General features: G+C 38.7%; 1 protein-coding gene across 1 annotated transcript; it reads right to left on the bottom strand.

Annotated features, from left to right (window-relative positions):
* Positions 1 to 13,114: 13,114 nt before the first annotated feature.
* Positions 13,115 to 71,226, bottom strand: LOC128117716 (transmembrane 9 superfamily member 2-like). Its single transcript, XM_052749951.1, has 17 exons — positions 71,080 to 71,226; positions 67,237 to 67,304; positions 65,654 to 65,747; positions 63,996 to 64,123; positions 63,684 to 63,813; positions 54,716 to 54,843; positions 53,547 to 53,658; positions 48,183 to 48,262; positions 42,085 to 42,193; positions 40,938 to 41,070; positions 38,514 to 38,633; positions 38,043 to 38,100; positions 24,807 to 24,966; positions 23,518 to 23,666; positions 19,617 to 19,728; positions 14,602 to 14,773; positions 13,115 to 13,125 (listed from the first exon to the last, which is right to left on the bottom strand). The coding sequence occupies exons 1-17, from the start codon at positions 71,224 to 71,226 to the stop codon at positions 13,115 to 13,117; spliced, it is 1,911 nt and encodes a 636-aa protein (XP_052605911.1).
* Between the last annotated feature and the right edge of the window lie 863 nt (positions 71,227 to 72,089).

The following is a 72,089-nucleotide window of genomic DNA, read 5'->3' as shown; positions in this document are numbered from 1 at the left end:
TGCCAATGAAACAACTGTTCTGACAGAGAAACTAGGCACTCTAAACATCAGGAAGCAGAATTGGGAAAAAAGCAAGCTTCATGCAGAAAAAAAATGATGTATATTAATTTTTTTTTAAAATGTGTCTCCTTGGCTGATTGTTTTAAATGAAATCCGTTTATCTTTTCAAGAAACTATGACTGAGAGTCAATCTTTTTACCAATCTATTTTCTTTCATTTATCATTATTTTGTGTCAAAGAAACTGAGGCCAGACAGTGAGATTTTGCATTTATGAACACTTTAACTGAATGTAACTTAGAGCATATATATATATATGTATGTATATCAACAGATATTTACATAGATACAGAGGTGTTTGAAAACAAGGGCTATGTGCTTTGAAACATCTGGAAAAATTCATTAATCCACTTTCATCACTCCGTAGATTGAAGTAATAAAGCAGAAGCAAGAAAAAAATCCGACTGTCCCTGAAACAAAATGCAAAAGGTCTGTGTTAGCCAGGTATCATAGTAAATCAAAGAAGATTGCTTGAAAACACAAACACGGCTGCTTCAAGGGAGGCTACTGAATCTTTAAATCTCAAGATTTATACTTAATCAAATAAAAGTCATCAGGTTCAGCTGTCATAGTGGCACCTACCAGTATTCCCAGCATCTGGGATACCGAAGCAGGAAAATCAAACTAATTCAAGGCCATCATAGACTATATAGTGAGACCCTGTACCGAAACAACAAGATAAATCACCAGGTTCTCTTGCTAAGCAACCAGGGTGAGCAGCAAGGCCAGAAGTAAGTGAGAGAATCCTTCTGATTGAATTCTGTAAGTCTCTAACCAGAGTCAAAAATAAAACAAAAACGATGAGCTTACACTCTCCATTTCAAAGAGGCTCAAGACTACTTTCTGATTAAAAAAAAAAAAACTTCTTGTAATTTGCTTCAGGGTTTAGAAAATGTAAGTAACTAGGCTGTGAAGATGGCTCAGTCAGTAAAGTGTATGCCACACAAAAATGAGGAACTGAGTTCAGATCCCCAACATCCCCATAAATTCTGGGTGCTATGGTGTGCCTACTGCTGAGAGGCAGAAACATGTGGCCCCTGGAAGTTCATCAGTCAACTGGTATGGCCAATTGGTTAGCTCCAGGTTCAATAATTGTTTTAAAAAATACTATGAAGAGTAACTGAAGATAACCGACATGAACCTCTAGCCTACACACACATACACATACACATAATCACACATACAGACATACACACAGAGAGAAAAATATAAAATATCATTATCATTATATGTAATAGAAATGGAATATAGATACAGAGCACCTATCAGTTTTAAAATCAAATTGTCTTATGATAAACATGAACAATATCTTATTTCTGAGGATTTATATAAAAAAACCCACAATTTTATAGAAGAAAAACACTTACCAACAAAAAGTTAATCTTAATGCTATGGCTTGAAACACTGAATTAATACAAACAAACTAAATGCTCCTCAAAGACGATATTAGCTATACTGTGACCTAAGTAAACAATGAAATAATGCAGTCACCAAAAAGTGACAAAGATAGCAGTATGAAGAAATCTTTGGTTATTGATTTTTAATGTGTTTGTTCTGAAACAAGTTCAAAACAGGTCTTGAAATTACTAGCTTCAAACTTGAGGTGATCCTCATGCCTCAGTGTTTCAAGCTAAGATTACAGGCATGTTCCACCAAGACAGGCTACAATCTTTACAAATGGTATTAGGTGGAAAGAAATTTAGACCTTAACTCCAAAGAATCATACCAATATTAGTATAAACTGGATTAGATAAAGTAGAACATGGACAATAAAAGATATCTTTATATACTTCAGGATGATAAAATGGTAAGCACATTTTCCTTTCATATATAATTTCATATTATAAGAACTTGCAAATGTTATTTAAAAACATTGTAAATGTTCTGACTTGGGGCTTGAAATATATTATTACATGGGATTTATCTAAATATAGTAGTCCTCAACATTGATTTCATATTGAAAATGCCTGGTGAAATGTAACCTGTGTGTTTCAAGCCCAGAAATTATGACTTCATTGACATGGTACACACAGTCTGAATATCAAGATTTTGAGGGGCTTGGGAGATGGCTCAGAAATTAAGAGTGCTTGCTGCTCCTGCTGCTGTGGGATGTTCTGTACAGCAAATGTGTTGCTGTGATTGGTTAACAAATAAAACACTGATTGGCCAGTAGCCAGGCGGGAAGTATAGGCAAGACTAACAGAGAGGAAAATTAGGGGACAGGAAGGCAGAGGGGGAGACTACAGCCACCGCCAGGACAAGGAAGATGTAAGGTACCAATAAGCCACGAGCCACGTGGCAACTTATAGATTAATAGAAATGGGTTAATTTAAGATAGAAGAAGTAGCCGGGCGGTGGTGGCGCACGCCTTTAATCCCAGCACTCGGGAGGCAGAGGCAGGCGGAACTCTGTGAGTTCGAGGCCAGCCTGGGCTACCAAGTGAGTTTCAGGAGAGGCGCAAAGCTACACAGAGAAACTCTGTCTCGAAAAACCAAAAAAAAAAAAAAAAAGATAGAAGAAGTAGATAACAAAAAGCCTGCCACAGTCATACAGTTTATAAGTAATATAAGTGTCTGAGTGATTATTTTATACATGGGTTGTGGGAGTGCAGGGGCTTGGTGGGACCTGGAGAGAAGCTCTCCAGCTACAAATGGTGCCCAATGGCTGGAGTTTCCACCTTAAACCTGAGAATATTTAATAACCAATTCAAAACAGAGCTAAAAACAGCTTCCTAGTTGTCTCTCTCAAGTTGGCAGGTTCCTGGCGTGAGCGTTTGACCAGCAGTATGGCAGGAATGGGGCATCTACAAGGACACATTACACTGCTACATGGTGGATTTAGCCTTTGCTAGTAAAAAAAAAAAAAAAGAGGTTTCTGAGCTACATGCTGCTTTGATAAAACTGCTTCTGATAGTTCATGGTACACATGGCTCCAGATCCAGAGCTGGTAATAAAGTGTACCACCGCCATGTATGAAAGTTAAGGTGGACAGAGCCAGCAGCCACAGTGCTGTTTCAGTCTTAGAATGCTGCAGTTTAAAGCAATAGTTACACAATAAGACAGATTCAGATGGAACAAGATTTTAAATGCTTTACAATATATATAAAAATGTACATAGGCTTAAAAGAGAGACAAAAACAAATACATACAGTTATATAAAGAAATACATCGTTTTTAAAAATAAAGTCTTTAAAGAGACAGTAAAGACAGTATAAAAAATAAGCCACGTAAAGATGGATATTACACAGAGCATCTGGATTGTGTTGTCTTTGGGATTTTTAACTACAAAAAAAAATTTGATGGTAAAAACTGTTGAGTTAAACAAATATGGATATTTTAAAGGTACCTTGACTTCAAAATTTAGATGTAAGGATATGTTTCTTTGGAAAAGAGGCTCTGCTTTTGTTTCCACAGAAAGCCAGAGGCTATGGATTTGTTCCAGATTAAGATACATCAGGTTTGACCAGCCAAGACCCCCTGAAAGGTCTCCAATAACACCATGGCCCAGATGAGCCAACATCCAGATTGGATTCAAGACAACTGGCTCAGACGATACACCCTCACGGACTACTCCATGATCCTAAAATTTTTTTTCTGTCCCCATAAGATACAGCACCCCCCTCCAGCAGGAAGTAGTAAGAAAAGCTACGCCCAATTTCCCAAATATACCAAGCTGGCTTTGGAGATGGAATTGGCTCATTCCTTCTCTAAATTCAGCCATATTGCTTAAAAAAAATGGTTAAGAGATTCTTGTGTACCAAATCAGAAGAGCCCTCTGGTGTGGGACAGAGAAAAACCAATATTTTTATTTAAATCAGGTTGATTATAAATGCAATCTCTTTCTAAAGAAGAAAAGGGGATAGTTTAGATATGATAGGATGAAAGGGTAGATTAATGAACCTACTTTTAAAGAGCAATAATTTGTTTGAAATATTTTACATTGGTATAGATTTTAGTTTATTGATACAAACTTAAAATTAATTTTGATATACTGTCTGTATATTTCTACTCTTGTTTAAGGTATTATGTTTGTACAGCTCATTTAAAATTGTAATGGATAATTAAGAAATAGATTAATAATTAGTCATCTATGATAATTATATTTGTAGTTATGTTAGTTATGTCTTCTAGGTATATATAGATATATTTCAGATAGATAGGTAGTCTTCAAACACTTCAAAGACCTACAGAATATGGCATTTAAAATATTTTAAAAATTTAGACTTTCTGGACAGTGAGACATGTCTGCTCCTGGCAACATCAATTTACTTCAGAGAGGAAGATGGGCATTGAAGACACTCTATATGGAGTTTATCTTCACCTTGGCAAAAATAGCCATTTGGGTAAGAAACTGTTCTTGCCTGGACTGCTTGATCGACTGGACATGTAGGACCCATAAAAAGGTAACCACCGAACTTTGCTTGACAAAATGGTCCTTCAGGTTCCTGCTTTGCAGAGGAAACTACCAGACATTCTACAGGACACTGAGAAAAGTAACCGAGAGACTCTAGACCTGTGGACTGAAGACAGATGCTCCAACTTTACAAAGGAACATTAGGTGACTATCCAGGCTGCCAGCTGTCTCTGTCTACCCTGCAAGACTCCCGAAAGTTGCTTGCATCCTTCTCCCATTTCTCAGGTAATATTATATCCTTCTGAGGTCTTTGATGTAGCTGAAGCTAGATAGTTACAATTTTCCTTAGTTATGATAAAAGGTAAGTTAGATATAAAACCTTAGACTCACAAATATAAGATAGATAGGATATCTTCTTTAATTTTGCCAAATAAACTAGTTATTATAAATAGACTAGATATTATAATTGTAATTCTTGCTTGATAATTGTTTCGTTATCTGTAATTTTACTATGCAAAAGTTAAAACCTTACTTTAAAAAAAAGAAAAGGGGAAGTGTTGTGGGATGTTCTGTATGTTACGTGTGTTGCTTGATTGGGTAATAAATAAAACACTGATTGGCCAGTAGCCAGGCAGGAAGTATAGGCGGGACAAAGAGAAGAGAATTGGGGGAAGTGGAAGGCTGAAGAGAGACTGCCAGCCACCACTATGACAAGCGAGATGTAAGGTACCAATAAGCCATGAGCCACGTGGCAACATATAGATTAATAGAAATGGGTTAATTTAAGATATAAGAACTAGATAACAAAAAGCTTGCCACGGCCATACAGTTTATAAGTAATATAAGTGTCTGAGTGATTATTTTATACATGGGTTGTGGGACTGTGGGGGCTTGGTGGGACCTGGAGAGAAGCTCTCCAGCTACATCCTGCAGATGACCTAGGTTTGGTTCTCAGCACCCACATGATGGTTCATAACTGCCTATAACTCTGGGTCCAGGGTATGTAATGACCTCTTCTAAGTTCTGTAGATTTATGTACACATACAGTGCAGATAAATACATTCACACACACACATACAGTAAATAAAAATTTTAAAAATATTTTAAAAGGTTTCCCAGGTGGTTCTAATATATGAATCCAGGATTCCAAATCTCTCAACCAGCCTGTCTTTTCTGTTTATCCTTCCTTTCTTTCCTGTCTCAATTCCTTTTCTTTCCTTCTTTGTAAACAAATGTAGGTAAGAGGTACATATGGTGGCATATGCATATAATATTAGCTCTATCAAGACAGAGGGAGGAGGACTGAGAATTCAAGGTCACCTTGGGCTAAATAGCAAGTTCTATGCCAAGCTGTATACATAGTGAGACCCTGTCTCTGAAAACAAAACTCAAACATAAATAAGAGTTATGAAATATGATAGAAATTTCCCCAAAAAATAAAAAAAAAGAAATTTCCTGGTGTTGTCACAAATGTATATTTTACAAAAGAGTTCTGAGAAGCTAGCTAACTAACACAGCTGGAAAGTCTCTCATTCAAAATTCAATACAAACAAACCTTCAAGGAGTCTTTCTGCAGTCACTGAGGAAATTAATATCCAAGACCTAATAATTACAGATCTTGAGACATGGAATTAAGACATGAGGAGAAAAATAGAAACTGCAGCCATTTCACAATGAGGTAAAGGAAAAAACCTGTTTAGAAAAGAAGATTTTGGGAGCCCTCATTTCCTACTACCACATTCGATTCAGTGCTATAAAGCACTTTCTCTAGACCCAGAAATGCTCAGATACATAAAGCAACTTGCCTTAGAATACACAGCCAATGAGCAGTAGAGATAGAATGCAAGATTAGTTTTTTCCTTGACTGCTCTGAGATGGAGGTATCAAAATGGGCTAAAATGACCAGAAACCACTTTGTACAGAAAGACAGCAAAGAACTAACAGCAGTGAGACAGGAAAAAACTATAGGTGGTAGTGGGCAGAAACCATCACTGATGTGAGTTTCACGGAGTGTGAAATACGTAACAGTCTAAGAATGCCAGCATATATACTCACTTTGGGAAAAGCAGAATGCGTCCTTACATTCAGTCTTTTCAGTATCATATTCAAAACCAGAATACTGGCCAGTACAAGTTTCAGAATTGGAGTAGGGATGTAACTATTTATATTGATAGAAATAACATGATCTAAATATTTTCCATACTCATGAGAAAACAGACATCTGTGTCTTGGCTTACAAAACCTAACACTTTCTTTGGTTCATAAATATAAGTGGAAATTAAACTAGTCTGGAATTGAAGACTTCATGCAATTATTCAAGGTTTATCCTAGTCTTGATGGCCCCTATACTAGAACAATGTAGAAAATGGAAATAATGTACTTGCATTTTTAATTTTATGTGTATGGGTGTTTTGCCTGCATGTATGCTTGTATATTATATGCATGCAGTACCCATAGAGGCAAGAAGAGGGCATCAGATCCCTTGAAACTGGAGTTAGACAAAGTTGTAACTCTTCATGTGGGTACTGGGAACCAAGTCTGGGTCCTCTGAAAGAATAGTCAATACTCTTAATCATGGAGCCATATCTCCAACCTCCATTTTTATATGATGTGTTGAGTTGAATAGCATGGGGAAAACTTGAGATATTCCATTGTTATCATATATCCTTTAGGGTAATATCTATATTGCTTTATATGTACCAGGTCTTAGTTCTTCCAATCAAGAGTAGGCCACATGGTCAAATGGAAGACCATAAAGTAAATTACATAAGAATTCTTTGATTGTTGATTTGGCCTCCATATTAAAGAGCATGTCTCTTTCTTGAAGAAGACATAGAGAGTTGTAATATGAGAGAATAAACTGTGGAATCAAACCAATCAAAGTTTGAATGAATTGTAGTCCCACCATGTACTAATGAATGACTTTAAACACATCACTCCCAGTAAGAGAGCCCTAACTTCTGTGTCTCTCACTATGACCTCTATGTAAAGTGTTATGAAGCACAGCCACCAACTGAGTGTTCCCTATAAGGGCTTCTCTTGTGTTTATCACAATAACTGGGCCTCAGTTTCCTTGAATATGCAGTGATACTAATGTGACCTATACATTACAACTTAGGCTGTAAGACAAGGAAGCTCAAATATTGGTTCTTAATTAGTTATTTTGACATTACATCTATTATATCAAAATAGGAATATATCATTTCCATTAATTTTCTAAGACTTAAATTCATCCAAACAAAATGTGATACAAATAATATCAGCTATTAAGATTGTTCAGTTAAGAATAGTTAGGATGTTGTCACATCAAATATACATGAAGAGTATCAAGTCCTATATAATTTCACTGAAACCAAAATTTCAGAAGACCTAATCAATACTTATAGCTGCATTGTGTAAAGAAAATTGTATTTTCTTCATTCTTGTCACTAATATCCTAAGGAACTCAAAATGAAATATTTAATACACATGTTTAAGACAAAGACTAGTTAAGAATTTGGATAAGTCCTTCAACCTTGACTGATATTCATTTGTCTTTGTAAAATACAAAGTTTCTTTCCTACTACCATTTCTTAGAATATTGTTTTATCCTCCTTCTCTCAGTTCCTTGAGTTTTTTGACTTATTATTATATATCTTAAGCCTACTAACAAATGAAAAATGGATAAAAGAACACAAGCCACAGAGCACATCACTTCCCCGGTTTCAAAAACAATAGAAAACAATGGAATACCATTCTATGATAATATGCATGAAATAGTTAATGAAAAAACTAGGAAACTGCTTTGTTTTACCAATAATACTCAACATCAGCCAAGACTGAAATCAATGTTCTGCTGATTGCAGAAAGCATAAGGAAGTATAAAAGTGTTTGACTCTGTCATTCCATTTCCAAGACTATCTTAAGGAAATAATCCAAAGGAAAGAAAAAAATAAGTTGCACAAAGAAGAAACCTCACTGGATTAAATCAGTATCTGTCTGTCTGCACGTCCCTGTCTCTGTCTCTGTTCCTCTCTCTTCCTGTGAGTGTGAAATTCTTAGTATATAAAGTATCTTCTTATAGCCACAATGCTTAATATTGAAAGATGAAGTCCTATATATCCTGTTATGCCGTGAATGAATTCAAGCACCAAAGAAACTTCACCTCTACTGACAACCATTCATAGATAGTGCTGGAAGATACTATATACTATAGTAGAAATGTAATCATTAATCTCACCTAGATATGAACCCTAAGAACTACAATAGTGACCTGACTGCATGATATACCCACTGGTGCAATAGTAGCATAAATTTTACGGGAGTTACCAATCCCCCTTTTTATGGAGGCATGATCCATGAAAGAGAACTAATTAATACCCGGCATTATTAATAAGGCCAAGAACCTGAGACTAGATAGGTCATAGGCCCTAGAGAAAATCCTATTATTCTGCTAAATGAAATGGCAATAAAACAATTCCTAATGGCATACATATTTCTATACCCACAGATCAGTGCATCACTCAGCCTTCATCAGAGAAGTTTTTTCTTGCATTCGATGACAATTATGACAGAGGCCCTGAACTGGACAATATATAGATAGTGAGAGACTTTATATTACTCTTCTCTAAATAGGATGTCTTTATTACACCCCTCCTCTCAAGACTCATGGATCTATACAGAAGAGGAGGCAGAAAGATTGTAAAAGCCAGGGGTAGTGGATGACTCTAAGGAAACAGAATTTTCAAGAAACAACAGTGTTGATGCACAGATGAACTCACAGAGACTGGGAAAGTATATCCAAGAACTGCACAATTTTAAGCTAGACAAAATCCTGACATGAAGAAAGGGAAGTGAACACAAGGTCTTACCCCTAACCAATAAGCTATTTTCACTTTAGAGTTTCTGGGAGAGGGGAAAATCAGTTTTCTTCAATGGAGAGACACTGGGTATATCAACCACACTCCAGCGCAGGCAACATGCTAAGGAAGTAATAGGCAAACAGAACTGGACTCCAGATTCTTTTGTTGTGTGTATATTTTGGTTTGGTTCATTTTTTTTAAGAGAAAAGAACATAAAATTGGGTGGCTGGGGGTGGGGAAGGATCTTTGAGAAGTTGAGGGAAGGAAAAAAATCACACACACACAAATTTTTGTTAAATTTATTTATTTTATTTTTCTTTATTAAGAAATTTTCTGCCGGGCGGTGGTGGCGCACGCCTTTAATCCCAGCACTCGGGAGGCAGAGCCAGGTGGATCTCTGTGAGTTCGAGGCCAGCCTGGACTACCAAGTGAGTTCCAGGAAAGGCGCAAAGCTACACAGAGAAACCCTGTCTCGAAAAACCAAAAAAAAAAAAAAAAGAAAGAAATTTTCTACTCACTCCTCATGCTATCCACAGACCCCCCTCCTCCCTCCTCCCATCCCCCAGCCCTCTTTCCCAAGCCACCCTATTGCCCCTCATCCCCACATCCCCCAAATTGAGGTCTCCCATGGGGAGTCAGCAGAGCCCAGCTCACTGAGCCTAGACAGGTCCAAGCCCCTTCCCACTGCACCAAGGCTGTGCAAAGACACACACACACACACACACACACACACACACACACACACACACACACACACACACACACACACACACATATATATGCCATTTAAGATAATGCCGGCACACAGAGCTCCAAAAAGAACAGTCTTGGAAAAGAGATGCAAAAATCACACTTTATGATCTAATAACTTTTCTATGATCTGGTTGGTAACCACAATTAACTTAAGACAGTTCTCACACTTATGATTTAATATTAAAATGGATATAGAAACACGGTAACACGATAGTATCTCCTGTCTTCCATGCTCTATGCAATTCAAGAATGATAGTCTTGAACAGGCATAACAAGTCCTGTTCTCAAGGGGATTTCAGTTCTTTAGGGAACACATGAGATAGGGAAGAATGCTGTGAAATTGCATCTTCTGTATATGACATGGTTATCATAATCATGAACTTATAATATCTGTGATTACATGCACAAGATCTATACGAGATCAAATGAGCCAAAGGTTCAGCAGTGAAAAGAGAGAAAAAGATTAAGATGCATAGCTTGGAGAAAAGGGAACACTAACTTAAGTTGGCAGACATGTGTGGAATGTGAAGTACCACTAGGACATGCAAGTGCTCAAAATACAGTTGGTGATAAAGACACAGAATGGAGAGCAGTGAGCAGTGAGGAGAGCAATGAGCATGAATGAGCTCTACAAGGTGAAAGTACAGAAAGAAAGGACCAAAGGATTAAAATGGCAATAAAGTTGGAGTCAGATGACAGAAGAAAGGCAAGCAGAAAGCACAGAGTAGGTCATAGGGAGTAATGGAGATGTTGAATTTCACAGAATAGGTTTGAGTAATGCTAGTGAAGCCAAGGAATGTACTAGAGAAAATCTATTTACTTTGTCAAGAGATCATTATCAAGAATTGGAAAGACAGCTTAGTGGTAATAACACTGGTTGCTCTTTCAGAGAACCCAGGTTTAACTGCCAGCAGCCACAAAGTTGCTAACAGTATACGTGTAACTCCAGTTCCAGAGGACCTGACACCATCTCTAGCCTCCATGGGAACTGCACACATGTGGTATTCAAATATACATGCAGGCAAAACACCTGCACATGTAAAATAAATAAAATCTTTTAAAAAAGAGTTCACTATTTATCATTGAGAGTTACTGTTCAACATACTATGATTAACAGAGAGCCAAGAATGCACGTGGTAGAGACACCAATGGGGAGGAAGATTTATTAGACAATATGACTATTCAGGACTACATCTATTTTGGAAGGAAAAAAAAGCAGCTCTTGTAATATGGTTCCCAGGAAAGGCAATGTGAGTTAAAGTACTTGTTAATGAAAGAAAAAAAGGCAGAAGTGATTATGCTTTGTCTGGTAAATGCCCCTTATCTGTGGTCTTGCTAGGCTTTGTTAGTTTGTTTGTTTTTAGTTACCTAAACATGAGGATTTGAGTTTGATCCCAGCATCCACATAAAAAGCCAGGCTTGGTGGCACATGCCTTTAATCCCAGCACTTGGGAGGCAGAGGCAGGCCTGGTCTACAAAGCGAGTTCCAGGACAACAAGGACTGTTACACAGAGAAACCCTGTCTCAAAAAAACAAATAAAAACAAAAACATACACACAAAAAACCAGGCATGAATCAACAATGATCCAAAAATATTGAGTAGAAAATTTCAAAAACAATTCATAAATCGGAAATTGTGTGACATTCTGAATAGCATGACTAAATTTTACATCTTTTTCACAATTCCCTCTAGGCTGATCTATCCCCTTGTCTACTGTAGTGTATATATTCACTCTCTTATTAACTACTTAGTAGCTGTCTCAGTTTCAGGACAACTATCAAAACACAGTGTTTGTGTTCAAGTAACACTTGCACATAAGGTCTTATCAAAATGTCTACATAATTTACTTCACCTCATCAGGTAGGCATTGTATCATCTGACATCATCACAAAAAGCAAGAGTATAGTACAAAAGATACTTAGGGAGAAAGTGAGACATCGTAGTCATATTACTGTGAATGGGTTAAATTTTTCTATTTTATCATCAAGTACTGTTAATCTCTTACTGTGCCAATTTGTAAATTATTACAAAGCTGTAGGTATAAGAAAACACTGTGTACACACACACACACACACACACACACACACACACACACACACACACACACACACGTGTGTGTGTGTGTGTGTGTGTGTTCCAGTACTATATATGGTTTCAGGCATTCACTTGGGGTCTTTGTAGCTAAGTTTTCCTGCCTGGCCCACAGTCAGGATAAATCTCTGCCACCTGCCAGTCCCACAACCGCTCAGACCCAACCAAATAAACACAGAGACTTATATTGGTTGCAAACTGAATGGCTGTGGCAGGCTTCTTGTTAACTGTTCTTACAGCTTAAATTAATCCATTTCTATTAATCTATACCTTGCCACGTGGCTTGTGGCTTACCGGTACTTTACATCTTCCTTATCCTGATGGCGACTGGCAGTGTCTTCTCTCACCCAGCTTCTTGTTCTCTCAATTCTCCTCTCTGTTAGTCCCGCCTATACTTCCTGCCTGGCCACTGCCAATCAGTGATTTATTTATTGACCAATCAGCAACACATTTGACATACAGACCATCCCACAGCAGGTCTTAAACTGGTATCACCTGAATATGGGGAAACTACTATGTATCTAATATATCTAATAATATATCTAATAAATATATAACCCAGTAACTCATGGAGAGAGATGGGATGATCCAAAACAAGATATATGAGGGTCTCAGACTCCATCCACAGACATGGTTAATGATCAGTCTCACAAGCAATATTGGAAGAAAGCAGCTGCTAAAGAAAGCAAACCTAAAAGAGTTTATTCTGTATGCATGTACACACTTCTCTATTGAAAATGAGGACAAATTGATCTCTGCTATTGAAAGTCAGGCTAGCTGTTGCACTTATAGAAAGTGAGTAGAAAGAGGCCCAGTTGCAGCTCTAGAGCTGATGATCAGGTATTGCTGATCTATGTGGGTGCTAATTACAATGGTGTTTCATTTTATGATAACACATCAAACTATACTTATGGTTCATATGCATAATGCTTTTTCTTGTACTGCTGGGGACAAAAATCAAAGTTGGTCTTGAACATGCTACTCAAGTGCTCTGCCACTGAGCTACACTCCTTGACCCTATTTGCATACTTTAGGGGAAAAAATAAAGAAAATAACATGCAGAATTGAGTTAGAGTACAATGATGAAAGTGCTCTGGCCTTCCATTGTGGATAGAACTGCTGGTAACTAAGTGATGACAGGTGCCCTAAAAAGTCTTTACTAAGGAGATGGTTCCAGCAGTATAACAAAAGTAATCCAAGTTTTAGATATACTTTTAAAAGATGCCTAGTTTATCAAATAATGTTTGCCTTTTATGAAGGATTGTTCATATTTGTGTGTGTGCACCTATGTGTGCAGTATATACAAAAATGTGTGTTGTGATAGAGTGGATGAGAATGGTCCTATAGACTCAATATTTGAATGCTTAGTCAGCAGGAAGTGAAACTCTTTGAAAGGACTAGAAGGATTAGGAGGTATGTCCTTGCTGGAGGAAGTATGGTCTTGTGGGAGTAAGTATGTCACCAGGGGATGGGCTTTGAGATTTCAAAAGCTCATGCCAGGCCCACTCTGTCTGTCTCTGTCTCTCTCTCTCTGTCTGTCTCTGTCTCTGTCTGTCTCTGTCTCTCTGTCTGTCTCTGTCTGTCTCTCTGTCTCTCTGTCTCTGTCTCTCTGTCTCTGTCTCTCTCTCTCTCTCTCTCTCTCTCTCTCTCTCTCTCTCTCTCTCTCTCTCTCTCTCTCTCTCTCTCTCTCTGCCTGTTGCCTTGCATCAGAATGTAAAGGTCTCAGCTACTTCTCCTTCACCATACATGCCACCATGCTCCCTGCGATGATAACACTGGACTAACACCTGTACTCAGGTCCTTATGCTTTAGACACTGACCCACTTCCCCAGCTCCCAGTTTTCATTTTATGTATTTCCTGAACCTGAATGAATGCTAACTCTGAGAGAATACTTAAATTTTCCAATCTGTCTTATATAAATATTATCTAAGCTACTAAAACCCAAATTTAATGAGGCAAGTTAAAACATTCTTTTGTGTTGAGAAGGTCTAATGTCTCTGCAACTTCACTATATCTTCAACTAGGCCATTTTATAAGACATTTCATTTTTTCACCTGATTCAAGAACTAAACATTTGAACCACATTTGAACCAAAATAATAATTGTCAACTTACTAATCCTTACAAGTATATACATCTTGTCCTTGACATTAAATTGCTTATATGACCAAATAATTAATCTAATTTTAATAATTCAAAAGGAATTTAAATCTATTAATTTGAGTATTTGGAGTCTATTCAAAGTTGATTACATTTAACCCATTCTGTGGTTCATAACACATCCCTGCTGATTAAAATTATGCACAAGGAAAAATCTTACAACGAAATGTGTAAGGTACATCTCAGGCCTCACAATCTTTGATGCCAAAAATGTATGAATGAACGAGATGACTTTGTTCCATATTCCTTCCTCTAATGGTTAATTGACATTTACTAGATTACAAATGTCTCTAAGACTGTTTTAGAGAATCTAAAATATACTACATAATTCTGTTGTCACTTACCTGTGAAAAGGAAGAAAACTAGCACTAGGATCAATGTGTACCCAAAGTACATAAAGGTACTTCCAATGCCAGTGACTTGAAGTTTGCTAAAGAAGTAATGAATTGCATATACAAAAATATAAAAAGATGTAAAACTGCTGGTCAAAAAGGCTCTCCACCACCAACCACAATCCTGTAAAAATATAAAAAAAATACTTAGGTGAAACATTAGCTATAAATGGATAAGCAATTATTTTTATAACAGAAGATGGACTCTAACGTTATTAATTAAAAGTAGCAAAATGTAGTGGCTGGAGAGATGGTTCAGTAGTAAAGAGCACTGGCTGCACTTGCAGAAGACCCAGGTTTGATTTCCAGCACCCACGTGGTGGCTCACCATTCCATCTAATTCCAGTTCCAGAGAATCTGATGCCCTTTTCTCACCTCTGCAGATACTGCCCACACGGTGCACAGGCACACATGCAGACAAAACAGTCATACACATAAATAATAAAATAAAAATTTCTAAAACTATAAATAAAAGTTGAAGTTTCATAAGCAATTTGATAAAACACATAATTGTGTCATGTTTGAGATGCTCTAGCTACTGTAAATTCTGTTTCCAGGGATATCACATATGTCCTCTTAAGCATGGAGTTAGAATTCAAGAATGCTATTTTAAGACTGCCTCAGCCTTGGAAGGCATTCAACTCAGCTTCCTTTACTGACAGACTTATGCTGTACCCAGTTTGGAGTCTCTGTAGTAACCACCATCTACTACAAAAACTAAGTCTCTCTGACCAAAGCTGACAGCAGCACTGATCAATGTTAATAAAAATATTCAGGAGGAAATATGTCAGGCACATCTTTCCCAGTAAGAAAAATAGTAGCAATGGCTTCCCAACTATGTTCAATGATCTGACCAAATAGGATGTTGACTAAGTTTATTATACCAAGCATGAATTCCCTCCTGTTGAGAATATCTCAAATCCAATAAAAATTAATACTTGCCACTATTGCACTAATGGGCATATGCTCTTCCTGCCTGTTTGGTATTATAACATGAAGGGTCCATAGCTAAGGAAGACTGCTGATGAAAATCCTCCTTCAGCAGTCTCTCTATCCTCTTTCACTGCTATAAGGACCAGACAACAGGAAGGGAGGTTCCAGGTCAGTTTTAGCTCAATTTATCTATATCCTATGACCAAATGACTAATATTAGTGGGCAACCAATAGTAGTGGCAAGAATCTGTACTGTTTAGCCCTAATGTGACACCTATATAAGCTTACCTCTGAGTCTCAGGTGACATGGGAATAGGGAGCATAAAAATAACAGTCAGAGGAAGGAGCAGAGTATTATGGAGTGCTTGCTACTGTCCATGACATGGTCACTGCACTCTTGAACTCTTAGAATGGTGATTATCAGCACCAGATATATGTAGTCATATTAGGTATGTTTTCAAGGTCAAACAGAGATATATTTTAGATAGACAGGTCATCTTCAAACACTTTCTGAATTCTCTTGTTCTACAGAATATGGCATTTAAGATGTTTTAATCACATAATTTTTTTTCTTTTTTATGACTATGAGACATGCTTGCTCCTGGCAGCACCAATCTACTTCAAAGAGGATGATGGGCATTGAAGAAACTCCATATGGAGTTTACTTTCATTGTGGCAAAAGATAGCCACTGGGCAAGAAAGTGCCCTTGCCTCGACTGCTCACAGTATGCTGTCCAAAATGGACAAGTAGGACACAAAAGAAAGGACTGCAGATCCTTGCCAACACAAGGTAGGAAAGCTTTTTAGAAATCCTGCTTCACAGATGAGTCTGTCAGATATGCTAGACCTGTAGGCCGAAGATGGATGCCCCAACATTGCAGAGAAACCTCAGGTGACTGTCCAGGCAGCTGGCTGTTTCTGTCATAACTCACATTTTTTGAAAGTCACTTTTTTGCACTTCCTGTTTAACTAGGTAATATTATTTCCTTCTTAGGTCTCTGAAGAAGCTGAAGATTAGATAGCTATAGTTATAGCTTTCCTTGTTAACGAATTCAGAGAAGAAACTCACTAAGAGGTGTAAAGTGTATAAGTTTGAAAGACATCAAAAGATAGTTTTTGGTTGGTAATCAAGTTAGGATAGAAAGTGAATTAGGTATATTTTGGACTCAACAAAATGGAATAGATAATGGAGTATTTTTGCTGAATTTGTCAAATGCAAATGGACTAGACATTGTTGATGTGTTTATTGCCTGTGTATATTGTATATAGTTATTGTATTTATTGTATATAGTTTTTCTTATATTAGTTATAATTTTTTATTTTATACAAAAAAGGGGAAATGTGGTGATATTTTATTTGTGCACCCCCAATAAAACTTATCTGAGGATCAGAGAATAGAGCCGGCCACCAAACAGGAATGGTGGCACACACCTTTAATCCTATCACTCTGAGAAGCAGAAATCCATCTGGATCTCTGTGATTTTAAGGCCACACTGGAAACAGAGCCAGGCAGTGGTGACACACATGTTTAATCCCAGCACTTAAGATCTCATACCTTTGCTACCAAGTATTTGGGAAGCACACACACCTTTAATCCCAGCACTAGGAAGGAAGGAAGATGGCAGGGCACAGAAAGGCATATAACGCATGAGTAAACAGGAAGTCTCGCTCTGGAGGCTGAGGAGTTGATAAGGTGAGGTTGGCTGTGGCTTGTTCTGTTTCTCTGATCTTCCAGCTTTCACCCCAATATCTGGATCCAGGTTTTTTATTAATAAGACCATTTAGTAATTCGTCTTACAGACATGTACAACACTAGGACTATTAACATTTTATCACAGAAGGGAAGGGATCACAAGTTCCCACCCTCACCAAGTATATAAATGAAGTTAAAGATTGCTAGAAAATGGAGAGGTATTTTCTTCAGTGGTATAACCACTGGTAAGTCACCCATGTTCCTATAAATAATCCCTCACCCGTGCTCCTGTAGTTAACCTTAACTAATCTCTATGGGTTACCAAAAAGCAAACATATGACAGTAAAAGGGGAACTAGTTGGGAAGAAGGATATCAATAGGAGTGGAGCGGGCACAAAAGAAAGAGTTACAGCATAAATATGAACAAATATATTATATAAAGGAAAAGCTCATGATTGGGCAGTCATGTTGTGAGGCTTTGTGGGTATAGCTTCTGACATTATTAGGAGACACAATCTCACAGCAAACTCCCTGATCCTCTGACTCTTACAATCTTTCTGTCAGCCTCTTCCCCAGTGTTTGCTGAGCCTTGGGCACAGGAGTATTTTGTAGATGTATCTATTAGGACTGGGCTCCACAACTGCATTTTGATTGATGTGATTTGCTGTAGTGTTCTCCATCTGTTGCAAAGAGAAGTTTCATAGACATGCCAAAGTGGATGGGGGAGGGGAGCCCATGAGGCCTCAACCCTACACAAAGACAACTAAGAAACACTAAGAATAGGGGAAACAGTCTTTCCCCAGGAAGAGTGCACCAATTGGTTATTTCATACCAAATGGTTAGCTCTGAAAACATGCGTACAAATAACATTATACAGACTGAGCAGGTTAGGTTAAAGGATTTATATGTACATACATACATGCATATATACATATATATGCATGCAAAAACAATTTTAAAAAGAGGCTACAAATTTGAAAGAAAACAAGGAGAAGTAAATGGGAGGGTATTCAGGGAGGAAAGGGAAAGGAGAAATGTTGTAATTATAATCTAAAAAATTAAAGATAGAAAAAAAAGTTCACAATGAAACCCATTATTTAAAAAATGTTATACTATGTCTAGTGGTGCCTTAGGTCAGATACAAGAAAAAGTACTATAGATTTAAGATGGACCTTAAAGCCGGTGGGATTTTCTTTCACTGGCTAAATTCAGGATCCATGGGGGACATGACTGAGATCAATATGCAGCCTGGTCTTGCCATGCCCCATGAACTATGTCTTTTTCCCTTGCTCACTGTGACGTGTCTTTTCTCTGTAATAAACTTTAGCATGTTTGCTGATGTTTGGTACCATGAGTTCTTCTATTTAATTATTGAGGTTTAAGATGCTCCAAATATCTTCTAAGAAATAAAAATATACCCATGATATGCTTGTTTCTTTAGGCTCATTAGTGATTGTTACACATTCTCTTTGTGATAAAATGCACCAGAGAATTTATCAGTAGCTAAGTACAATACATATTTAATTATATATTTTATATCTATAGCTCAAGAACAAAATGCTGCAAAGCAACAAGTATTATAATCATTCTCTTAACTATTCCTTGTAACCTTCAGACACTGACATTTAACTACAATAAGATGATGATTTATGAAATTTGACCTAACCCTAGTGCTAACCCTGAAACAATGTGAGGCTAGAGAGATGTCTTAGCAATTAAAAGGGTATACACACACACATACACACACACCAAACAAATATAAATAAATAAAATCATTTAAAAAAGAGAGACAGAAAATAAACAACAGTTTACTACACCACCAGTCATTCAAGTATTATCAAAGAGAAAAAAATGAGGATGAAATAAAAAGAACTATTTACAGTAATATATTAGAAGAAGCAAAAAGGACATGCAACAGGAACCTCAATTCCACAAAATTCAATCCTGGCTGATGCTCCAAAGAAACCTTTAATTATTTTTTTTAATCACTATACTAGGTCTTTTACATGTCTAAACTAAAATTAGTCACCTACCACCATATTTTTAAACTCAAACCAGCCCCCCAACTGCCATATTTTTTCAATGTTAACTGAATAACAAGCAGAAATTATAGGAACCACACAAAGAGAAATTGCTTTCTTTTTTAATCTTGCATCAAAAGTAGCACTCAGTAGCTACATCAAAGTCAAAATATATCATTAGGAAAGCATAATATAAAACTTATTCCAAGTAGTAAAAGTCATGATGTTACTATGTATTTCAATACCCTTCTGAGCACACACTCTACTTCCAATAATATAAGTTTAGAACACTTAAGTAACATTAATATCTATGTGTTTACCTCAGCACACAGCCGAAAATAGCATAGCAGAACTGTAACTTCTGAACAGGAAATCAGAATAATTAAAAAGGATAAGAAAAGGAAGGCAAACAGGTAGTACATATGAGGAGACCTAAAAATAAGCACAAGATTTAAATTTTTAATATTACATAGAAAAAGATTAGTCCAAATCTATACAAAAGACTATCACACAATTCTTTGATTTTTTTCTTCCTCCCCTCCCCCCCCTTCCTTGCTCCTCCCCTTCTCCTCTCCCTCTCTGAAATAAGGTCTCTCTACATAACTCTGGCTGTCTTGGAACTCACTATGTGGAGCAGGCTCATAGAGATCTGCCTGCTTCTGCCTCCCAAGTGCTGGGATTAAAGGTGTGTGCCACCATAGCTGGCCAGCCTTTAAACTCTTTATTCCAAGCCTCCATCCATCCACATAGTAGTAAAAGTAATCTCTTACTAACATAGTTTCAGATTTTAGTCCCATCTTCTCTGGATACAAGTACAGCCACTTACCCATGTTTACCTGTTTACATAACTAAGTTCTTACTTGAGACTCATCAATATCTCTACACACATTTAAATTGTCATTTTAGAAATGAAAAATTTGTAAATGCTATAAATGCCACTAAATACATTATATATTAGAAAATGACAGACTCAAATATGTCCTTGCCTTTGAAACTCTAAAGACACCTCTTCAAATATGTCTTCATAGTATGTCACATAAAATTCTATTAACTAATCTTTCAAGCATACATCTTTTAAAAATATGTATGTTGGTTGTATTTAGGATAAACCAAAAGAAATAAATGACTACCTTTATTATTATAAGGCTGAGCTGATTATGTTTTTAAAAGCATCCAGAAACCAAAAATCCAGGTATATGCCTAAAATCTCAGTTACTCAGAAAGCAGAGATAGGAGGATTACAAGTTCAAGAGCAGTTTATGTAATTTAGTGAGGCTGTCTCAAAAGTAAAAGTAAGAAAGAGGACTGTGGATAAAACTCCGTGATGGAGCACCTGCTTTGAACACATAAAGCCCTAGTTTCAGTCTCTAGTACAATTATTAATTAATTAGCTATGATTAATTTTTAAAGCTGAGAATATTAAGAAAACCATTAAATTAATAAATACTTCATTTTAAGTAAAATATGAAATATATATTTCAATGTGAGGATAAGGAGCAAGGTTAGAAAGAACTGTTCTATAATTAATAAACATGTACAAGTTGTACACACTCTTTTCAATGCAGAAAATTCTGATTCTCATTTTGACACCTTTTTAGACAAATTTTCTTCTGAAGTTGAACCTAGGGCCTCCGCACTCTTCCACTGAGCTGTATAATCAACTGACGGTCTCAGGTTCTACTGCTTACCTTTCAAACCAGTTTGTCACAATACTAGTTCAAAAGTAAGTCCTTAGACTGGACATGACTAAATCTAATTTTCAAGGACTTAAAAGATTTGTTTAATCCCAGCTCTTGGGAGGCAGTGACAGGAGTATCTCTGAGTTGGATGCCAGCCTGGTCTACAGAGCAAGTTCCAGAACAGGTTTGTTTGAAAGACTATTATGGTTAAAAAAAAAAAAACTATAAAAAAACACAGTTACTGCATTTTACTTCTTTTTTTAAAACTAATATTTTTAAAAGATATTTCTTGTGTATGTGTGCACACATGTGTGTGCACAGACCGAAAGAGGCAATTAGATCCAGTGGAGCTGGACTTACAAGCAGCTATGGGCTGTCTAATGTGGGTGCTGGAAACAAAATTCAGGACTTCTGGAAGAGCAACAAGTGCTCTCAACCACTGTTACTCCAGCACTGGTTTTTTACTTCTCATTGCCTTTGTCCATCTCCAAACCTCTCCATAGAAATATGGTAGCTGGCCAGTTTCTAAATCCAGTTAAGAACCAGAAAGTAAGATAGGAGTAAAGCCAGCATGGTGGCATACGCCTTTAATCTCAGCACACAGGAGGCAGAGGCAGGTGGACCTGTGATTTCCTACAGAACTAGTTCCAGGACAGCTAAAACTACACAAAGAAACCCTACCTTGAAAAAAAAAGAAAGGGGAGATATGGAGCGAATGAAAGAGATGTCATAATGCTAAAGCAGTAAAGCTCTTGCACATATTTTTGGAGGCAGGGGCTTGCTATATGTAGGCCAGACTCGTCTTCAAGCTCTTCCTCCTTCAGCCTCACAAACTGCTGGAATGGAAGGGGTTCCAGGCATTTGCTATCACATAGAGCTGGTTTTTCTTCTTTCCAGTGTTGGGGATAGAATCTAGGGCCTTGTGCACCCTAAGCAAGTACTCTCCTACCAAGCTACAACCCAGCCCCAGCTATCATGCTTTTAAACAGAAAGCAAATTACTTATTTTGCAAATACATATAGCCATCACATTATTATAATTCTTAAAGCACAACAGATTATAAAAGGTAGCAAATAAAACGGTCTAAGAAACAAGCATTCTGATACCAGAACAAATAGCTGACAGGAGGAAAACAGAAAAGGACTATGTATAGCTCAGTACACATGAAAACTCCTAAGCCACATTATCTTCACATTGATTTTAGCAGAGGAATTCTACATAAATATTTCTTTGGAAGGCCAATATGAAAACATAAAAATCAGATCTCCCCTTTCCATATTTAGGTACCTCCCACCCTAGGGTTTCCATATTTAGGTACCACCCACCCTAGGGTATCCAGACCCCTGACCTCTCACCCTAGGGTTTCCAGACCTCTGACCTCCCACCCTAGGGTTTCCAGACCCCTGACCTCCCACCCTAGGGTTTCCAGACCCCTGACCTACCACCCTAGGGTTTCCAGATCCCTGACCTACCACCCTAGGGGTTCCATACCTCTGACCTCCCACCCTAGGGTTTCCAGAACCCTGACCTCCCACAAGTTTCAGTTAGAGATCAGCTTCTCTAAGTCATGTAAAACAGCTTACCAAGAGGGTAATTTTTAAATTTCCATTTGTGTGTGTGTGTGTGCATGAATTCCACTGCGCATGTATGGATGTCATAGGATTACTTGTGAGAGTCAATTCACTCCCTCCACAGTGTGAGTTCCATGGATCAAAGAGGTGGTCAGGCTTGGCAGCAGTCCCCACACTTACTGAGTAATATCACTGACCTCTATTTTTTTTATTTATGTGGATGTCTGGTATGTGTGTGTGTGTGTGTGTGTGTGTGTGTGTGTGTGTGTGTGTGTGTGTGTGTGTGTATGTGCCCACAGAGGCTAGCAGAGTCTGTCAGATCTACTAGAACTGGAGTTACAAGAAGTGGTGAGTCACCTGACATGGGTGCTGGGAACTGAACTGGGTCCTCTTGAGGAGCAGCAAGAGCAGCAAGCAACTTTTAACTGCTGAGCCATGGTTCCAGGCCCCACCCCTGGTTATTAACTTTTTAAAGTAAGTCTTTATAGAGAATTCCATAAGAGTCATGTTAAAAAGTTGTAAATTATATCTGTTCCCAAGGAAATTACCCTAGGTCAAACTGTTATTTCCTGAATACAGTAAAGATAGATGAAATATTATACAATTTAACCTCTTTGAAATATAAAAAGTTAATCAACAAAACTAAAACTGAGGTTTAGGTATGTAACTCAGTGTCAAGGTTCTTACTTGGTATGAAGAAAGCCCTATGTTCAATCCTACCAACACAAAACTTCTAGTCGTTATAAAATATGTATATTACTATAAACTAAAGCCATTCTACTGTGCTATAGAACATTAGAACTTATTGATTTAATTTTATTTGGTACCCATTATACATCTTCCTTGATTTTATCTTTGAACATCATACGCAAGTCCTGAACTATTACACTATTACTGAACTATTACTGTATAAATATGCACTAACATTATGTATTAAACTAAACTTGAGTTTACTGAGATGTGATACTCACCAAATATGGCTTAGAATGTAAGAAAGTTGGAGAAAAATACAGCCAAAGGGTAAGAGACTACTGAGTATAATGGTAACGGTTGGTTTTTTAAAGAAATTCCTTTTGGGACTCACACGAGAAGTCTCTTGTGTTTGAACTGGAAACTCAAACTGTTTAAAAATACATGAAGCAACAATAGGAGTGAATGAAACAAATTCACAGTCACAATGATAATACAATACACAAGCTTGAACCTGAACAACACATGAATGTCATGTGGGCTAGGACTAGATCACCACCATGCGATAAAAGTGTACTGTAAACAGGAATGAGATACATTTTTATATATAGTTTTTAAGGATTTAGTAGTTACATAAAATTATAAAAAGTAACAGGTAAAATGATTTTTAAAGTATATTTTATTTGATATAACAGGAGTATAATTTATTTGATACAACAAATATTATCATTTGAAGTCAGGTGTGATGATTTACACACAGATATGTGTCACCAAACCCCATTTTTGCTAGGGATTGAACCCAGGACTTCCTTCATGGTAGCCAAGCCCTCTATCAACTGATCTACACCTGCAGCCCTGGGTATTTACCTTTCCAAATACATTCCAAAGGAGATATTTGACAAGATTTACTTGTGATTATTCTAATATAAAATAGATATGTTTAAAAGCTCCCTCCAAATTTACCTAAAAATTTACCTTTTAAATAAATTTATCAATGAATCTGTCAACAGTGTTCAATTTTTTTCTTTTTCCTGCTTTCTATAGAACTCCATTTCCCATTTCATTGAGGTTTGTTGTTGTTGTTTGTTTGTTTGTTTGTTTGTTTTGCTTTCTCCCTGCAACCTCAAACTAGTTTTCTGCAGTCCTCTTGTAGAATGGCCACATTTAGTCTTTTGGGGGCATCTGTTCCTTTTCTCCTATACATAGAATTAGGCTAACTTCAAATCTGTAACTGAACATCCCATTTCTCAATTGTATCTTTGCTCTCTTCTCCCATTATAAAAACATTTACTTTCCAAAGTAGTTTATGTTAGCTTTTCTATACTATGTTCTTTTAATTTTGTTCATGAGAGATAAAAAGGAATGCAAATGCCCTATGGTATGGGAAGTATATTAAACAGTATCTTCTAAAATGCTACTGTCTTTTACTTATCTTTAAATCTTCAGTTCAAAAATTATTATAATGTTGTTTTCAGTGGTATTTTTGTATTTTATATATATATATAGCATATACACAGTGAAATATTTCAGGCATCACTCAAAAGTCAAAAGCAGTGTTCTGAAAGTTTACCTCTTCCTTTTTCCCGAAGTACACTCCCAAAAATGTTAGTGGTGTTGAAACACCAAAGCACACTGCAAAGACACTTGCCAGTGTACCAAAGGATACAGCAGCTGATGAACCTTCCATCCAAAGACTTAGATTCATAATAAAGATATCAGTGAAGATAATTCTGAGGAAGGGGGGGCGTTGGAGAATATCATTACACAATATACTTCCAGGAAAATGTCATAAACATATTTAATGCAAATATCAGAACATTCTTTTGGTGAGAATAGTTACAATGTTAAACCCTAGAAACATACTACATCACAATGCACAAATTGGTCCTTGAGCTGAGACTTAAACATGCTCTCATGCAACAGTAATTTGTTATAGGACATGATTTAGAGATCCTCTCATCTTTATATCTTCAAAATCTAGCAGAAGTTAAATAAGGTATAGATTAATATATCAATATACAATATAATGAACCCAATGAAGAAACAACATATATGGAAAACAGACTTTTGGAACCTAGACTGAAATAGGCTGCATGATGCACTCAAAATCAACATAACAACTGTCAAATGAACTAGCTACATCACCAGGCAATATTAATTGTGTCTCTGTTTGTTCCAGATAAATTTGTGTACTTATAAGAGTAAGGGTCAGTGTGGGGATGACTATAATTGTTTTAGAATACCCAAAAACAAGTTGAAAAAGTATAGACAGAGAGTAACTTATGGAAGTCTCTGAGCACTGAGGAAAACAGACTTCATTCCATCAAAATCCAGGATGAACTAAAGAGGTATTTATCCCGTTTAAAGACCATCCTACTTTCAAGAGTTCTTTCTCACTTTTCCTTAATCTATGTTTGCCCTGCTCAAAAATACAAATAAAAAATGAGCTGAAGAGGTTTAAACTCCAATTTGTTATAATTAAATGCAATTTCTCAGGAAGATTAATGTATATGTACATGTGTTGGGGGAGTCAACCTATGGGAAAAGATGACAAAACAAAGGAGCCAAAAGTAGAGTCTGTATAATGTGGTAGTTAAAACATAAAAGGGATTGCCATAAAAGATATAAAGACCTAACTAACTAGAGTCTGACTAAAGATAGCTTATTGAACTCATCATGTATTTGAATCTGCTTCCTTTTTAAAACCTTGATAAAATTATAGTAAAGGGATTATAAGAGGTCACAATTGCAAAAGTTTAGAGATATAGGGAAGAAAAACTTTGGAACAAATTTTAGCTCTAGATAGTGACTGGAAAAATAGTAACTAAGTCAATAATGGGAGAAAGCTGCCGTCCAACCTCACAACAGGGAAAGCTGAGAGGCAATGGTATTTATATTGAGAGCTTCAAAAAGGCTGAGGAATGCTCAGAGGCCAAGTCCTTCTCTAAGAATGCGTAGAAGAGACTTATGAAAGTCAGCCTAAGAAGTTAAGAAGTTAAGAAACCTACAAATTACTGTTCCCACTAGTCACAGCCCAATAATGTCCCTTCCCCCACCTCAGCAGAAGACTTCTTGTGAAGAAGCCTTCAAACTCAGGAGAATGATTTCAAAAATCTATCATAAGGCATCCTTGGAGCAATTAGCAGAGATATTACAACCATAAAACAAGAAGAGGAAATTTTAAGGACTTTTGAGGTAATAAAAGAGCTCTTGGGAATTAAAAATATGACAAGAGAAATTAAAACCTCAATAAAATGGTTAAGAGATGGATCTGATAAAAATGTCTTAAAAAAACAGCACAACAGAACAGCAAAAACATAACAAGAGGACAATACCACATACAAAAAAAAATAGATGAATAACCCAGAGGGCAGGAATTAAAGGCATGTGCCACCACTCCAGGCTCATAACAGGCTCTTTCTATGGACCTTGTTTGAGACAAATGTCTACCTTTGACTATCCTCTGAAAACATCTCTATAATAAGGTAACTATCCCTGAACTCTCCCAGCAATCATATCCATCACCAGAGAGAGGGAACGTATTAGTAGTCACCCCATGATACACAACCAGTTAAACATTGATTCTACTTTTCAGGAAATAACTTCCATTTTAAGCTCTCTGAAGGTCCATTCCAAAAACTAGAAGTCTAACGTTGCCTTCATATTTGCTATCTCTTTTCAATGCCTTATTCAGGAACACTGTACTGGATACTTTCTCTTTTTCAATTATGTTACTTCATTATTTTTAAACTAATTTCTACTATTTGTTCTTTCATTTTACTATTTGTCCTTCACTATCCCTCACCCCCGCTTGCATTTAAGATCTTTTATAGCAATGTGCTTTCAGTAGGTATATCTACCTACTCTTTAAATGGTTATATTTTCCTGTAAATACAACTTCAATTTCTCTCAAACAATAACAAAACCTCTACTTCACATCTTTAAAATGTTGGTGGCGCACGCCTTTAATCCCAGCACTCGGGAGGCAGAGGCAGGCGGATCTCTGTGAGTTCGAGGCCAGCCTGGGCTACCAAGTGAGTCCCAGGAAAGGCGCAAAGCTACACAGAGAAACCCTGTCTCGAAAAACAAAAACAAAAAAAAAAAAAAAAAAAAAAAAAAATGTTTTGCATCTTATAAGGAAGACTGGTTTTCCATGATTTAACCATACTCCTCAAAACACTTTTAATACCTTTCTGCTTTAATGAATTTGTTTAGCCATAATATTCCTTTGCCAAATTTCCTACTGTTGAGATTCATTTCAGCTGTTATCATTCCTTAACCAGAAAATTACTTCTCACTTGACAAATCATAACCTCATTTCTTAGACATAAACTCAATTAAACCATCTCAACAGTTTTCCTTTAGGAAGTATGCTCTAGAATGTTAATATGAGGTTAAATAAATCTATAACTATTCTGCAACATCATGTTTTTGCATCCTGAAAATTTCTTCCTATGTCAACCTTACTATTTCTAAACTTTTAATAGCATGATAAGCAGAACATCTAGAGTTAAACTTGAGTCACCTGGGTCCCCCTTTCACGTGAAACAGTTATTTACATATTCATAAAGTATCTACTGATGTTCACAGATAGATAAACAAAAAACTTGCTTCTAAAAAAAGATTATTTAGTGATAGTCAAAGACAAATTACAATGCAACATGAGAAATACTAGGGCAGAATAATGAACAGAGGGAGCTAAGAAACTAGAAAAGGACAAAACATTTTACAGCTCAAAAAACAATTCCATAATCCATCAGTTCATTTATTTCTCCAAACAACATTGCAGCATGGTTACTACAGGCAAGGAAATGGATATTCAGAGAAGCTATGGGACTTACCAAAGTCACTCAACCAGTACTGAATGTTACAATTCAAGCTTTCTTCCAGTTTAATGTCTCAATATATACCCATCAAATCATGTTGCTTCTTCCTTGTCTATCACTTTATGTTTTCTTCTGCAGTGCTAGGCCTTAACCCAGGATCTTTTATAAGCTAGTCAATCGCTATTTTATCATTGATTTATACTTTTAGCCTAATATTTATCACTTTTAGGGTTACATAGAGGAAAAGCTATTACTAGCATATAGTCTTATTGAATATAAATCTAAATCCATTTATAAAATGAGAAACTGAAATTCTCTTTCAAATTAGTATATTTTTTTTTTTTTTTTTTTTTTTTTGGTTTTTCGAGACAGGGTTTCTCTGTGTAGCTTTGCGCCTTTTCCTGGAACTCACTTGGTAGCCCAGGCTGGCCTCGAACTCACAGAGATCCGCCTGGCTCTGCCTCCCGAGTGCTGGGATTAAAGGCGTGCGCCACCACCGCCCGGCTCAAATTAGTATATTTTGAGATAAGAATTCTAGTACTTTATGATGCTTATCATCTGCACATACCATATCTGGTTTATGAATTTAAAACTGTATTCTCTTTTCTAGTACTGTGTAGAAAACAGAAACTATGTTTATCTCTCAACTCATAGAAAAATTGACTCATAAAAGACCTAAAACTCTGAGGCTTCTGCAGGACAATATAGGGGGAACTGATTCAAGATTTATGAAGAATAGGACTCCAAAAGCTCAGAAAACAGTAACAAGATTCGATAAATGGGATTACATAAAATTAAAATGCTTCTGCACAGTAAAAGAAACAATCAACACAATGAAGCAACAGTCTGCAGAATGGAACAAAATCTTTGCCAAATATTCAACTGACATATAACATACAAAATTAAAGCAAAAGACTAGCTAATCCTACTAACAATGACAATGGAGATGTTCATATACTTTTCTATTTTTTCCTTTTTTTAAAAACCATTTTTAGGGTTACAGTTTTGCTATGTGTAGCACTATGCATAGGAACCAAACTATACAATCACCCCCACGTACTCATAAGAAGATGAATGAAGAAAACTGTGGTATTTTATCCAAGCAATAAAGAAACGTAAAATTAGATTGGCAGGAAAATGGGTGGAACTGAAGTTTAACATGTTAAGTGAAAAAGCCTGTCCCACAAGACAAGTATGTTTTCTTTCATGTAAGGAAGGGAAGAAACAGAGATGAATTACAAGATACATAGAAAATAACAAAATGACAAGTGTCAATCCTGATTAGTATTATGTTAAATGTAAATTAATGCCATAACTTAAAGAGAGAAGTGCCAAGAGTAGAGGAGGAACGATAGGAGCAGAACATTTTGAAGAAGAGAAGGGAAAGGAACAAAGAAATAAGGACTTAACTAAGAGGCAGGTTCATATTCATTCTCCAGAAGGGCAAAAAGAAGGGAGTTAGAGAATGTGTTACAAGATGGTGCTGTATCTCAGCAATAGAGTATTTGCCTAGCATATATAAGAGCTTGAGTGTTCTCAGCATTAAAAAATAAACAAACAAAAACTGTTTTTCTGAAAAGAAGACAAAACCTGAAAATACTAAAGGGAATGGAACATAAAAAATAAAAATGCAGGGAGATAGCTTGGCATTTAAGAGCACTGGATGCTCTTCCAGAGGACCTAGGTTTGATATCCAGCACCCACATGGAAGCTAACAACCAGCTGTAATTCCAGTTCCAAGGGCTCTGATGCCCTTTTCTGGCCTCTGTACGCACTGCACACCTGTAGTGCAGAGGCTTACATGCTGGAAAACACCTACATACACAAAATTAAAATAACAAAAATGCTTGGGGAGGGAAGATAAGTGAGATAGGAACACAAAAGGTGGGCAAGGAAAAGAACAAATAGGAGTTCCAAAAGATCTATTTTAAAGATCTATTTAAAGAAATATACTAAAAACCTAACATAAAATGACATTTGGCAAATTAATTCATAATTAATATAAAACCTGTGAGAATTTAGTCATCACACATGCATAAGCAGCATTGTGTAGTACAGTGACTTGAACGATACTGCTTGGGCCTAAATTCTGCCCATGCTCCCATGGATGGCCATATACTGAGATACATACATTTAACACTAACTGTAATCAGTGGGTTATAAAGAGAAAGAGACAGTATGACCTTGGGAGGGTGATGTGGGAAATCTGGGAGAAGTTGGAAGGAGGAAAGGAATGGATATCATCAAAATATACTGTATCTATGCATGAAATTCTCGATAGATACCAAAGACAAAAATTTTAAATCATTTGTTTGGGGAATGTAGAGATGCTTAGCAGTTAATAGTGCTTCCTGAACTGGATATGGTGTAGCATACCTGTAAGGCCACAACTTGGGAGGCAGAGATATGAAGATACTCGCAAGCTTGAGGCCAACCTGGTTTACATAGCTAGTTCTGAGCCAGTCAGGACTACCAAGTGAGACTGTGTCTCACTAATAGTAAGAAACTCCAAACAAGCCAGTCTGTACAGCGTGAGCGCTAATCAAGTCTGGGCTGCCCATGGTAAGTAAGACCTTGTCTCAAAAAGGAAACTAAAGGACCAATGGCATGACTCCTCCAGTAAAAGTGGCTGCTGCACGAACCTCATGACCCAAGTCAGTCCCTGGATCCCACACTGGAAAGAGAGAACTGACTCCCAAAAGTTTTCCTCTGATCACACTCATGCTGTGGCATATGCATACCCACACTTTCACACACACACACACACACATCATTTACACAGGTGTGTGCATGTGCTCATGTGCACATGCATACCCACACTTTCTCTCTCTCTCTCTCACACACACACACACACACACACACACATTTACACAGGTGTGTGCTTGTACTCAAGTGCACATGTATACCCACACTTTCTCACACACACACACACACACACACACACACACACACACACATTTACACAGGTGTGTGCTTGTACTCAAGTGCACATGTATACCCACACTTTCTCACACACACACATCACTTACACAGGTGTATGCATGTACTCATGTGCACATGCATACACACTTTCACACACACATCATTTACACAGGTGTGTGCATGTACTCATGTGCATATGCATACAAACACACAAATAATAAAAAATAAATAAAATTGTAAAAATAGAACAGGAAAAAAAGAGAAGTGATTCCTGTTCTTCAAGAGGACCCAACTTTGGTTCCTAGAATCCACATCCATCTGGCAGCTCACAACTGCCTAGAACCCCAGATTCTGGAAATCTGACACTGTCTTCTGGCTAGTGCACATGACAGCATTCACATGTGCATACTAACACACAGGCATACAGACATGCATATAAAATAAAATTTTAAAAAAGCATTTTTACACAAGTAAAAAGAACAGGAAAGCAGGAAATGGAAAATAAAAAAGATGTAAGAACCCATGCCGGCAGTGAGAAATGTGAGAAAAAAACAATTCACACTACAGAGCCCATAAAAGGGTCAGAAACCGATAACAGCAGGTATTCTATGAGTAACAGGAAGAGGTGGGAAGTGACTAAAGGAAGAGAATTTTGTGAAATTCTTTTGAGAAGTAGATACTTCTATCACCTCCCTCCCTCACAGCAGATATTTGGAGGCTTCTTCTCTGGGCTAGAGAACACCAGACAGGGCAAAAGAATTGGCTACTATACTCAGAAATATTTAAGTAGCCAAATGCACACTAACCTTTGCAGGTTTAGACACTTTTTTTCCTCCCACATACCTCTTAGAAGACTAATCATCAGATAGTAACACCTCAGACAGGAGACTAGAAAATACATCTCTTGGAAAAGTGACCAGACAAACATTTAAACCCTAAAGATAATGTCCTAAGAGGTTTCCAGGAAAAAAGAAAGAAAAAAATAAGGTGACGCATGATAGAAGCAAGATACTCAATGACCTCCTCTGGTCTCTACACATGCCCATAACACACACACACACACACACACACACACACACACACACACACACACACACAGTAAATTAAGACAAAACAGAAACTAGAAACTAGAGTGTCTGGTTCAACTCACAGAGAAGTTCTGAGTCTCCACATGTCCCTATATATTGGTAGTGTTTATTATTTTATTCCCACACATTTAACAGGGTCTCCCTATGTTGCCCAGCCTGGCCAAGACCTCCTGACATAGAATATGCTGGCCTCAAACTTGAGGTGATCCTCCTGCCTCAGTCTCCTAAACGCTGGGATTGTGACATGTGCCATTATGCCTGAGTATTCCCACATATACATATATATAAATATGCATACATACATATACATAAATATCAGCAGTTGTTAGGCCTTTGAAGAAGACATGAAAAATAGAGGCTAAAAACAATTTTCAGACAGGGAAAGTAAACTTAAAAGAAATGACACTATCCAGCAAAAAGAATATGCAGTTAGCTCATTAGTATCTTAACCCATGAGACACAGACAAGATGTTTGGGTGTGTGTATGAGAGAGAAATGTACCCTGTAGGCTAAGGTGCTTCAACATTTGGTCCCCAGTTGGTGGTGATGTTTGGGGATGTTATAGCACTTTTAGGAGGTATGACCTTGCTAGAAGATGCATGTCTGCTGTGGGATGGTCTTTCTGTATGCTGTGAATATGTGTTGTTCTCACTGGTTGATAATAAAGCTGTATGGCCAATGCCAAGGCAGAATAAGGTTAGGTGGTGCAATCAAATTGAAGATGGAGAGTAAGAAGGGCAGAGTCAGGACAGACACCAGCCAGCCAACGAGGAAGCAAAACATGTAAAAACTGAGGTAACAAGCCACAAACCATGTGACAAAGCATAGATGAGAAATATGGGTTAATTTAAATATAAGAGCTAGTTAGTAATAAGCCTGAACTACGTGGCCAAACATAAGTAATATAAGCCTCTGAGTGATTATTTGGAAATGGCTATGGGATGGAGCAGGACAGAGAAAAGCCTTTGTTTAACATATCACTGGAGAGGGCTTTGAGAATGTATAGCTTTAGCCTACTTCAAGTTTGTTCTTCCTCTGCTTTTGTACTTGTGGTTGAAGATGTGATCTCTCAGTTTCCTGCTCCAGGCACCTGTCTCCATCCCTCCTTATCACTGTAGACTCTCCCCGTGGGATCATCAGCAAAAACAAAAGCAAAAGCAAACAAAACCTTGTCCTTCCTATAAGTTGCCTTGCTCATGTTTTATGACAGCAATAGAAAAGTAACAAAATATACATGCTAAGTAATTGTTGTGTCGGTAATACACTTTTCTGGCCCTGACAAGCTATATTTTAAAGGAACACTCAGAAAACAAAAAGATGCTCAATGTGGTGATGCACATATGTAATTTAAGTACTTGAGAAACTGAGACAAGAAGATTGACTCAAGTTTGAGCCTGGCCAGGGTAACATAGCAAGACTTTGTCTCAAAAACAAACAAAAAATGAATAAATTAAAAACTCAATAGTGATAATGGAAAAGAAGCAGTAAAAAATTCGAAATCTAGAAAGTGGAACAAAAGCTGGGTGTGGTACTTCAAATCTCAGTACTTGGGAGAAGAGGCAGGGGTTGTTACAAACATGAGGCCAACTGGACATACATAGCAAGTTCCAGCCCAGCAAGGGCCACGTAGAAGTGAGACCATGTCTCAACAAAACAAAACAAATTCAAATCAGCCCGGGGAAAGATCTCAATAGAAAAGCACCTTCCTTGCATGTACAAAGCTTTGGTTTTAATTCCCAGTTCTGCAAAAAAAATAAAATAAAAAAATTAAAGTAATATAATTCATACAAAATAAAAAGCACATCTATAAAAGAAAGCATTGATAAACAGGACACATCCATGTTCATGTCTTTTGCTATACAAAAGACAAGCACTACAAGAAATTGTTATAAATTCTATGTCAGAGAAATCACTTATATACATAAAAAATTTTCAAAATATGACAAGAAAGAAACAAGATAGGACTGGTTATGGATCTCAATTATTAGAGCACTTGCCTAGCAAACACAAAGCTCCTTCGGTCCCCAGCACTGCATAAAGCCGAGTGCAATAGTGAATATCTGGAATCCTAGCACTTGGGAAGTAGAGGCAGAAGAGTGAGAAATTCAGGGTCATCCTTAGACACATGGCAAGTTCAAGGCTAGCCTGGGTGACAAGAGACTCTACCTCAAAAAAAAAAGTAAATAACAGAAAAGAAAAAACAAAAGAAACTAGTAGATAGGAATTGTGGCATGTGGCTAAAAATCCCAGCACTAGAGGACTGTCTTGGGGTTTCTATTGCTGTGAAGAGACACCAGGACAAAGCAGCTCTTATAAAGGAATACATTTAATTGGGCTGGCTTACAGTTTCAGAGGTTTAGTTCATTATCATCATGGCAGGGAACATAGCAATGTACAGGCAGACATGATGCTGGAGAAGGAGCTGAGAGTTCTCTATCTGGATCCATAGGCAGCAGAAGCAACTGTGTCCCACATTGGGTGGTAGCTTGAACTTAAAGCCCATCCCACACTGACACACTTCCTCCAACAAAGTCACACCTACTCCAACAAGGCCACACTCTCTATGGGCCAAGCATTTAAACACGTGAGTCTATGCAGGCCAATCCCATTCAAACCACCACAGGGACTAAAAATGGAAGATTGTGGGCAAGGGGAGTGGAGAAAAGAACCAATTAAAAATGAGTAAAGATAGCCAGGCGGTGGTGGCGCACGCCTTTAATCCTAGCACTCTGGAGGCAGAGCCAGGCGGATCTCTGTGAGTTCGAGGCCAGCCTGGTCTCCAAAGCGAGTTCCAGGAAAGGCGCAAAGCTACACAGAGAAACCCTGTCTTGAAAAACCAAAAAAAAAAAAAAATGAGTAAAGATTGTCGTGCTGTCAGTGGCTCACGCCTTCAATCCCAGCACCCAGGAGGCAGAGTCAGGCAGATCTCTATGAGTTCGAGGTCAGCCCAGTCTACAGAGCAAGATCCAGGACAGGCACCAAAACTACACAGAGAAACCCTGTCTTGAAAAAAAAAAAGAGTAAAGATTTGGGCCTGTGAGATGACCCAGTGGATAAAAGCACTTGCTTTGAAATCTGGTAGCCTGAGTTTGATCTCCAGAATTCACATGGGAGAAGAACAGAACTAGTTCCTGCCTGTTGTCTTCTGACCTCTGTACACACACCGTGGGACACTTTTGCCCTTGAACACACTCAATAAATAAATGAACATATATGTGTATATATATATATATATATATATATATATATATACACACACACACACACACACACACACACACACACACACACACACACATACGCACTTGTAATGAAATTTTAAAAACGAATAAAGATTTGAATTGACACTAGCCTAGCATGTGCAGTGCTCTGGGTAGCACTAGGAGTGAGAGGGGGAGAAAGGAAGAAGAAGAAGAGGGGAAGGAGAGAGGGAGGGAGAGAGGAAGGGAGGGAAGAGAGGAAGGAGAGAGGGAGGAAGGGAAGGAAGAAAAGTGGTAGTCTTAGGAATAGAAAGGAAGAGCTGAGTAATTTATAAGCAATAAAAAGAATGGATTCAGTGAAAAGGTAAAATAGATGTCCAAGGGAGGAACAACAACAGATTGTGCCAGGCTGTAAAAGAAACGAGAAGGGAACAGAAAGGATCACAATAGTGGTAAAGTGTCCTTCCAATCATAGTTTAAGTGTTATTGCCTTTGTAAAGTCTTCCCAGGTGGGCCGAACTGAAGCCGCCTTTCCCTCCACTGAACCTCCACTATATTTAATACATACTCTTGTAACCCCTTGTCTTTCTACCAAGTAGAATTGTTACTAGTTACTATTTTACACACGTTTTCATTCCTTCCTCCTATCTCAACAATTCATTAGTTCCTAATTATTCAAAAGCAGAATTTCAAGGTCATTTTCTATTTCTTTCACACAAAGTCCTTACAAAATATAGAAAAAAACAACAACAAAAATCCTGCAGTAAGAAAGGTCAATGAATAGCTATCCAGTGCAGTGACTGATCCTTTTGCTAAAGCATTTATTTTTTATATGTGTTTGCATGGATGGATACATGCTGTGCATGTACGTGCCACAGCACACACGTGGAGGTCAGAGGACAACTTGCAGGAGTTGGTTCTCTCTTCCAGCATTGAGTTCCTGGGCTCAAACTCAAGTTTTCAGGCTTGGTTGGCAGCAAGCCTCCCTGTCTGCTGAGCCACTTCACTAGACCCCTGAAGCTAGTGTGTGCATGGGTTACCTTGTATTACAATTACAAATAATGATATTTGCACTGACACTTCGTTACCAAATATATTCAGTTTCAGATTCATCTGAGTCTTGAACTTGAAGCAAAATATATCTGAAAAACTGTCCAGGACATGTCTTTCTTACGTAAGTGCATTAAACCATTCACCTCAGAAAAGACCACCTATTCTGATTTGAGTGTATGTTACAGAAAGCCAGATGGTTCTATTCAAGGAGAAGATGAGAAGCAATTCATTATGCTAATTAAGTCAGTCAAAAATTCTGAGGAATATAGATCTGATGTGTAATTTTATAATGCTTAAAGTTGCAATGATCTTAACATTTCTCTTGAGTTTAGAGTAAACAAGTTACATATAGATGAAACTGATTATCTGTCTACTGACATCATCACTGAAGTATATCATTTATGGTACTATACTGAGTCCCAGCACTGTTAATGTTTGCTGTCTTTCTACCACTAGTCAGAACACACTGTATACTTCACTCATATCCGCTCTATAGTATTTTCAGGATAAGAGTGTTTCTTCTGTTGTAATACACCTGTAGCTTTAAAGACATTGTTTTTAAGTAAATAGGAATTATAGCACCAGAATACAATTAAGATACAATCCAATACTGTTTTCCTTACAAATAAAAGATCACCTTTTAAAACATATCAAGGAATATTTTTCCTCGGCATTAAAAATGTGGTGTGCACTGAATTGTGTTCTCCCAAATTGATATGTTAAAGTACTAGCCACCGATGTTCTATTGGTAGATGGGCCCTTTGAGACATAATTAGGTTTAGATGTGATTGTGAATGTGGAACCCTACGAGATTAGCACCATGAGCTTAAAAGAAGAGATCTCAGAGAACAGCCCTCCTTTCCTCCCCTCCCCTAATCTTCCTTCCTAATCTCTCTGACTTGGGGAGAAGCTGGCTATTTTAAAGCCAGAAAGACAGCACTCAGTAGAGCACAATTATGCTAGCACCCTCAAACTCACTTGCCTGCAGAACTGTGTAAAAGTGCATTTCTGTTTTTCAAATTATCTAGTTTATAGCATTTTGTTGTGGCAGCCCAAACTAAGACAAAAACTTCAAGAAATATGGAGGTAAAATCCTAAGCAATCTCCAAATTTATCAGTGAAGTATTGTGAGAAGAGAACCAGCTAAGACATAAAGGGACCCTCAGCTACACACACCCACACACACACACACACACACACACACACACACACACACACACACACACTCACACAGAGTCGTTAAGAGACTGAATGAACTACTCTCACAGCCACTGCATAGCAGCAGCCCCACCTCCACACTGACTGGGAATGTACCTACAACTATCACTAATGATGCTGCAGTGACAAGGAGAGACAGGAAAAAATAATCACTGAAGGCAGCAACAAGGAGAATAACAAAATGCCATGAGTAAATTGTCACTACAGTATGATGTGTAATGCAAGATGTTTAACTATGATAAGCACTGACAGAATCTGCTTCAAAAACAAAGATGAAAATGGAACATGTAACAGTACAATTGCCATCTCTTTGTACTAGAGGTAAATGTAGAAGATAGAAAGAATGTAGACACAAAAGTAAGGGAATACTGTAGCTCCAGGAAACATAGTGGCCATTCATCTCCTTCCTACACTTCATTATAGTGTACAATGTTTTTTCCAAGATGAAACCTAAGAAAGAACATAATTGTATATGGAGAAGAGAATATGAGATACTAACCCAGGAAATAACAATGATGTCAGCATAAAATGCATCTTCCAGTTTCTACCATTAAATGCTGAGGAAGCAAAAAACAGAAGAGTTACTGAAATGCCTTGATTTAGACCATTTTACAAATACTGTTGTGTAGTCGGTTGGTGGTGGCACACGCCTTTAATCCCAGCACTTGGGAAGCAGAGGCAAGCGGATCTCTGTGAGTTTGAGGCCAGCCTGGTCTACAGAGTGAGTGAGTTCCAGGACAGCTAGGGCTACTCAGAGAAACCCTATCTCAAAAAATTAAAATTAAATTTAAAAAATACTGTAATGTAATCAGTACATTACTCTTGTACTGCAGTGTAATCAGTACAAAATTACAACTGAGTATGTTGACTAAAATTCCTTATAATTTTTTCTGATCTTTTTCTTTAAGGCCTTTAAATTTCTACATTTAACACACCAATTTTCTGAAATAATAACAGTAGTAATGCTTACTCTTGTACATTTTGGCAGACACATATCCAGCAGGGATTTCCAGTAAGAGCCACAGCACAACAGCATAGTTCATTAAAGCACTTTGATCAGCAGGGGTAAGAAAACCAAGGCCAGCCAGAACTAAAGGCAGAAAAATAAAATGAGAACTACATGAGAATAGCCTCCAGATTTTCTAGGAATTTAAGCATTACCCCCATTAAAGCATTATGTAAAACAAAACACAAGGAAATGTTCTAAGGGAAGTACTTAAATCATATTGCAAACAAACAATATTAAGTTATCTACTTCCCTGACAGTTTCTCAAGTGAAAAGATTTGATTTTCAGGTAAAAGTATATGGAAGTTCGATAGTTGAATTAGTCTTTAATTTCACTAGATCAAAATCATACACTGTTTCCCCTTCCCTGTCCAAATAGTCACCCCAAGAATAGCAAATTACTTTCCCCTCAAAATTTTCTTTTCTCAGCTTGGCAGTGGTGGCACACATCTTTAATCTCATCACTGGGGAGGCAGAAGCAGGCAGATCTCTGTGAGTTCAAGGCCAGCCTGGTCTACAGAACGAGTTCCAGGACAGCCAAGGCTGTTACACAGAATCCCTGTCTTCAAAAACAAACAAAAAATAATTTCTTTTCTTTGTATTTTGTCAAAACAAGGAATAAAATATCAAAGTAAGACAGTTTCAGGGGGGTGGAAAGTGCCCTCAAATTGGACTTTTAAAATTATCATTGACCTCTGAAACATCTAATAAGCCATTTTTTGCACAACTTTGCTCATAAAATTATTGCTCTGGCTATCAAACCGTGATAAGCTCAATTTTGAGCTCATAAATTAAAACAGCACATGTTCGTAGGTCATTGTTAGACTGTCTACTATCGATGCAGTAATGAAGCTGGGCATGGTAGCACACACCTGGAGTCCCAGAATTTGGGAAGTGAAGGCAAGGGGATCAGGAGAACAAGTCCTTGGCTACACAGAGAGATCTAGACTAGTCAGCGGTACATGGGACCCTATCTCAAATAATAAAAAAGAAGCCTGGGGATTATAGCTCAGTTAGTAGCGCTCTTGCCTAGAAGGTACTAAGCCCTGGGTTTGATCCCCAGAGTTTCATAAACTGGTTGTGGTGACACATGTCTATTTATAATATCACTTGGGAGGAGGAGGAAAGAGGATTATAAGCTCAATTTTATCCTCAGCTACATGAAACTCTAAATAAGTAACCATCAGATTAAAAAATGAAAAATAAGAATACCATTTCATTTATACACTTAAAGATCTGTACTTGTAGGTTGAGGCCATAGTTCAGTCTACAAAGTGCTTACCTTGCAAGTACAAAGACCCAAGTTCAATACCAAGAATATGTGCTAAAAAAATTGGATATGAGCTGGAGAGATGGCTCAGTGGTTAAGAGCACTGGCTGCTCTTCCAAAGGACCCAGGTTAAATTCCCAGCACCAACATGGCAGCTTACACCTGTCTATAACTCCAGTTCCAGGGGGTCTGACATCCCCACACAGACATACATGAAAGCATAACACTAATGAACATAAAATAAAAATAAATTATAAAAAAAAGTCCAGGCAGTGGTAGTGGCACATGCCTTTACCCGGCACTTGGGAGGCAGAGACAGGCGTATCTCTATGAGTTCGAGTTCAAGGCCAGCCTGATCCACAAAACAAATTCCAGGACAGCCAAGGCTACACAGAGAAACCCTGCCTCGGAAAAAAAAAATTGTGGACATTGTGGTGCACTTTATAATCCCAGCTCTACAGAGGTAGACAGATGACTGACTCTCTGGAGTTTATTGGCTGGTCAGCCTACTTTAGTTGTCAAGTTCCAGATCAGTGATAAACCTTGTCTAAAAAAACAACCAGAAAAATCAAAACCCTGCGCTTAAGCTTGCCATGGTATTTCAAAATGTTAGCCTTTGTTTCAGGTGTTTCCTCAGTCCACTGAAAATATTCTATTCATACCAATTTTCAATAGTGCATCTACCTTATAAGGTAAGAAATATGTGCTGAGTTGTTTTTTTTTTTTTTAATTTGGTTTTGTTTTTTGTTTGTTTGTTTTAAAACAGGGTCTCACTACGGATTCTGACTGTCCCAGAATTCACTCTTGTAGACCAGGCTAGTCTAAGATTCACAGAGTTCTGCCTGTCTCTGCCTCCTAAGTGCTGGAATTAATTTAAAGTCGTGTGCCGCTATGTCTGGCTGTGCTGAAGCTTTTAAACAAATTATTTAGAACTGATATAGGAACATCCTCAAACTCACATCCAGAATTTGAAAAGACACAAATATAAGTACTGAAAAACATGAATTTTACTGCAATTGAGGGTTCATTTTTCAAGCTCATTTTGTATTTATGAATTAAAGTCTAACACATGTCAGCAGTTCACTACAAATGCTTAAGCTATACTTGAATGTACTCACATAAAGAAAAAAATGTCATTATGAAAACTTGTGTTCCTTGACCAAGAAGAACTGACAGCAACATTCCATGTTCTGGGGGCATGAATACACTCCCATGAATCATCCTCCATCCAAACTGCCTCCGGTTGTATACCTGCATGTGAGAAATTCTTTAATAAACATGTAAGTTAATATGACAAGTTACAGGAAATGGAATTTTCCACTCAAGACAAACTAACTGGAAAGCAATGGCTATGGATTCAGCAGCTTTCTGGATGCTATGTGAGTCTGCTACATAAATAAATCACTCTCTTAAATTATGTTTTGCATTAGAGGGGTGTGTTAATTATATAAAACACACAGTTTGCTGTATTTTCACAAAGAAAGAAAAATTATTTAACCTAAGAAACTCAACAGATTCATAGAAATTTAAAATTCATCAATATGCAAACATTTACAAGAACCAAAACAGTAAATATAATATAACATAAATTATACTACCTTGCAACATTTGATATTTCTATCTCATGTTTCAAGCCAATTAAGAGTTTCTTAAAATGATATGTTTAGCCATCAGAAACATACAAAATATAACCAGAGTTGATGGCAAACAAGTCTCTAAATAAACTTACACTTTGAAACAAATCTATACAACTCTATACTTTGACTATAATTCAGTGATTCTCAACCTATGGGTTGCATCCCCTTCAGAGTCAAAGGGATCTTTCACAGGGACCATTGAAGAACACTGATATTAGGGCAGTAGTGGTGCGTGCCTTTAATCCCTGCACTCAGGAAGCAGAGCCAGGCCTGGTCTATAGAGCGAGATCCAGGACAGGCACCAAAACTACACAGAGAAACCCTGTCTCGAAAAATCAAAGAAAAAGAAAAACAAAGATATTTACATTATGATTCCTAACAGTAGCAAAATTACAGTTATGAAGTAGCAACGAAACTAAATTTGTGGTTGGGGGTCAGCACAACAGGGGAAACTGAACTAAAGGGTCACAGCATTAGAAAGGCTGAGAATCACTGTTATAATAGACAAAATTGCTAGACAGCAGCAATGTGTTATAGACAAGGTACTATACTCTACGTAAAAAGTCAATAACTGACAACCAAGCAGAATATATATCAAGTTGAATTAAAATGTGCAATTTTTACTTACAGAAAGTTTTGTTCCACTGTATTTGGCAATATCTCTACAGATACCCTTTAAAATGATGATAATCACCAGTCCACACAAGGAAAGTACCACAAAAAAGGAGTTTACCAGTCTAGAAAATTTCGGAAAGAAAAAAAAAGTTAGGGTTGGCAAGGTAGCTCAGCAGGTAAATGTGCCTGCCACCAAGACTGAGCCTGGATTTGATCCCTGGAACCCATATGGTTGAAGGAGGGAACTGACATCTTCAAGTTGTCCTCTAAATCAATATCTCTCTCCTCTCTCTCTCTCTCCCCTGTCTCTCTGTCTGTCTCTCTCCCCCCTCTCTCTCCCCTCCCTCTCTCCTCCTTCCCCCTCTCTCTGAGTGTCTCCCACACCCCACACACATACCACACAAATAAATAAAAATAAGTGACTGTGGTCGTTTGAATGAGAATGGCCTCCGAAGGCACATATACTTGAATGATTAGTTCTGAGTTGGTGGAAGGATTACAAAGTGTGACCTTGTTAGAGGAGGTGTGTCACTGGGAGTGGGCTTTGAAGTTTTAAAAGTCCATGCCAAACCCAGTTACTCCAACCTGCTAATAAGGTCTAAGCTGTCTGCTGCTGATAAAGTCCAAGCTGTCTGCTACTGATCCAGTGCCATGCCTGTCTGCCCACCATGATGGTCATGGACTAACCTCTGAAACTGTAAGCAAGCCCCCAATTAAATGCTTTCTTTATAAGTTGCCTTGGTCATGGTGTGTCTTCACAGTAATAAAAAAGTAACTAAGACAAATGCAATTAAAAAAAGTTTTACAAAAGTTAAATTTCTTTTTATTTCTAATTTATTTGTAAAAAAATGTTAAATTTCTTTTTATTTCTAATTTATTTGTTTTGTGGTTTTTGAGAAGTTGAATTTTAAATTTATTTCACACACACATATAATAATGTAATTTTGGAATGTTCACCTCATTACATTCTACTGTTTCCCTTCTACTCCCACTGATCCCCCTCCTCTTCCTACCTAGTTTCTCTTCTATTTTATTTATTTATTTATTCATTCATTTATTCATTCATTCATTCATTTGTGAATTTCACTAAGGTTGCTTATAGGATCCTGGGTAAGGGACAAGGAGACCTGGGAGTATAGTCTCCTTAGCACTGGCTACACACTGAAAAAAAAAAAGTCTCTTCTCCCCCGGCAACCATTAATTACCTACAGACACTCAGGGAAGAGAAGGGCTTTGTGAGCTATCATTATTTGCCTATGGATCTAGGGGAAGAGGTCCTACTCATGAGCCTTTTCCTGCCTGGGACAGGATGTTGACAGGCCCAGTCTTGTGAGGGACTTGTGCCACTAATCACAATTGATTTCAAATTGTTTAATTGAACATTGAATAGAAAATACGTGAGCTATAAAAGAAAGACATCCAAAATTATCACTCAGCCAATCCATTTTCTAAGGTTAAATTCAAAGACTAAATGCATTGAAGACAGACATATCTGTACACTCTTGTGGTTCTAACACTTAGGAGGCTGAGACAGAGAATCAGAAGTTTGAGGCCAGCCTTGGCATACTCCTGAAGTGCTACATTTATAGGCATGAGTCACCACACCTGGCTTTATTTCAGAATTTTTCAAAACGTCAGGCCACCAAGATACTTCAGGAGGTAAAGACACTTGCTGTGAAGCCTTAAGACCCAAATTAGTTCCCTATAACCCACATACTGAAACAAAGAACTGATTCTCATAAATCATCCACTGATATCCACATGCATGCATGAATGATAAATAAATGATCTTTAATTTTTGGTTTAAGAATTTTATTGACGTGCTTTGATCAAGTCCTCCCCCACTCCTTGCCTTCCAACTTCCTCCTGTATCTCCCCACCACCATGTGTTCTTTCTTCCCACTAAGTCCACTTGGTGCTGCCTCTCAAGTGCCACATCTCCAAAGAAAACTAACTGAGCCTCCCCCAGCAGCAACCCATCACCAATAGCTCCTCAACAGGAAGGAGAACTCTGTAAGTCTCTCTCTCATCCATGCTGGGATTTGGGCTGGCTTGATCTCCTGCAGAAATTGTGGCAAAAAATAAATAATTAAAAAATCTGTCCCCAAGGAGAAATAAGAAGTAAAATCAGTATCACAAACTTCATTTTGGAGCACGGCGCTGTGAGCTAAAGTTTAGGAGTCACAGGCTTCCTGACGTCTTAGCCAATAGACTAAGACTTTTATATTTGCAAGAGTCAGAGCAAAAAACTTCAAGGACTCCCTATCTATCAACTACTACTGTTTCTAAAATTAAAAATTTTTTAAAAACCTAAAATCAAAACCAATGTCTTCTGCCATCTCCAACCCCCAGTCAAATCTACACATGATTAAAACAATTGCATGGGACCAAGCTAGGCCCTCTGAATGTGGGTGAAAGTTGCATGACTTGATGTGTTTGTGGGTCCTCTGGCAATGAGACCAGGACTTATCCCGGGTACAGGAACTGGCTTTTTAGAGCCCATTCCCTATGGTGCGATGCCTTACTCAGCCTTGATGCAGTGGGGTTGGGGGTGGGGCTAGGTCCGGTCCCAATTTGGTAAGCCAGCCTGTGTTGACTACCCAAGGGAGGCCTTACCCTCTATGAGAAGGTGATGGGGGTAGGTGGGGGGGGGGGAGTGAGAGAAGAGGAGGGAGGGAGAACATGGGTTGGTGTGTAAAAGGAAAGAAAATTTATTAAATAAAAAATTATTTAAAAAATTACTGGTTAATAAAAAGGATAGCACTATTTTACTGAGATACCAAAAGAAAGAACAGTAAGATACATATGGTTCACAAGAATTATTGTATATTTCAAAATCAGGAGATGATTTTGAATGCTCCCCCCAAAATAAAATAACATGTATCTGAGGTATTCCAATTACCCCAATACACATGCACTAAAATGTCACACTGTCCCTGTAAAAAAATACAATTACTATTTGTAGATTTAAAATGAAATATATAAGCCAGGAGCAGTGATGTAGGCCTATAATTCCAGTATGCAGGGGAGTGGGAACTTTCACGACCAGCTTATACTACAGAGTGAGAATAAGACAGGTATGGATATGCATACCTGTAACCCCAGCATTTGGGGGTAGAAGCAAGGTTATAAGTTCAAGAACCACCTAGTCTAAGAGATGTTGTCTTTTAAAAAATAGAAATTGTAGTGATATGTTGTGTACCCCAATATATTGTGTACCCTAATAAACTTATCTGGGGGTCAAAGGAGAGAGCCAGCCACTACATTAGACATAGAGGCAAGACAGTGGTGGCACACACCCTTAATCCTATCTCTCTGGAGGCAGAGATCTGTCTGGATTTCTGTGAGTGCAAGGTCACACTGGGAACAGAGTCAGGCATGGTGGCACACACCTTTAATCCCAGCACTTGAGATCTCATGCCTTTGCTTGGGAAGCACACACGCCTTTAACCCCAGGAAGTGACATGGCTGGGGGGAGAACAGTATATAAGGCGTGAGGAGACAGGAACTAAGCAGCAGTTCAACTGAGACCCTCAGGGGTGAGGACTCAGAGGCTTTCAGTCTGAGGATTTGTGGAAACAGGATCAGCTGAGGAGTGGGCGAGTTGAGGTTGGCTATGGCTTGTTCTGCTTCTCTGATCTTTCAGCTTTCACCACAATATCTGACTCCATTTTTTTATTAATAAGACTGTTTAAGATTTGTGTTACATTAAATCTCTCTGTGTGTCTGTCTCTGTCTCTATGTTTCTGTTTCTCTGTGTCTCTCTCTGCATCTCTCTCTGTTTCTCTGTCTCAGTCCCTCTCTATTTCTCTGTCTCTGTCTCTGTCTTTCTCTCTCTGTCTCTCTGTCTCTGTGTGTGTGCTTGTGTATATGTGCGTGTGTGTACATGTGCATGCATGCATGTGTGTGTAAAAATAAAAGATAACAAACAAATGTTTTTTCCAAGGAGACTTCTGGGTATGTGTGGCTTGATCAACATAGGGAGTTTTTTTGTTTTGTTTTTGTTTTTGTTTTTGTTTTTTTGAGACAGGGTTTCTCTGTGTAGCTTTGCACCTTTCCTGGAACTCACTTGGTAGCCCAGGCTGGCCTCGAACTCACAGAAATCCACCTGGCTCTGCCTTCTGAGTGCTGGGATAAAAGGCGTGTGCCACCACCGCCTGGTGGGAGCTTTCTAAACAAAAGACTTCTCTAGAAATTTACTGTATGGTAGAGGAATGTGAAGAATATGAGTAAAGATAAAACCATATTCATTTTCTCTCTCCCTCAGTTCCTTTCTTCTGTGACAGGGAGTATCTTGCTTTGTAGCTCAAGCTGACCTCAAAATCACGACCCAACTCCATCAGTGCTAGGATCTCAGTGTGTGCAACCACACGTGGGGAAGACTTTAGCCTCATTTTAAAGGCAATGGGGATATAAGAAGAATCCCCACTTTGCAAATACTGTATCACGGTATCAGCCCTTTCCTTACTTTCAGTTTCCCTTTACAGCTTTCTTCTGCCCTCAGTTGCTTTACTATAGGAAACAGGAATGAGGGAACACATACTAATTATACACATTCATTTCTCCTCTACATAATCTCCTAAGTTGCTCACTTTTCCTTGTCCCATTGTCAGCTCTTTCTAACAACCCCAATCATTGTGGACTCAGTTTGTCCATCCCTCAATTCTACACAGAAATTGCTCCTTCCATGGTCAGATTTTCAATTATGTTGTCTGATCCTGAAAAATCAAGATCTTTTACATGGAAGATACTACAATGGAAGCTTCATTTAAGCAGAGGCCTTTCTACTTCATTAACCACTTGGAGACTGTAGTGGTACTCAGGAGATCAGGAACTAAAAGAAAACCCTGTCAAATAAATGGACTCCACTGGCAGACATTATTTGCATATAATCCACCTGTTTGTATAAGCTGCCTTGATGAGATGGCCACTTTGAAAGCTGTTAGTTCATCAGGTCTGAACTGACCTGAAAACTTCTTCCCTACTGACTAGCTTTCATTGGGCCAGAAGGTGCATAGCCATTGTACCAAAAACTCACTGAAGCTATGATTACCTACCCGAGATCAAGTAACAAGATCAGTCAACATTCTAACTATCAGCACTAATTGTACTCAGTAGGTTATTAGCACAAAAAAAAGGAGAAAACATGAAGAATGATGGGGACATGTTAGGGGGCCTAGGGAGCGAGAAAGGGGAAGTTGGGAATGTGCAGGGTCACGTCCATTGTTTATTGACTCATCCTTTCAGTATTTCTCTTTTTCTCTCTCTCTCTCTCTCTCTCTCTCTCTCTCTCTCTCTCTCTCTCTCTCTCTCTCTCTCTCTCTCTCTCTCTCTCTCTCTCCCCCCTTCAGTTTTTCATGCAATTCCTACCTTCCTCTACCTAGCTGCTTACATTCTCTTATTCTTGGTTTGCTCAGACCATCTGAGTCCACAGACAGACTTCTTTCCCATTTTGTTTGCTTTCTGTCTCTTTCCCTCCTGCCTATTTCTTACAAGGTGTCTAGCCTAGCCTCCTGCTTCTGTCCTCCAAGTGCTGAGGTTACTAGTGTGTGTCACTGTGCCCAACTCTGGTTTTCATCCATTGCATAAAGCCTGCTTCCACAGTCATATTTTGCCCACCACCTCCCATGTCATCTACATGAAGACACAGTATCTATGGCATCACAGCTTCCTTTCCCTTCAGCATAAACATTAATGTATGTAAAATATATTTCTTTTCACCAGATATGTTAGTAGATAGAAGAGAACAAGAGGGGAAACTAGCCCCAAAGAAATGCTGCTCAGTATCATCAGAGTGACAAAATACCTCAACTTAAAAATAAGTCTCCTAACCCTGGGGGTAAACAGGCAGGAGGACCCAGAGTTCAAAACCATCCTTGGCTATACAGCAACTTCAAGGCAAACCTGGGATACATGAGACTGTCTCCAAATAATAATAGCAAAAGGCTGTTTCTAGGAGGAAGAGCCAACTGAGTAGTAGAGCACTTGTCTTGCATGTGCAAGATTCCAGGCTTATCCCCAGTGCCCACCCCCACCTACAAATTTGAGGAAAATCATCATTTATGTTTGCTCTCCTGGAGCCACTTTGTCTTTATTTTATGGAGTGCTTACCTAATCCAATGAAGGTTCATCTCGGCTGTAGACTTTAAATCATAATCCCATTCAGAAGACCACTCGGTAGAACTGCTTTTCTAAAATGAAGATATAAAATGAAATGACTAAACTTTACCTGACCTTTTGTGATTTGTTACTCAGAAGCATATAGAAGCCTATTCTGCATGGGCTTTTGTCCCTTTACTTCCAGCTTCAGGGAATCTACCATTACATTTTAAGCTTGCTTTTACTCAGTAATGCTTGAATTCATCACAAGAAAGAAGTAGGGAGGAGGCAAAAGCAGGTGGATCTCTGTGAGTTCAAGGTCACCATGGTATGCATAGTGAGTTCCAGGGCAGCCAGGGCTACATAAAAAGACTCTGTCTCAAAAACAAAAAAGGAAAGGAAAAAGAAAGAAGTAGAAAGAAAGTTGTTGCTATCCAACAAAATAGCATGTTTCTGCTATTATTTTTTATGTAGTCCCAAACCCATCAGACACTCCCTTTTTCCCTTTTATCCTGACATATTTCCATTTACACTGTAACTTCTTAGGATAATTGCAAAAGTGCATATGCCTTTACATAATGACTCACTGTAATATTTGGGAAATTAAATACCCACAACCAAAATGCTCTTCAAGATAAGACTATATGATAGTGATCTGCACTAGCAATAGAAAGAATGAAATGCATTGATGAGTGATATTTCTGAGACAGAACTAACTTTAGAAAGGTGAGAAGTACATATGGCAAAATTACATTCTGAAGCCAGCAGGTGTTTGCTGCATGAGCAGGAAAAGTGAATTTGATTCCCAGAGCCCAGGTACAGGGAAAGGAGAGAATAGAATTCACAAAGTGATACTCTAACCTAACCCCCCCCCCCGACACACACACACACACACACACACACACACACACACACACACACACACACACACACACACACCATGCACACACAATAATCATTTTTTAAAGTTTTAAAATCTTATTCTCCTCACCCCAGAAAGTGATAAACCCATATAGCAAATGCAAATATATTTCTGGAAGGATAAATTAGAAAAAGTAAAGATATGTCTTCAGAAAGAGAAATCAGGGGTAAGTGAATAAAGGTAGAGAATTTTCTTACATTTTCCCTATATACATCGCCTGCAAACATACAGCCATTATAAATATTATTTAAGATAAAAGACAACTTGTTTTACTACAACTCAACAACTTTGCTACTTACAAATTCATGGTTATCCCCAGCTACATAGTTGAGTTCAAGGCAGCCTGCACTACACAAGACCCCATCTCAAAATCTCAAAAAAAAAAAAAAAAAAAACTGGGAAAATTTCAGCCAAGCGTTTAAGCATCGTTTTTGCACCAAACACTGCCATCTGCTGGAAATAATAGGTCATAACATGTATTAGTCATCCCCCAAAAAATAAACTGTTTTAAAAATCTAAGGCACATGAGAACAAAATTACAAACACAAAAAGATAACTAAGTAACAGAGAACCTATTTTTATCTGCTTAAAATTAATGAATTATTCTTGGTCTTTCCATCCCAAAGTATCAAAATCTTTGTAAGCTAGCAATTCTCATAAAATAATATATGGCAAATTGGTCTTTAATGGTGGTAACAGTAACACAGCAACAAGGTGGAAACAAAGACTTCTTTATCCATAGTAGAGTACCCTGTGATGTGTCATAGTCAATAGAAATTACACAGAGACTCAATTTTGTAGGGAATTTGATCATTAGTCCAGTGGTTCTCAACAGGAAGAGCAGCACCCCCTACAGGGCATAATAAAAACATGTGGCTGCTACTGGCATTCAGAAAGCCAGGTGTCCTGCAGTGCATAGGGAGATCTACATAAAAGAGAACTGAGGATACTTGTGCAATGCCCCACACCTTTCAAATGTCCCATCCAAAATTCACGTAGGCGAGAGAGAAACTGCTTGTGATTGCCCTTTGATTTCAACTTTGCTTTATAAAATATTTTATATGAATATATATTAAATATTCTCCCTCAAGAATGCAACTGTCTTACTGACTTAGGAGAAAATGGTACTATACTTGTCTTGGTATGTTACCAAAATTGACTGACATTTCAAGAAGTCATAGCATCATTTGAAAAACAGCAATATTTGGGCCAACCATTTGCAATATTTTTGTCTGCCCATGATCACACTTACAATGACTATACACATAGACACAAACATATAAAATGGATAAAATACATAAAGGGTATATTATTTTATTAAAAGTTACTACTATTTTCCCTTTATGTTATCATTAGGACATTACACTGGTATTTGTTTAAATTACATGCATAGACAGGTTTTATTCCCTATTAACTATTAGTCATATGATAGAATAGTAAAGGGAGAGTTATAAAACATTTATTATTAAAGGGACATCAATCCGATAGAGTTGAAAGTCCCTGATCTAGTTTAGCTCCCTCATTTTATTAGAAGGAAACTGGTATCCCAGGCAAAGGAGAGAATGAATGTACTCAGAGTCACAATATTAATTGTGCAAGCCAGACCCCAAAACTTCTGATTTGTAATCAGCTATTGGCTCATGCTGTCTGAAAATCAGAACTGCACTTTCCAATAAAATAAAGTCACAGCCAAGTGGTTATGGTGCATGCCTTTAATCCTAGCGCTCAAGAGGCAGAGGCAGGAGGATCTCTGTGAGTTCAAGGCCAGCCTGTCTACGGAGAGAGTTCCAGGACAGGCTCCAAAGCTACAGAGAAACAACAAAAAGCAAAAAAAAAAAAAAGTCAAAGTCATAAGGCTAAAAGTATAGCTCGGTGTTACAAAATATGCCTTACACATGTAAAACCCTGAGTTCCATACTCCACACTGCAAAAACAAACAAAACATGCAGTGCATAAATCTGTAGAAAGATTCTCAGTCTAGCTCACAAGTAAAGTTTAAACTAGAATTCACATCAAAACCTTTTATCATTATAATGAAACAAAAACATCTTTGTTTGATAGCATGAAAACAGTAGGGCTCAATTGGCTCACAGAGACAGAAACGACAAGCTCGAGGCCTGCATGGGTCTGCACCAGGACCTCTGTGCATATGCTATGGCTGTTAGCTTGGTGTTTTTCTGGGACTCCTAACAGTGAGAGTGGGTGTATCTCTCTTTTGCCTGCTCTTGGGACTCTTTTCCTCCTATTGGGATGCCTTGTCCAGCCTTAGTATGAGGCTTTTGCCTTGTCTTAGTGTATCTTGCTTTGACCTGTTTGGCTGTTGTCACTTGGAGGCCTGCTCCTTTCTGAAGAGGAAATAAAGGGGAAGTGGATCTGGGAGGAAGGGCTGGAGGGAGTAAAAGCAGGGGAAACTCTGGCTAGGATGTATTGGATAAGAGAAGAATCTACTTTCAATAGAAATTTTTTTAAAAAAGAAAACAGCAAGGGTTATTTTTATTAGGTTGGGTTTTTAATTGTTTGGGAAGGTAATACATGCATACTACATATTTTGAACAAATTCATCCCCTACTATCTCCCAACTAACTCTTGCCATATTCCCTAGCACCTCTCCCTCCAAACTTCATTTACTTCCCCTCACTAAATGGACCCAGTGGTTAAAATGAGCATACATGAAGTATAGTATTTGCTTTTGTTTTTATTTAAGGTCTCACTATATATAGCTCAGGCTAGCCTCCAACTCATGATTGTCCTGCCCCAGCATTTTCGATGTTATAAAACAGTATATAAAATAAAAGAATTATGAATATGTGCATTTTAAACCAGCATTCAATAATTCACAATAAACACTCAGTATCCATAACTCATAATAGTAAGAAATGAAGGCAATGACTTCATAATCAGAATTCAAATATTTGTCATAAAAAAAGAAGTGTTCACTCAAATGGTAATATAATTGATTCTATCTTTCCTTTTGAATGAATGCATTATAAACTAGTTTTGTATTATTTGAGAACATGTATCATTCTCTGAAGACATGAAAGTACATTCACAAAGATTTTTAAATAAAAGGCAAAATAAGATCTAGGCATGATAACTTCAACACTTAGGATAGTAAAGCAGGAATCACAAGTCTGAGGCCAAACAGCTACAGAGTGAGTTTCAGGTCAGCCATCTTACAAAGTGAAATTCTATCTCAACACTCCTTGCACCCATCTCCAAAACACAGGCAAAGAAAACTTGAAAAACTAAAGATTATCATACCATATCTGAACTTCTCTATGGTCAATATGTGCCTGATCGGGGCTCAAGCTCATAATCTCACCCACTCAAGAGTCCATAAACTCTGGAGTCTAGACAGCAGTTTGCAGGCTGCCTTAAGGTGGCAGGGGAAACAGTCCTATGTAAACAGAGGTTGCAACTCAGGTGGTTAGGAGCATGTAGCTGTTACATGGCACTGACCTTCATCAAGTGAGTCATTATATGTACAAAATTTGGTTTTCCATTTATTTCCCTGTGCCTTCCTCATGTCAAGATTATCCTGTGCCCCCATCCCATCTCCTGAATGTCTGTACACCAGAGGCACATGTAAGACTTCCATGGTCCAAAGCAGGATGATATACTGTAGTTCACCCAGTTACAGGGTCTAGAATAAATCCATGTCACAGGGTGTGATCAAATTTCCTACACTAGGAGACGCAGGAAAACATATGTTGATGCCAAAGAGACAGGAACTGCACATGTGGAGGTCCATATCTTCACCAAGGGAACAGCCACTAGTCACATGTGGAGGTCCATACCTTCACCAAGGGAACAGCCACTAGTCACATGTGGCACCTGAAGCTTGGCTCATGCTAAGAGAAGTGAGCCTGAAGTATTAAACGCACACTATGTTTGAAAAAACTTCATATAGGGATTAAAAACTATATTTCTGTACCCCAAAAATATCAAAAAAATAAATAAAACAATAGAAAAACAAGTGGTTTACAAAAAAGTTGAGATAATAGGAGCATCAGACAGAATATTCACTAGGAAGCTTCATATATATTTATATGTATATATAAACACCAACCCTATAAAATTATCTGCTCCTTTACATATTCTGAAAAGAAGAATTAAATGACATGAGATGTAAACAAGACATGGTGGTGCACAGCTGTAATCACAGCACTTAAGAGGTAAAGGCAAGAGGATGAGGAGTTCAAGCGCAGATGGGATACAGCAGACACTGGAGGGGGAAGGGGAAAGGAGAAGAGGGAGAAGAGGAGTAGAAGGGGAGGAGACGGGAAAGGGGACTGAGACAGACAGATTGACTGATTAAAGGAACCACGGCCTTATGCATGTTCTAATCCCATCCCAACAACTTTAAAATTATGAAAGTGTCAGCTTGATTATAAATACATGATATTTATGTGCCTGATCTATTAAAAAATAAGGTGAGAGCACAGAATACTTGCCTCAAATTTTACAGAATATGTGTAGACCACATTTAAATTCTCTATATCGTCTTCAGGGATTTCCAAAGGCGGTTCATTGCAAGTTAGGTGATTTTCATCCAAATGTTTATAGCTAATAAAAGAGAAAAGGGGGGAGCTTTCCATTATGTTCTTTATTTAGAACTCTTTTTAAACTCACTATCCTCCTGCTTCTGCCTCTTGACTTGGAATGTTGGGATTACACGAATGAATACGATACTCACCTAGAGTTCTTCATAATTTAAAACACTTTTGCTCTAAATGTTCCCAACAAATGGGACTCTAAATATTACCTAAAACTACTTCAGAACACTCATTTCACCTAAATAGAAAAAAAATAAATTCTACCAGAGAATGGCTTTTTTCTTCTTTTGCCTCACCCCTCTTCAATACAATATCTTGTAACTTTAACTGTAGGGGTAGAATATTAAGTACATGAAGAAGAAATCATATTTGTAAATCCCCAGATATATGAGAGTCTACTATGTATAAAGCATCAAGCTTGGCATTGAAAGTTATTGCTAATATATACTATACTAATGGCAGTTGAATTTGTATAGCCATTATGGAAAGTGAATAGAGGTTCCTGTATGATTCACCCACCTAACTTCTGGGTATAGCAAATGGAGATGAATAAACAATTCTTTGGGCATTTATTAGGGCTCAAGGTACAATGGTAGATCTCTAATTGTTCAATCTCTTTAAAACTGGGTCTCCAGGCTCTTCCTATATATGTCCAGGGATAGAGCACTCAATAATTCTTGAGGCTTCTTATTCAGCTGTTGAGAGAGCTCTAATCATTAGCAGATTCTTCCACTCACCTGATACTTTTCTAATAGAATCTCCTGGTAATAAAGCTGTCCTCTCAAGAAAAACAAATCAAAATATATTTATATTAACCCCTTTATAATAAAACAGCAGCTAGAACACTCCCAGTAATTCTATGCTTCTTTTTCATTCTTCCTAACATTGTGTGATGCTCAGATTCTTAGCATGTGGACACAGAGGAAAAGAATGATTAAGCTTTCAAAATACATCATGTAATGTATACATAGCTATCCTAAAAGTAAAAAACGTCAAGTTGAGAATCTCTGCAGTTTAAGTCCATTTTTAAATCATTAGAACCAATTAAAAAGAAGCTCCACAATTACCTTTTGGGATCAACTCTGGAACTAATCAATTTTGCAACATTCCTGGTTGTGTCATTTTCCATGTGATATGTAATAGTAATGTCAAAATGGTTAAAGAGGTACAAACTATTATTTTTGTTGAATTCAGGCTGTAAAAGATAAAAGAAATTTTAAATTTTGAACTTTTCCTAGAAACTAAAAAATACAAAATCTGATAATGGAATAAAAAATTGTCTACAACACTTTTTTTAAAAAAAAGTACCATGGGGCTGTCGAGATAACTCAGCAGTTGGTCTTGCAGAGGACCTGGATTTACTCCCCAGCATCCCCATAGTGCTTTATAACCTGCTGTAACTCCAGTTCCAAGGGACCTGATGCCCTTTTCTGATCTTTGCAGGCACTAGACATACACATAGTGCACATACATAAAAACAGGCAAAATAAAAAAATCTCAATTTCTTCTAAAGAAAAACTGTGCTATAAATTTGAGCATATGAAGAGTAAATATGTTTCTATAAGTTTAAAACTGCAACCATGAATATTTGGCCTAATAAAGTATTAGTCAACTCTGTAAGTAATAAATAGTTGTTAAAGAAATAATATTGTGAAACTGTAATAGTCATAAAAGTATGTCATTTTTAGGTTTTAACAACACAAGAATATGGAATAATGAAAATTAACTAGTGAAATATCAATAGATCCAGGCATAGCAATTCATGACTGTAAAACCCAACACATGAGAGACTAAGGCAAGAGAACTGACTCCAGGTCCAGACTGGTCTGGGCTAGAATGAGAGCTTTCTAAAAAAAATATAAGTCATCAACATAGTTTAAGTACATCATGAGTCTGGCCTTCATCACCAGAGAAGCTTCCTCCTGCAGCAGATGGAAACAAATAAAGAGACCCACAGCCAGACATTACACACACACAGAGAGAGAGAGAGAGAGAGAGAGAGAGAGAGAGAGAGAGAGAGACAGACAGACAGACAGACAGACAGACAGACAGACAGAGACACAGAGAGACAGAGAAAGACAGAGACAGAGACAGAGACACAGAGAGAGACAGAGAGAGGAAGAGGAAAGGGAGGGAGGGAGACAGAGACTGAGACAGACAGAGAGAGGAGGAGGAAAGGGAGGGAGGGAGACTGAGACAGAGACTGAGACAGAGACAGAGACAGAGAGAACACTGTGGAATACTCAACTCTATATGTGATGTCTTCATCAAATCCCTCCCCTTACAGTTCAGGGAATCTCAAACAAGAGGAGGCAAAAGAGAGTATAAGAACCAGAGGGTATGGAGGACACCAGGAAAACAAGGCCATCTAAATCAACCGAGCAAAGCTCATATGAACTCATAGAGACTGAAGCAGCATGCACAGGGCCTGCACAGGTGTGCACCAGGTCCTCCGCATATGTATTATGGCTACCGGTTTAGTGTTTTCATGGGATTCTTGAGTGTGTGAATGAGTGGGTCTCTAATTCTTGTGCCTTCTCTTGGGCTCATTGCCTTTTGTTTGCTTGCCTTGTCCAACTTCTATGTGACAGTTTTTGTTTTATCTTATTATTATATTTCATTTTGTTATGTTTTGTTGTTATCTCTTAGAAGTCTGTTCTTTTCTAACAAGAGACAGAAAGAGAGTGGATCTGGATGAGAGGGGATGTGCGGAGGAACTGGGAAGAGTATAGAGAAGAGAAACTGTAATCAGGATACATTGTATAAGAAAGGAGTCTATTTTCAACAAGAGTGAGAGGGAAAAAAAGAAAAAGAGGAGAAGGCAGGAATATCGTGAGTTAAAAGCCACCTCAGCTACATAGCATGTTGGGGTTAGACCAAGCTACATGAAAACTTGTTGCAAAAGGGGACAGGGAGATGCTTAATCAGTAAAGTGTGTGCCAAACAAGCCTGAGAACCTGAGTTCCACTCCCAGCACCCACATATAAAGCTAAATTTAGCAGCACACATCTTTCCAATCCTGGGGAAGCAGAGAAAAAAGATGTCTGGGATTTACTGGCCACTTAGTATAGCTAATTGGCAAGCTCCAGGTTCAGTGATAGAACCTGTCTCAAACATTATGTGGAGAGCAAATGAGAAAGACATCTCCATCTGATATCAGCCTCTGACCTCTACACAATACATTTGCGCGCGGGGAGATTGGAATAAATAGTGAATAAACATTTTTTCATGGAGGTTAGCAGGCAGTTTTGCAATAACTTATTCAGGACTGGATATGTCACCTAAAAATATATGCCTCCTAAAAAGATATGCTCAAGTTCAAACTCCCAATACCCATGAATGTGATCTTTATTTGAACACAGGATCTCTGTGGGAGCCCAGCTGGGAGACTGGCTCCCACATTTTACCCCAGGGTACTCTTGAGGACTGAGGGATAAGAGATTGAGATAGAAATATAAAGGGGAGAGAAACAGCTAGAAACACAGGATAGCCTCAGGAGGGCCTGGATCCTTACCCACTGGCCCCTCCTGTCTCTTCTAAAGGGCTATTTATAGGAATGCCAAGGGGTGGAGCAAAAGGCTTCCCCCTGGCACAGCTAAGTGCAGACCCTTTCCAATCACTTAGTAATCATGCACATGGTCAAGCAATCCTCTAATGCAGCTCTACTGGGTAAAGCAAGCTCAGATCTCACTAGGAAACATTTGTGGGTCTCACAGGTCTCCACAGATATGTTCAAGTTAAAATTAGGCCACAGTGGTAGGCTGTGATATAATATTAGTAGGTTAGGAAAGGGCTGTGTAGCTAGAGTTTTTCTGGTCCTGCCTGGCCCACAGTCAGGACAAATCTCTCTAACCCACCAGTCCCACAGCTGCTCAGACCCAACCAAGTAAACACACAGAGCCTTATACTGCTTACAAACTGTATGGCCGTGGCGGGCTTCTTGCTAACTGTTCTTATATCTTAAATTAACTTATATCTTAAAATTAATCTTATATCTTATATTAATCTATACCTTGCCATGTGGCTCGTGGCTTACCAGCATCTTCACATGCTGCTTGTCATGGCAGCAGCTGGCAGTGTCTCCCTCCCTCAGCCTTCCACTTCCCAGAATTCTCCTCTCTCCTTGTCCCACCTATACTTCCTGCCTGGCCACTGGCCAATCGGTGTTTTATTTACTAACGTATTTGCCATACAGAACATCCCACAGCAGGGCTGCTTATTGTTTTTTAAGACAAGAACTCAGTGATCTCACTCTGTAGCTCAGTGTTAGGATTCTGTACATGGGCAGCTCGGGGTCTTGTCTGGCACCTTACGTCATCAGCGGGCAACTACATATCGCCGCATGATCAAGCAATCTCTGCCTTAAAAAGCCTCACATGGACACCCACGCTTTATCTCTGCACTTGTCCTCTTCCTGTGTTTCCTCTCTCTGTTCCCTCCGCCAGGCCTGGCTTCTCCCTCCTATCCCCTCTTTTTTCTGATAAAGCCCGTTCTCACTCTGGTAGCCATGGCCCATGACTTTCCCGCGGAGCAACCAGCACTGTTCATCCTTTCACTCAGGCCAGCCTGAGACTCCCTATTTGGCTGTCCTAGTCTTATGTCAACTTGACACAAGCTAGAGTCACCTGAAAGGAGGGACCCTCAATTGAGAAACTGCCTCTATAAGATCCACCAATAGGGCATTTTCTTAATTAGTGACTGATGAGGTAGGGCCCAGCACATTGTGAATGGTAGTCTTAGGTTCTGTAATGTTGGGCCCCATAAGGCCCGGGCGTGAGGCCCAGTGTAACTTCCTGAGCCTAGCTCGAGTTTGGCAACCTGTCCTGGGACATGACTTCCACATACAAGTGACTCAGCACTACCCGACCTAGAATCGCCTCTGCCTAGTAACTGCTAAGATGGCATCATCTCATTGGCCTGCTATCCTCACCATTCCCCCCACCTATATAAGTTCACTCCTGCTTCAACAAGACTCCCGGCCCAGTGTGTTTCTCTCTGGTGGACTGAGGGGGGGGGGGGTTGACACTCATCATCCCGCTCAGCCCCAGGGAGAGACTGACTGGACTGGTCCTGCCTCTGCCCTACCTGTTGGTCAGATCGACACTATAAGAAAGAGGGATGAGCCGGGCGGTGGTGGCGCACGCCTTTAATCCCAGCACTCGGGAGGCAGAGGCAGGTGGATCTCTGTGAGTTCGAGGCCAGCCTGGTCTCCAAAGCGAGTTCCAGGAAAGGCGCAAAGCTACACAGAGAAACCCTGTCTCGAAAAACCAAAAAAAAAAAAAAAAAAGAAAGAGGGATGAAGCTGGGTGGTGGTGGCACACACCTTTAATCCCAGCACTCAGGAGGCAGAGCCAGGTGGATCTTTGTGAGTTCGAGGCCAGCCTGGGCTACAGAGTGAGTTCTAGGAAAGGTGCAAAGCTACACAGAGAAACCCTGTCTCATAAAACCTTAAAAAAAGAAAGAAAGAAAGAGAGAGAGAGAGAGAGAGAGAGAGAGAGAGAGAGAGAGAGAGAGAGAGAGAGAAAGAAAGAAAGAAAGAAAGAAAGAAAGAAAGAAAGAAAGAAAGAAAGAAAGAAAGAAAGAAAGAAAGAAAGAATGAATGAAAGCGGGCTGAAGCCAGGCAATGGTGGTGCACAATTTTAATCCCAGCACGCGAGAGGCATTGGCAGACCAATCTCTGTGAGTTTGAGGACAGCCTGGTCTACAGAGTGAGATCCAGGACAGCCAGGGCTACGCAAAGAAACTGTCTTGAAAAACCAAAAAAAAAAAAAAAAAATAGTGGGTGAGCAAGCCAGTTAGCAGCACTGCTCCACGGCCTCTGCATCAGCTCCTGACTCCAGCTTCCTGCCCTGTGTGAGTTCCTGCCCTGACTTCCTTAGTGATGAACAATAAGAAGTGCAAGCCAAAAAAGCCCTTTCCTCCCTTTCCTCCCTTTCCTCCCCTTTTCCTCCTCAACTTGCTTTTGGACGTGGTGTGTATCACAGCAATAGAAATCCTAACTAAGCCAGTAGCCAAGGCTAGCCTCAAACTCATAGCCGTTCTCCTGCTTCATTTTCCAGTGTATTGGAACTACAGGCACTAGACATGATAAGGACAGGGCTTATTAAACTTTAGTCACTCTTTTAAAAATGCATTTATCTTTGCAGATGTGTATGATATGTGTGAGAGTGGGTAAGCAAGAGAACATGCACATGCCACAGTGTATGGAAGTTGGTTCTAGCCTTTGACCCTGTGTTGTTTTTATTTTTAACTTTTCTCTTTTTTCTTTGTTTCCTTCCTTCCTTCCTCTCTTTCCTATTAATTTTCCTTCATTTTCTACCTTGTTTTGAAGAAGAGTCTCTTATTGCTACACTGTGTATAGCAATGTGTATAGCTTGTGAGCTAGATGCTCACGAGCCTCTGGGACATTCCCCGTCTCTGCCTCCCATCTTAATATACAAATGCAAGGATTGCAGACATGCCACTTTTCCATGGATTCCAGAGTAGCAATTTAGATCATCAGGCTTACACGGTAACTGCTTTCACCTGCTGAGTCATCCCCCTTGCCCTACTTTCTCCACCCATTTGACCCATTTTTTCATCCAAGAAATGTTTGCATGACCTTGAGTATATTAGGTATATAAAATAGACATGCAAAGGATTGTTTTCTGAAACTCAAGTCAGCAACTCAAACCACATATTTTTCCAATAGAGCATCTCATGTAGCCGAGGCTGGGTTCCTACTTGCTATATAGTAAAGGAACTCTTGATCCTTCTACTTCTACCTCTCAGGTGCTAGAATTACAGGTATATACCACAATTCCTAGTTTGTACAGTGTGGAAATTCAAACCCTGTGCTTTGTGCATGCTAGGCAAGTACTCTACTGAGTCACATCTCCATACCTTCAAACAGTAAGTTTTATAATCAAACATTCTAACACAGTATAATCCAAAGATATACTATTTTGGTACTTACATGCTGAAGAATGATAGTAGGAACCATTAAAATTCTGTTTTCTATAATTAAACCATTATGATTTTTAAAATTGTATTTGATTTTTATCTGTTTTGTGTATGGTGGACAGGGTGGAGAGTGTGCACATCCCATAGTAGTTTCTGTGAAAACACCATGTGGTTTACAAATTACTGTATTTGGGCTATGGATGCAGCTCAGTTGTAGAGTATTTGCCTAGCATGCACAAAGTGCCTGTTTGACCCCAAGCACTATATAAAGCTAAGATGGTGGCACACATCTGTAATCCCACCTTTTGGGGAGAGGCAGGAAGATAAGTTCAAAGTCACGGCTGACTACACAGTGAGTTGAAGGACAGTCTGGGATACATGAGACCCTATCTCAAACAAACAAACAAACAACAAAAAAACAAATTCAGATTCCATTCACTTGAACTGCATTTGAATACAAGGACTTTTTTGTTTTTGTTTGTCTGTTTGCTTGTTTGGTTGGTTGGTTGGTTGGTTGGTTTTGGTTTTTTTAGACAGGGTTTCCCTGTGTTACAGCTCTGGCTATCCTGAAACTCTCTTTGTAGACTAGGCCAGCCTCGAACTCACAGAGATCTGCCTGCCTCTGCCTCCTGAGTGCTGGGATTAAAGGTGTTCGCCAACAGGCCCAGTGAGTACAAGGATTTTGATGGAGACCACCTACAGAATTTTTCAAAGACTTTTTTGTACAAATACCATTTATAAAATTGTCTTTGTTGATCTGACATATCGCCTTTATGATAAATCTATATTTCCATGAGTACCTAGGTCTCTTTCTAGCTTGCTACTCTGCTCTGCTATTTTTAAAATACCTCTTAAAAATGAAAAAAATCTTATTTTTAAATTGTTAAACTTGAGTACTTCCTTAAATTATGTTTGGCCTGGGCTACATAGTGAATTCCAGTTCAACCTGTCTCACAAAACAAAACAAAAAAGTAAAAACTAGGTAAATAATACAAGTGTCATCAGATATGGCAAAAGTCACCATAGTAGTACATGAATGACTGAGATTTTCTCTAAACTACCCTTCATACCAAAAAGAAACAAGAGTACTAGCAGCTAGACAACCAAGCCAGAAACTGAGGTGTTAGTCTATACTCTTCCTCGCCCTTCCCCTTTATCCCTAACCATTGTTGAAAGTTTCTACACAAAATACATTAAAAGCTGCCACATATGGTGATGCGCACCTGTAATCCCAGTACTTAAGAGGTAGAAGCAAGACGACCAACTAGGGCTACATGAGATTCTCTCTCATTTAAAAGAAAAGAAAAATAGTTTGAGAGCCATAAGACACAGTTCAAAAGCATGGGACCTCAGTACACTGCTGCTGTGGATATCGCTCTGTATAAATAAAACACTGATTGGCCAGTAGCCAGACAGGAAGTATAGGCAGGACTAACAGAGAGAATTGAGGGAACAGGAAGGCAAAGGGAGAGACCTGCCAGCTGCTGCCATGACAAACAAGATGTAAGGTACCGGTAAGCCACGAGCCACGTGGCAACTTATAGATTAATAGAAATGGGTTAATTTAAGATAGAAGAAGTAGATAACAAGAAGCCTACCATGGCCATACAGTTTATAAGTAATATAAGCGTCTGAGTGATTATTTTATACTTGGGTTGTGGGACTGCAGGGGCTTGGTGGGACCTGGAGAGAAGCTCTCCAGCTGCACACTGCAGGCTACCAAAAGAGAAATATAAACACCAAGCCAGCCACAAAACCATTGGCCTACAATCTCTCCTGCCTGCAAGATATGTGAGGGCAATGGTGACACAGAACTTAGGGAAGTAGTCAACCAATACTTCATTTGACTTAAGGGCCCACTCCACAAGATGGAACCCACGCCCAACACTGCTTGGGTGACCAAGAACCATAGACTAGATAGCCCAGAGACCTAGAGTAAAGCCAAATGCTACTGGTCTAAAAAAAGTATCAATAAAATGATTCCTAATGATATTCTGTTATACTCATAGATGAGTGCCTTGCTTAGTCATCATTAAAGAAGCTTCCTTCTGTGGCACATGAGAACAAACACAGAGGCCCACAGGCAGACATTACTCAGAGAGAGAGAGAGTCCTTGTAACACATAGCTTTAAATAGGATGACTCCATCAAACCCCTCCCTGCTTCCCCCAGAGCTCAGGGAACCCCATGGAAGAGGAGGTGGAAAGAATGTAGGGCGGCCCACAATGGGTCTGCACCAGGTCCTCTGCATATGTATTATAGCTTTCAGCTTAGTATTTTTATGGGATTCCTGAGTATGTGAATAAGTAAGTGTGTCTCTGATTCTTGTGCCTGCTCTTGGGACTCCTTTCCTTCTGTTGGGTTGCCTTGTCCAGCCTCGATGTGATGGTTTTTGTTTTATCTTTTATTTTATTTTGTCATGTTAAAAAATAATAAAAAAGATAAAAGGTCTTTGTTAAGGTATGACCTCTGCTACTTTCCAACTGTTATGATCCTAGTCAAGTCACATGTCTTCCTGAGATTCAGCTTTCTCATCTATAAAACTGCAGTTCTATGCTCTAGCAGAATAACTGTTGTGAGAATTAATCACTGAGTATGACATAACCAACAACATTGATGGCACAGTCACTGGTATGCAGTCATAGTTTCCTTAGCATATGGCTGGCTTCTGTTTAACTCCTTTTTATTTATTCCTATAGCTGTAAATCTTAACCTTATGCGACAGACTCATGCTCAGCTACTCAAAGTCTCCCAGATACAGTATGCTATTTCACACTTCCAAATTTTTGATCACATTAATTTCTTGACTACAAATGTTTACCCTTCCATTTTTCTGCCTCCACTGGCCCCAATTCCCCACATATTGTTGCATTGATTTCTTTACAAGCATATTTCCTCTACTTAAGACTATAAATTTAAAAAGACAGAGACAGAATATAGAACAGAAACAAAGTATATTTGTTCTTGTGTCCCCAAACACATAGCACACAGCCTAGATGGTGTCCCATTAATGTTTTCTAAATGAGTAAAATATAAAGTAAAACATAAATGAAGCAACATTCTTGTACTCTCATTGTAAGTTGGCAATACTTACATTAACCAGGCAAGGGCCTTTCAATTGGCCACTTGGGATATTAAAACATCCTATTGGAAATCCTGATTCACAATAGTGTTCTCCATCTTCCATGTCATAGCACCATATTACTCGTGTGTTACCAATAACCCTAGACAAGAATAGTTTTTAAATAAGAGGTTTAACAAGCATTTCATATCAAGCAACAAAAATGTTATCTTATACATATTTAAGTTCAATTTTAATCAAACTCAAATCACAAAAATAGAATATAATTTATATGTCTATTAAAATTACTTTCAGAAAGAGTAAAAAAGAAGATAACAAACCTACCAGTGATGATTGTAATTCTGTCTTATTCCTTCCTTCAAAAAAGCCAGCTTGTTCATTTGATCTTCATTTTCTGGAGTATAAGATTTTACACAAACTTTTCTACATGTTTCTTCTTTGTTAAAAGAAAACTACAAAAAGTGAAAATATTAAGAAATTTGGTAAATTTGTAAGTCAAATGTCACCAAGTAAGTAATTTAACTTACAGGTACATTTTTTTCCTTCAAAGACATAAATATATCATCATTCTCCTCTCGGTTTTAGTTTTGAACTGTTATTACTCTAGTCATACACAACATCCTTTTAGAACTAAAGGGAAGAACTTGTCTTCCCATATTATATTGTAAGGTTTAATTACAATTTGTTCCCACAAACTAATATAGCATCATTCTTTTTATCATTCTTGTTATTATTAACTTTAACTCCTGAAGTCATATATTAGTGATTTTAAAAAGTCACTTAACTCTGCAGTGTTTTCATTGGAGCCACTTGGAAAGTGACTAGATTAAGCTATTACAGTAAGGTCTTCATAATTGAATCCCAGTGACCTTAAAAAGGGAAAATATACACCTATGCCTACCATTTTGTGATGCAAGCCAAAGGGCCCTTTTCAGAGCTAGTGTAATGTTATTTGAGCCTTACACCTCCAGAACTGTGAGACTAAGCAGGCCTCTTTTCTTTTTCATTACAGTTGTTTTGTTACGTGTGTGCACACACATGTCACAGTTCATGTGTGGCAGATCAGAGGACAACTTGTAGTTCTTTCCTTCCATCATGTGCATCCTAGGAACTGAACTCAAGTTGTTAAGCTTGGAGGCAAGCATTTTAAGAACTAAGCTATCTCTTCTCCCTAGTTTTTATGTTTTTTGTTGTTTTGTTTTACTTTTAATTGTTGTTGATGTTTTGAGATAATCTTAGTCTCTTGTTCATTAAGATATTGAAGGTAAAATAAATGTGTATTGGGTATCCAGTTTCATCTTCTTATATCACCCTACCCCAAATATGAACAGTATAATAAAGTCACAGCTTTTCTTTATAAAGTAAAAACAAAACAAAACAAAAAACAAACACCTCAAAATTAAACCTTATGTGAGCTAGGAAGTATGGCTCACACTTGCAATAGCAGAACTCATGATGCTAGGTAGGATTGCTGTGGATTTCAGGACAATCTGGGCTATAGGTTGTTGACACTCTCTTTAGGAGAAAAAGAAAAGCAAGAAAAAGGTTGGATCTGGTGGCCACATCTATAACCTCAGCTTTCAAGAGAAGTCTCCCGAGTTATAAGACAGCCTGGGCTACATATAATGTTCCAAGGCTAACTTGAGCCTCACAATAGAACTTTTCTCAAAAAAAAAAAAAAAAAAGGCTGGGACCAAAGTTCCATGGTAAAGCACCTGATTAGTGTATGTGATGCCCAGACTTCACTCCCAATAACATTCTCTCACACACTTTCTCCCTATCTCTGTCTCTATCTCTACGTCTCTGTCTCTGTCTCTCCTTTATATGGATGCACCCAGCTACTGCAGACATTTTAACAGATTTCTATATCAGCATGAGGTTCTCTTTTTCTTTCTCTCCCTTTAAAAACAAAGATTCGATTTTAAATAGTTTTGAGAAAGTTCTTTCAAAATAAGATATACTAATAAGATCAGCAGAATAACCTTGTAAGGGCATGACACTATTTGTTCTCCAGATAGGATTTTTCCAAGAGTCTCAGAGGGTGTTTTCTTCAAAGAATCTTGGCAGAAGTCAAAGCTAAGAAAGAGGAAGTTCCAGTAAGATTTTTAAAACTCAGCAAGAAATCAGTCTTTATAACTCATGTAGCCTCTATTGTTAACAAAACTGCTGTTAGGTTTCCAACCTGGGACAAATGGCTGAGGTGCTTATATAACATACCAAAGCAGACTCTGGCTGCCAGGTTCTCCCAGCATCCCTCAGTCCCTACCTGTTACAGGGCCCTCCTGGCTGGCATGCCCATCCCCTACTGAACTCTCCAGCCCAGGGGCTGGGCCATACTTCCCTATAGAATTCAACCACATTGGTTGCCCACTGTCTTTCTACCTTTGGGCCTCCTAACTGCTGTGCCTGGTTCCCCTTGCCCCCCTCTCCTCTTCCCCTCTCCCCACGTGGAACAGCTCAGTCTGGTCCGTTCACTATGGATTCTCCCAGATGTCCTTGTCTCTGCCTCTGCCTATGTTCTCCCACATATCTACCTCCACCATGCCTAGGAGCAGTCACATTCATGTTTCTTTTCCTTTTTATTTCTTCGTTTTCATTCAACTGCAAATAAAACTGTGACCTAGGATTTATGAACTATGTACCTCACTATACATTTCTCATTAGAGTATGTAATTGCTAAATGAATTATTTAAAGGCTCTTTTTACAGCTCTAGACTTTTCTTAACATGGGAAATGATAATTTAAAAAAACTCACAACATTTTGTGGGTTAAATTTCAAATTACACAAAAATAAGAAAAACAACAATTTCAAGTCCATATTAATTCTAACTCAATATATTCAGAAACCATAAATATTAGTTCTGATCAAAAGCAAATTTAGGGCTGGAGAGATGGCTCAGCCCTTAAAGGCTAGGCTCACAACCAAAAGCAAATTTAGCCAGGTATTGGTGGCACACGCCTTTAATCCCAGCACTTGGGAGGCAGAGCCAGGCAGATCTCTGTGAGTTTGAGGCCAGTCTGGTCTACTGAGCAAGATCCAGGACAGGCACCAAAACTACACAGAGAAACCCTTTTTTTTCTTTTGGAAAGAAAAAAAGCAAATTTAAAGAACAAACTCCTCCTCATATATTTCTATAAAATAGCAGATGAAAAGAATTAGAATTTTCTTTCAATTATTATAAATATAAGATGATTTAAGTAAAAAATAAAATACATAGAAATTTTGTATGTATTTTAAAAGGCAAAAGATTTGTACATTTAAAAGAGAAGCCAGGGTATTTTATTCACTTTAAATACTCTTGTAACCCTAGATTTATGCCTTTCTTTATAATGAATATTAGACTTGATTTTAGTGGAAATAAAGTAACACCAAATGACATCTTACTTTTTTATAATATAATTTCTTTTTTCCAAATATTAAGTCATATTGAAACTGATCATGTAAAAACAGAACATTACTAAACAAAGCATCACTATTCACTAAAAACTTCCACATGAAACTTTCTCCTGTTTTAAAGTCAAGCTACAACTCTGAAGGTGTTTTTAACATATATGCTACACTTACCTATCATAGTCATAGGATAATATAGTTTCCACTGAGTAAAATTTATCAGCATACACTTGTATTGATGACTTAAAGAAAGAGCAAGAATTAATAATAATATAATGAGGTAGTGTTTCCAAAACACATAATAAAGCAACTAAGAGATAATCTGACCTATTGCTGCTAACATCAGTTTACAACTGCACAGTCATAAATTCCTCCTGAAGTTGTTCATAACCATAGTATTTTATCACAGCAATAGGAGCCCCAACTAAGACAACTGAGTTCTCTGCATGAATAAAAATTAGTACCTCTACCATTCTTTTGTGGGGAAGGGGCTTGAGACAGGGTTTCTCTGGGTAGTCCTGGCTATCCTAGAACTTACTCTGTAGAGCAGGCTGGCCTTGAACTCACAGAGATCTGCTTGCTTCTGCCTCCTGAGTGCTGGGATTACAGTTGTGAACCACCAAACCCAGCTTCTACCATGCTTATGTTTTAAAAAAAAATTATAAAGCCCTTTCAGAATAGGATAAAAAGCAATTGATTCTTTTCTCAGAAAAACACATACTGAAATTCTCTGACGAGCTTTTTAAAATACTTTAAATTTTATTATTTTACATATATGGGTGTTTTGCCTGCTGGTATGTCTGTGCTGCACCTGCCCCAAGGAGGACAGAAGAGGGAGTTGGATTCCCCAAAACTGGAGTTATTGAAAATAAAACCAGAGAGAAAATGAAATTCAAATTTTAAAAAAAGTGGTAGATAAACAGGTGAAAAGGGGGAAAATGAAAAGCCATGACAATGGAAGAAGGAAGATACAATAGAAATAACAGAAGGGGAAAAGAAGAAAATAAAGGACAGAGCAAGAGAAGCAATAGAGAAATGCAAAGACAAAAAAGGAAAGGAGGTGAAGGAAACAAATAGGAAAATCACCCCTGAGTTAGTTCTAGGCCAGCCTGGTCTGCATAGTAAGTATCAGGCCAGGCTCAGCTATGTAACAAGACAGGAAAAGGAAAGGGAAAAAAAGAAAAGAAAAAGGGGGCAAGACAGAAGAGAGGGGCGGTGGTGGCACACTCCTTTAATCCCAGCACTCAGGAGTCAGAGGCAGGTGGATCTCTGAGTTCGAGGCCAGGATGGTCTACAGAACGAGTTCAAGGATAGCTGGGGCTACACAGATAAACCCTGTCTGTAAAAACAAAAAGGTGGTGGGGGGTTAAAGAAAGAAAGGGGATGAGAGAGGACAGATGATGGAAGGGCGAGACGAGGGAAGGTGAAAGAAAACCGGAAACAAAAGCAAAGAGGAAGGAAAGAGGGAGGGGAAAGGCGGCAGAGGGTAGGGAGAGGAGAGTGAAAGGGGAAAGGAAGGAAATGTGAAATGTAGGAGGGGAAAGTAGGAAACAAAAAAGAATTGGAGAAGACAAAGCAAAGGGAGAAAAAGAAAGAATAGGTGGATGTGAAAGGAAAAGAAACAGAGAAAAAAGGAAAATACAGAAACCAAAAGACAGAGAAATAGATACAATGAGAGAGTGAGAGAGAAAAAAAGGAAAGACCAAACAAAACAGGAAAAGCAGGAGGAATACAGACAGGAAAGAGAAAAAAGGAAAGTGAGAAGAAGGCAGAAGAGGCCAGGAGTATGCCTGTATGTACTCTCATCACTTGGGAGGTAGACACTGGAGGAGAGAGTCCAAGGTCATCCTTGGCTCCACTGCAAGCTGGAAGTTAGCCTGGAATGCATGAGACCCTGTCTCAGACAAATACAACATAATGAAAGTTTCAAGGAAGAAAAAAAAAGAAGGGTAAGAAAGACAAACAAAGAAACACAAAGACAGAAAAATGAAAGACATTGGCTAAGGTTAAAAAATAATAATGAAGAAATGAAAAGGAAAGGCTGAAACAGAAAAGCAAGAGAGCAAGACAGAGAAAGAAGAAAAGGAGGTGAAGGGGGAATGAACAGAAAAAAACAAAGAATGAAAGGGGGAAAGGAAAAAGGAAAGTATCGAACGAGGAACAGAAACAGTAGAAGAGAAGGTGAAAAAGAAGGAAAAGACACACGGAACAGAACAGAAGACCGACGAGGAGGACAAAGGAGAAAATGAGAATGAGTGACAGACAGGAAAATAGAAGGATGAGCCTGTGGGAAACAGAAAGGAAAGACAAAGAGGGAGTGGAACCACAAGACGACCAGGGAAGAAGGACAAAAAGAGCAGAACCAGTAACAAAGAAACGCACAAAAAGTAAAGGTGAGTGCAAGAAAAAGAGACACGGGGGGGGGGGGGCATCGAAAATGAAAAATAGAACGAAAGTGAGAAGGAAAAGGCAAAAAAAATGAGGAGAAAAGGGAAAGAATGAAAGAAGAGGGAGGGGAGAGAGGGAGAGGTAAAAAAATCTCGAAGGAAGATAAAGTGTGGGAGCGGGAGGCTAGAGGGCTATATCACAGTATAAAATAACCTTCAAGTTCTGTTGTTTAAATAAGAAAGGTGCATGAAGCTAATTACAACTATTTAAAAAATAAAAAGAGTTGGACGGTGGCGGCACATGCCTCGAATCACAGAATTTAGGAGGCAAAGATCTCTATGAATTTGAGTCCAGCCTGGTCTACAGAGTGAGTTCCAGGATAGCCAGGGCTACACAGAGAAACCCTGTGTTGAAAAACCAAAATGAATGATGATGATGATGATGATGACAGAATAAAAAGATACACGAGTCCGGTGTTGCGGCACACCCTGTAATCCCAGCATATGAGAGGCAGAGGCAAATGGATTTTGACTCTGTTAACCAAAGGAGACTTTCTCTTAAAATATAAACAAAGAGGGCATACAATCCCAACATTCTACAGGTTTAAAACACTAGCATGGTATGCTGTTGTTAGGAATCATCCTGGGTTACTCAGCAAAACCAGATCTCATCACAGAGCATGTCTTTCTGCCTGTCTTCCCAGCAAGCGCTCACTGAAACGCCCAATTTAAGGCCTCAAGGCCAGTCTGCTGCTGTGAGACCTTACCAAAAAGAAACAAACAAACAAAAAACCCACCATAAATCAAGATAACATTCGGATCACTACGGAAATGGCAGCCTAAACTACAGGAGACCAAGTCTCCAAAATTAAAAAAAATAAATAAAAAGTTGAACACAGAGGCACACATCTGTGAAGTCCAAACTTGGAAAGATGCCAAGTTCAAGGCAAGCCTGGATGGACTACAAGCTCAGACCCTGACTGAAAAAGCACTGGAGGCAGGAAGGAGGAGAGGGGAGGAAAAGAACGACTTGGGCACAGCGAACACAGTTCCATTTCCTGAAAGTTGACTAAATGTCCCGCGTGGCAAATTCAGTATCACCGGCCTGTAGAAGTAGACAACGAATGAGTGTTATAGATCTTGAAGGACCTGGGAGGCCAGAGGGAGCAAGCAAGGATCAGAACAGGAAAAGTGTGAGAGTCCAGAAGTGAGGGTGCCAGAAAGACTGCGGGAGCCTGGCGGGATCTGGAGGGGAGGGGTGAGTGGGAGGGGAAGAAGGAAGAGAAGCTGAGAGAAGAGGGCGGGCTTGGGGCGGGAGGTGGAAGAGGGAGGGGAGGCGGTGCGGGAAAGAGGACACCTCGGAAGGGGAGAGTGGAGTTGGTGGCTGGGCAAGAGGCAGAGAATGGAGCCAGAGTGAGCCAAGGAGCCTGAAGGAGGGCCCTCGGAGGAGCGGAACGCACTGGCAGGGCTGGGCACCGCCAAGGGAGGGCGAAGGAGGGGCTAGGAGGCAGGTGGAGACGCTGCGAGGCCAGAAGCCAGGAGGAAGTATGGCGCCATGCCCAGAGTGTGGGCCTGGGATGGGATCGCCCGTGTCCATGCCCTTAGGGCCTTTCCTTCCCCAGCTCCTCACCTGACAGCGGGAGTTGGGATGGCCCTCCTCACAGTAGGTGATGGGAACCAGTCCCGGAAAGTAGAAAGCCTCACAGGTGGTGAACAGGAGCCAGAGCCGCAACAGCCACCTTAGCCCTGGGAGGGCAAGGCAGAGCTTGGTTCCCATCTTAACTGCTGCCAACTAGTCACCAGGAACTGGAGCGACGAGTGGGCAGGGTGAGAACTTTCCAGAAGAACTGTTACAGGGTCTCGCTAGCCTGCGGCTCAAGACTCTGTTGCTAGGACACCTGGCAGTGGCAGTTGGAGAGCAGGCACAGTGCGCATGCGTGTGTATCACACGTTCCTCGCACTTTGCCCAGAGACAGGCCCAACTTTCCCTCCATTTTAGCCATGTGTCAAGCTCTGCCTCATTCAGCGGGGCAGAGGGGGCGTGGCAACAAGGTGGTGCGAGGTTGGGGAGGGTAGACCGTCTTCGTGATTTCAACCTCAAGAAGTCTCACTTCGGAGGAATTTTCTAAGACTCAAACTATGCCCAGGGAAATGGCTCCGTGAGTGAGTAAAGGTGTTTGCTGTCAGCCTAGGACCGGAATTTGATGGAAGAAGAGAACTAACTTGCCCTACAAGTTCTCCTCAGACCCCCATAAGTTGGCCTTACTATGTCACATGTCCCCACCCAAACAAATAAATAAATGTAATTAAAATGTAAAACGAAAATACACTTTTTTTAGGCTTTTCTTTCTTTCTTTCTTTTTTGAGACAGGGCTTTTCTATGTAGTTTTAGTGCCTGTCCTGGATCTCACTTTGTAGACCAGGCTGGACTCGAACTCACAGAGATCTGCCTGCCTCTGCCTCCCAAGTGCTGGGATTAAAGGCGTGTACCACCGCCGCTGCTGGGCTAAGAAAATACTCTTAATAGTATTACCATCGCACCCCCATCTTTTCTGGTAGCAGAACTTGGAGAGATGCACTAGGAGGGGAGGTGGGGCTATGTATGAGGATTTCAGGGTCATATGGTCCAAGCATAGATGC

Source organism: Peromyscus californicus, unplaced genomic scaffold (assembly GCF_007827085.1).
Source record: "Peromyscus californicus insignis strain IS unplaced genomic scaffold, ASM782708v3 Scaffold_10__1_contigs__length_136768540, whole genome shotgun sequence".
Lineage (NCBI taxonomy): Eukaryota > Metazoa > Chordata > Mammalia > Rodentia > Cricetidae > Peromyscus > Peromyscus californicus.
The sequence above is the reverse complement of the archived record's forward strand: the minus strand, read 5'-3'. Positions and strand labels throughout refer to the sequence as shown.

Bases quoted from the DNA above. Each gene is read 5' to 3' on its own strand.
- LOC128117716 (XM_052749951.1), bottom strand. From the start codon at position 71,226: ATGGGAACCAAGCTCTGCCTTGCCCTCCCAGGGCTAAGGTGGCTGTTG. The intron at 41,071-42,084 runs GTAAGTAAAAAT...TCTCACATGCAG, and splicing joins ACAGTGGAACAAAACTTTCT to GTATACAACCGGAGGCAGTT. The intron at 14,774-19,616 runs GTAAACACATAG...ATATTTTTACAG, and splicing joins ATTTTCGGCTGTGTGCTGAG to GATTGTGGTTGGTGGTGGAG.